This window comes from Triticum urartu, chromosome 4A (genome assembly GCF_056163025.1).
Source record: "Triticum urartu cultivar PI428250 chromosome 4A, HENAU_Tu73, whole genome shotgun sequence".
Lineage (NCBI taxonomy): Eukaryota > Viridiplantae > Streptophyta > Magnoliopsida > Poales > Poaceae > Triticum > Triticum urartu.
Genome location: NC_141876.1, coordinates 161662739 through 161734827, shown reverse-complemented (window position 1 = coordinate 161734827; position 72089 = coordinate 161662739). Strand labels below are relative to the sequence as shown.

Genomic DNA, 72089 nt, shown 5'->3' with positions numbered 1-72089 from the left:
TCGAGCAACTGAAGAAGGACAAGGAGAAACTGACCGACGAGCTTGGGGGTCTCAAGGCCAAGAATGGCGAACTGGAGTCTTATCTGGGCCAGCTTGCTGCAAAGCTGGTTTTGAAACTTGAAGGTACTGATTAATTTGTCTTATTTCTATCGACTGCCAAGTCTAATTATACAGTCGACTCATCATTCACTCGACCGTGCAGAATTTTGCCAAGACTTTGAAGCAGAAACTGGGCGGGTCGAGACGGGTCTTGATCCCATAAACTGTCCAGTCAAGGATGATGTTGCGATGACCGTGCTACGGTTGGAATCTCGTATGGACAATGTGGTTGCTTATCTTGCCCGCCTGAAAGCTGCGATGACTCGGGTTGATGCTAAACTCTGGCCTCAGGCGGAACTGTCTCAAGACCTGGAGTCCTTGATGACTCGACTAAATCAAATCCCCGAGCGTGTGCAAGAATGGAAGAAGTCATCCGCTCGCTGTGGTGCTGATGTCGCGTTGTCTTTGGTCCGAGTGCACTGCAAGGACGTCAGAGAAGACAAGCTGGCGGAACTCAAGGTTGCTAACACGAAGAGGCACACTTTCCAGTCTTTCATGGATACCTTCCTTGAGGCCGCCACTCACATTGCAGACAACATTGACCTTGACAATTTCTGCGACCCAGCCAGTCCTTCTCCTGATGCGTGACCGAAAAAACATTATGCCTCACTTTTATTTGCCTCAGAATGGTGAGTGATTATGTAACCGTTAAACTCCTTCGGGCTTGATGCTCGAATACTTTTGATCTATTGTCCGGTACTTTAGGATTTATCCGAACTTGGTTTATTTCCGAATATGCTTGCGCTTGCCTTCGAGTGGACTTTGTTCTTCGCTCGAAATAATCTTTGTGCTTGAGATGCAGCTCTAAGGTGATGACTCCAGTCGACCTGCACTTCATCGTCCTTGCGGATAGGGACGGAGCACGCATTGCAGTCGACAAGCATCTCGTCGTCCTTACGGATAGGGATGGAGTGCACATTGTACTTGTGGCGTAGCTCCGAAAGAGAAGGTTGCAGTCGACCTGCACCTCGTCGTCCTTGCGGATAGGGATGGAGCGCACATTGTACTTGTGGCATAGCTCCGAAGGAGAAGGTTGCAGTCGACCTGCACCTCGTCGTCCTTGCGGATAGGGATGGAGCGCACATCATACTTGTGGCATAGCTCCGAAGGAGAAGGTTGCAGTCGACCTGCACCTCGTCGTCCTTGCGGATAGGGATGTATTTCGAACTTAGGCGAGTACTGAACTGCGGCTAAGCCCCCGGGTGGGAGGGTTGCTCTCCACTCGGTAGGATTTTTCGAACTTAGGCGAGTACTAGACTGCGGCTAAGCCTCTGAGTGGGAGGGTTGCTCTCCACTCGGTAGGATTTTTTCAAACTTAGGCGAGTACTGGACTGCAGCTAAGCCCCCGAGTGGGAGGATTGCACTCCACTCGGTAGGATTTTTAAAACTTAGGCGAGTACTGGACTGCAGCTAAGCCCCCGAGTGGGAGGATTGCTCTCTACTTAGTAGGATTTTTCAAACTTAGGCGAGTACTGGACTGCAGCTAAGCCCCCGAGTGGGAGGATTGCTCACCACTCGGTAGGATTTTTTCAAACTTAGGCGAGTACTGGACTACAGCTAAGCCTCCGAGTGGGAGGGTTGCTCACCACTCGGTAGGATTTTTTCAAACTTAGGCGAGTACTGGACTATAGCTAAGCCTCCGAGTGGGAGGGTTGCTCTCCACTCAGTAGGATTTTTTTAAACTTAGGCGAGTACTGGACTGCAGCTAAGCCCTCGAGTGGGAGGATTTCTATCCACTCGGTAGGATTTTTTCAAACTTAGGCGAGTACTGGACTGCAGCTAAGCCTCCGAGTGGGAGGGTTGCTCTCCACTCGGTAGGATTTTTTCAAACTTAGGTGAGTACTGGACTGCAGCTAAGCCTCCGAGTGGGAGGGTTGCTCTCCACTCGGTAGGATTTTTTTTAAACTTAGGCGAGTACAGGACTGCAGCTAAGCCCCCGAGTGGGAGGATTGCTCACCACTCGGTAGGATTTTTTTCAAACTTAGGCGAGTACTAGACTGCAGCTAAGCCTCCAAGTGGGAGACTGCTCACCACTCTGTAGGATTTTTTCAAACTTAGGCGAGTACTAGACTGCAGCTAAGACCCCGAGTGGGAGACTGGCTCACCACTGCGTAGGATTTTGAAAACTTAGGAGAAACGGGTTCGCAGCTAAGCCCCCGAGTGGGAGGCTGGCTCACCACTCGGTAGGATTTTCTTTGGAACTTAGGCGAAATGGATTCGCGGCTTAGTCACCCACTGGGGGTTTTCAGACATAAACAAAAGCAGCAACAATCGTGCCAGAGGACTATAAAGCTCTTGTCTTTGGTAAACAAATTACAATGGTATTTCTTATTACATTTTATTCGAATGAATACTTAAGTATAAAAGGGGCGGAGCAGCTCCGCGTTCCAAGCCCGTGGCTCGTCCTTCTTGTGCTCGACACTGTAAAGGTGGTATGCTCCATTGTGGAGCACTCTGGTGACAATGAAGGGGCCTTCCCAAGCTGGGGCGAGCTTTTGTGGTTTCTGCTAATCCACTCAAAGAACCAAGTCTCCCTCTTGAAAAGCTCGACCCTTCACGTGTCTAGCATGGAATCGACGTAGGTCTTGTTGATAAATGGTCGACCGGATCAAGGCCATCTCTCTTTCCTCCTCTAGGAGGTTGACTACGTCTTGCCGAGCTTGTTCTGCTTCATCTTTAGAGAAGAACTCAACTCGTGGAGCATTATGAAGCAAGTCACTTGGTAGAACAGCTTCAGTTGCATAGACCAAGAAGAATGGAGTTCGACCAGTCGACTGATTAGGAGTTGTCCTCAATCCCCATAGAACTGAAGGAAGTTCATCAACCCAGGCACCCACTACGTGCTTGAGATCTCGCGTCAGTCGGGGTTTCAGTTCTCTGAGAATCAGGCCATTTGCTCTTTCTGCTTGTCCATTCGACTAGAGATGGGCGACCGAGGCATAGTCGACTCATGTGCCTTGTGAGGCGCAGAAGGTTCTGAACTCATCAGAATCGAAGTTTGATCCGTTGTCGGTGATGATGCTGTGTGGAACCCCATATCTGAAAATCAACTCTCTGATGAAGCTGACAGCAGTACTAGCTTCAAGATTCTTAATAGGCTTGGCTTCGATCCATTTGGTAAACTCGTCGACTGCTACAAGCACATGAGTGAAGCCGCTCCTACCAGTCCTCAGTGGACCAACCATGTCCAATCCCCAAACAGCAAAGGGCCGGACGAGTGGGATGGTCTTCAGGGCTGATGCAGGTTTGTGCGACATATTGGAGTAGAACTGGCAGCCTTCACATCTGTCGACTATATCTTTCGCCATTTCATTTGCTCATGGCCAATAAAATCCAGCTCGGTATGCTTTAGCCACAATGGTCCGAGAGGACGCATGGTGACCACAGGTCCCCGAATGGATGTTGTGGATAAAATAAGGATTAGGAATTAATTTGGGTTGCGCTATATCTATCAAAGAGTATACAATAATTATGGATTTGGTAAATCAAATCCAACGGAGCTTCCAAAAAATTTCTTTCCGAGTTAATTTTCTCAGTTTTATTAACCCGGGCGGCTCTTTATTATTGCTTTCAATTTGTCATCACTCGGCCTTCTTCTGGTGTTATGCATTTCTGGCTAACCCTAGTTGCACTTTCTCTGAAAAGTTGTCCTCTTATTACAGTAAAGGCCTTGGATCAGCGGACGATCTGTCGAGCCTCTTCTTCGTCTTCTGGGAGCTCTTTCCTAAGGATATATCCAATGTATGGTACTGTACAGTCGGGGGTGATGACCAACAGCTCCATGATCAAGTCGACCATGGCTAGGACCTCGACTTCAGTCGAATCTGTGGCACTCTTAGGCTGTGGGGGTTCTTCATTGAAGGGATCTTCTTGAACTGAAGGTGCATGAATATGCTCCAGGAACACATTACTGGGAATGGCTTCTCTCTTGGAGCCTATCTTTGCTAAATCATCTGCTGCTTGATTTTTCAGTCGGGGGATATGATGGAGCTCTAACCCTTCAAACTTCTTTTCCAGCTTTCTCACTGCGTTGCAGTAACCACTCATGGCTGGGCTTCTGACGTCCCACTCCTTCATCACTTGATTGACTAACAAATCTGAGTCGCCATAGACCATGAGGCGGCGGACGCCGAGTGAAATGGCCATACGCAACCCATACAAGAGTGCTTCATATTCTGCTTCATTATTGGAAGAATCAAAGTGAATCTGGAGGACATATCTAAGCTTGTCTCCTTGGGGGGATACCAGTACTACCCCAGCACCGGAACCATTCAGCATCTTGGAACCATCAAAGAACATGGTCCAATGATCCGAGTGTACTTGAGTCGGTAGTTGTTGTTCTATCCACTCGGCGAGGAAATCTACAATTTCTTGGGACTTGATAGCTTTCTTTACCTCGAATTTGATATCTAAGGGAAGGAGATCAATCGCCCACTTTGCCACTCAACCAGTTGCATCTCTATTGTTCGGAATCTCTGATAACGGAGTGTCGCTGACGATTGTAATGGAGTGATTAGAGAAGTAATGTGCAACCTTCTTCGTGGTCATATAGATCCCATAAACAAGTTTCTGATAATGTGGATATCTTTGCTTTGATGGAGTCAAAACTTCAGAAACATAGTATACTGGGCACTGAATTTTGTAAGCTTTTCCTTCTTCTTCCCGCTCGACCGTAAGTACTGTACTGACGACTTTGTCCAGTGGCTGCAATGTAAAGCAGTAAAGGCTCTTTGCTGATTGGGGCAGCAAGCACCGGCTGGGTGGAAAGTAGGGCTTTAAGCTCTGCAAATGCTGCATCAGCTTCAGGAGTCCACTCGAACTTATCTGACTTCTTCATCAGTCGGTAAAGAGGCAGTGCCTTTTCACCGAGGCGAGAAATGAATCGACTTAGGGTGGCCAAACAACCAGTGAGCTTCTGGACATCATGCACATGCACAGGGCGTTTCATCCAGAGTATGGAACCCACTTTCTCTGGGTTAGCGTCGATCCCTCGTTCGGAAACGACAAAACCGAGTAATTTTCTGCCTGGAACTCCAAACATGCACTTTGATGGATTAAGCTTGATATCATACCTTCTGAGGTTGGCAAAGGTTTCAGCAAGGTCAGCCAGTAGGTCGGAACCTTTACGTGACTTGACCACAATGTCATCCATGTGTGCTTCCACATTCCGACCGATCTGAGTGAGCAGGCACTTCTGAATCATCCGCATGAATGTGGCTCCAGCGTTCTTCAAACCGAATGGCATAGTGACATAACAGAAGTATCCAAATGGGGTGATGAAAGTTGTTTTTATCTCATCGGGTCCGTATAGACGGATCTGATGGTACCCGGAATAAGCGTCCAAGAAGGACAAACGCTCGCACCCCGCTGTCGAGTCGACTATTTGGTCGATGCGAGGGAGAGGAAAGTGATCTTTTAGGCAGGCCCGATTGATATGTTTGAAGTCGATGCACATGCAAGTGAATCGTCCTTCTTTGGGACCATGAAAACATTAGCTAACCACTCGGAGTGGTAAATCTCTCGGATAAACTCAGCTGCCAGAAGCCGAGCCACTTCTTCACCGATTGCCTTCCTCTTCTGTACGGCGGACCATCGAAGATGTTCTTTGACTGGTTTTACTTTTGGGTCGACTCACAAACGATGCTCAGCTAGTCCCCTGGGAACACCTGGCATGTCAGATGGTTTCTATGCAAAGATGTCCCAGTTCTCACGGAGGAACTGGATGAGCGCTTCTTCCTATTTGGAGTCGAGTGTTGTTGAAATGTGGGTCGGAGCAGCATTGGGATCAGTCGGGTGAACATGAATCGGTTTCGTCTCACCAGATGACTGAAATGCTGAATCCGTGGCAGGCTTCTTAGCTCGCAGGCAATCACTCAGATCTGCATTTTTTTGATATTCCTGCAATTGCACTACTGCCATCTGCGCATCGGCGATCTTCGAGCCCTTCTGGAAGCATTCTTCTGCCTTCTTTCTATTGCCAGTGATAGTGATCACGCCCTTAGGATCAGGCATCTTCAGTTTGAGATACACATAGCATGGTCGAGCCATAAAACGTGCTTAAGCTGGCCTGCCCAGAATAGCGTGATAAGCACTTTGGAAACCCACAACTTCAAATGTCAACTTTTCTTTGCGGTAATTCTTGGAATCACCGAAAACCACGTCGAGAGCAATCTGGCCGAGTGATGCAGCCTTCTTGCCTGGAATGACTCCATGGAAACTCATATTGCTTTCACTGAGTCTGGATATCAGAATGCCCATTCCCTTCAATGTCTTCGCATACAGTATATTCAGGCCACTGCCACCATCCATCAGAACCTTAGTCAATCGGGTGCCTTCAACCATTGGGTCGACCACCAACGCTTGCCTCCCAGGGGTGGCTATGTGCGCTGGGTGATCGGACTGGTCGAATGGTATGGCAGTCTGAGACCACTTCAAATAACTGGGTGTCACCGGGGCGACCATGTTTACTTCTCTGTTGATGACTTTCTGTCGACTCTTACTCTAAACATCAGCTAAAATCATCAGAGTGGAATTGACGTGGGGGTAACCATCATCATCCTCCTCCTCATCCTCAACTTTGTCTGCTTCCTTCTCCTTTTCCTTGGGCTGTTTCTCCCGGAATTGTTGGATTAGGAGTTGACATTGTCGAGTGGTATGCTTTGGGTAAATGAAATTATCCTCCTCATATTTCTTGGTGTGAATGTGGCATGGTAAAACCAGCACATCATTTCCATCTTGATCTTTTACCTTCTTGGGGTTCCACGGTCCATTAGGTTTCCCCTTGAACTTCCCCTGAGTCACGGCTAAGGCTTCACCAGGAGCGACTAGCTCGGCTTTATGCTTCTGCTTTTGACTGGAGTTTCCTCCTTCGGTTTCGTGGGCGACTGATTTGTGCTTACCACTCCGGAGTCGGTCTTCTTCTTCACCATTGGCGTACTTGGTGGCAATCTCCATCATCCGGGTCAGAGTCATATCTCCTGTCCGACCGAATTTCAGATTCAACTCCCGATACTTAACGCCTTCTTTGAAGGCACAAATTGCTTGGTGATCTAACACATTCTCCATTGTGTGGTGCAACGTGATCCATCTCTGGATATAATCCCTCAAAGTTTCATTCGGTTTCTGAACGCAACACTGTAATTCTGTCAACCCTGCTGGTCACTTGCAAGTACCTTCAAATGTTCTGACAAATACTCGAGCAAGATCTTCCCAAGTATAAATACTACCAGGAGCTAACTGATTCAGCCACGCCCTGGCCGAGCCCTCTAGCATCAAAGGAAGATGCTTCATGGCCACTTCATCGTTGCCGCCACCGATCTGTACAGCCACTCGGTAATCCTCGAGCCAAGTGTCTGGCTTGGACTCACCAGTGAACTTACTGACTCCAGTCGCCAATCTGAAGTTGGGAGGAATCACCGCAGACCTGATGCCGAGGTCGACTGGAATCCTTCGCCCACCACTATGAGGGCATCGGTCATCCTGCTGTCGAGGCACGTATGATCCGTTCCTTGGGGGAGGCGTGGGCCCTCGACGACGATCATCGTGATCGAGTCGGTGATCATACTACTCACGGTTTCTGTACTGATCTCGTCGGTCTCCACGTCCCTCACGCCTCGGGGGCGATCTCGGGCTGTGAGCCGACTGGACTCTGTCTACAACTACGGATCTGCTGTGAATCCTATTCCGCGACTGAGATACTACTATATTCTGCTCTCCCGTGACTCGGAGCAAAGCCCGGATCTGCACCAAACCTCGACCAGCTTCTGACTGGGAAGGTTGAATTGACTCCGCTATTCGGGCCGCAGCTGCAAGATTCTGGATTGGAGTTCGGTATACCTGAGTCGGAGGTGGAAAAAGTTGACGTCGACTCGATTCGGGAGCACACTGCCGAGCACGCTTGTCGAGTGCGCGTTGGAGGTTCTCTAGTCGAGTGCGCTCAGCAAAGTTGGCCAGGCACGCCTCCTCCAAGGCTTGGGCCTCAGGGGTATCTCCAACGATAGGAGTGTGAAGTGCATCCATGTTTCAACGGCGAAGTTCCTCCCTCCTCTGTGAAGATAGGGGTTCGGGTCGGTACTCTTCGTGGACATGCGACGGATTGCCGCCACCATCACCTCCGTCTTCATGGGTGAAGCCAGGAGGACTACATGGTCCATTGACCATCAAAACTTCCGCCGCGGGGTCGCTGCTGTCGCACTCGGATGCAGTCTCTACGGAGCCAGTCGATAGATCGAACATGCCATAGAGAGTTTCGTCGGGCTCGATCGCCGCGACCTGGGGGTGGCCGATTGGCGAGCCACTGCATGCCTCACCCACCGCTGAAGCCTCGACCGACCGGAACATTTGCTCCGGCGGGCTGCAGGGAGGGGGAAGCTATAGGAGCCGACCGATACTGGGTCGACGGCTGCCGCAGGAGGATGCCGCGGACGCACGCGCGAAAGTGCGTTGCCCCGCGGACGGGGAGCGCGTCGACGTCGAGTGGAGCCTCCTGAAGCCAAGTGGAGTCGTCGGTGACAAACACGAGCACGCCGAGCCGGATCTCGCGGCCCTCAGCCAAACCTCCGCCTGAAACCATGATGAAGGGGATCGGACAAATTGCAACTTCTCCAACAAATCGCTAAGACACCTAACCCACGGTGGGCGCCAACTGTCGTGGTTCTAAGTCTGACAGCAGAATGGGGGTAGGAATGTAGAGGCAAGATCCTAGCTATGGAGGAGTTGTACACGCAGGTTTAACGAGTTCAAGCCCTTCTCAGAGGAAGTAATAGCCCTACGTCTTGGAGCCCGGGGGCAGTCGACTGGATTATGAGCGTGTGTATTACAAGGGATGCGAACCCTTGTCCCAGAGGAGGGGGTGGCTTATATAGAGTGCGCCAGGACCCCAGCTCCCCTCCGTTACATAGGATTCGATGTACATAAAGGGGTGGCGTTACAGGTAACGCCTGTACTAAAGTGCTACAAATGATCATTAAATATATGAGTAAGTACCCGACCGTTGCTGCGTAGAGCGGCTTTAGGTCTTCTTATATGTCGAGTGGTTTCATGGTCGAGTGACCCGGATAAAGAGAGATCTCTGAGTGAATGGTAGGTCGAGTGGACCTCACTCGACACCTTTGCTGGATCCCTTCTTCTGATTCTTGAACTTCTTTTGTTCTTATGACAAGGACCTTAGGTAGGACGTATAGGTCAGGCCTATTACCCTACCCCAGGTTCGTGTCCTCATCAGAATATACAAGCCAACTTTCCCACTAGTATAGGAAAGTGATAACATAGGAGACTGTTTATCATGAAAATCATGGTGCTACTTTGAAGCACAAGTGTGGCAAAAGGATAGTAGCATTGTCCCTTCTCTCTTTTCTCTCATTTTGGGCCTTTGGCCTCTCTTTTTTCGTCCGGAGTGTCATCCCAGTTTGTGGGGGAATCATAGTCTCCATCATCCTTTCCTCACATGGGACAATCCTCTAATAATGATGATCATCACACTTTCATTTACTTTACAACTCAAGAATTACAACCCGATACTAGAACAAATATATGACTCTACAAAAAAAAGACACATCCGTGACATTTTGGGCCGAACGAATTTTTTTCTGTCATACATATGACATTTCTATGACGATAATTGTGACAAAACCCGATATCATCATAGATGTGGTGGGCTCCTACTTCTATGACAAAAAATCATGACAGAAAATGGGCTTTTCGTCCTGGGCGGGCCGGAGACGCAGCTGCATGACATTCTTTGGGCCGTCCATGACAGAAAAAACTGTGGTAGAAGTGAGGGCGAGGAAAATTTCGGGGAGTTCCTGATTACGGTGGGAGGTTGGGGGCCGAGCGATGCACGTTTCTCTCACACACGTACGCGCGTGTGTGCGAGGTGTTGGCTCTAACTGAACCCGAGTGAGGCGTTGGGCTCTAACTGAACCCGAGCGATTGCACTGCAGGCTACGCATTACTGAACCCGAGCGATCGATCAATGGCTGTTAACTGAACCCGATCGAGTGATTCCTTCGATACTGCTGCTAACTGAAGCCGATCGATGATGCCTCTAGAGGAACAGTGAGCGTTGCGGGGGGTGGGGGGTGGGGGGTTGGATGAACAGTTCCCGGTGGGGGTGGATGAACAGGATCCGTGGTGTTGCCTCTGGATGAACAGGACCATGATCGATTGAGCCGGTTGGGGCTGGATGAACAGGACCCCGTGGAGGGCTAGATGAACAGTAGACGGTGGAGGGCAGGATGAACAGTAGCCCCGTGGAGGGGTGGTTGAATAGGAGCCCGTGGAGAGGGCTCGCTGAACAGTAGCCAATGGAGTAGCGCGCGGTGGAGGCTGGATGAACAGGAGCTCGTGGATGAACAGTTGCAGGTGGAGGTTGGAGGAGGTCGACGGTGGATGAACAGTAGCTCGTGGAGGCTGGAGGGGGTCGACGATGGAGATGAACAGTATCCCATGGAGTCCCGTTTTACGGTATGCCACACCCCTCCTGATGAACAGGACCCCCGTTTCAACCGTAGAGCTCCAACACAAGTCCGTTTCGTCCGTTTTGCGTTATGCCACACCCCTCCCGATCAACAGGACCCCCGTTTCGACTGTAGGAGGTCCGTTTCCTCCGTTTTGCGGTACGCCAGACCCCTCCCGATGAATAGGATCCCGTTTCGAATGTGGCCGGTCAAACACAAGGCCGTTTCCTCCGTTCTGCGATACGCCAGGCCTCGTTTCCATCGTGTGTTCCGTCCAAGCCCTCCCGATGAACATGACGCATTCCGTTGCCTCCCCATGAACACGACGCATTCCATTGCCTCCCCATGAACATGACGCATTTTGTTGCCTTCCCATGAACACGACGACGACGTTGTTTCTCCGTTCCGACCCAGCCATGCACACGAGCCCTGGTCGTACGTATGCGCGAGTAGGCGTTCGAGACCCCGCCCGTATGTACACATACGTGGCCGTATTTTCTTTCTTGCACCCTGGCCGCTGTACGTACGTGTGCATGCTACGTGCGCGCCTCTACTACGACACGTGCACGCCTCTACATCGACCAGTATATATGTACGTACACGTTCGCGACCAGAATGACAACGCTACGTGCGCTTCGACCAGGTGGGTCCCGACTGTCAGGCACTTCCTTGCATGCGAAGATGTAGCTGGTGGGTCCCAGCAGTCAGGGGGTGAAATACGGTGGCCCGTCCGATGGGTCCCCGCTGTCAGGTGGAGGAATAATTATTTTGCACGTAATAAGGAGGCACTTCCTTGCTGCGGCCGTGGACCCAGCTGTCAGCCTCTCCACGTACAGTCCACGTCCGATGGAAGCCGTTCCTTGACCATGTTGACCACGCCGCACCGAGAGCACTAGGGCGGTGGACGACGGTGAGGCCTAGGAAGGGGACGATGCGGAGCCAGGGAAGACGCGGCAGTGGATGCCCACGCGTAGAGGAGTACGAGGGTTCACTGGTTCGCTGCAGTGTGAGGCTGCCGTCGCCGCAGAATAACAGGGGGTGTGGGTGAGTGGAGAGATGGCCTGGCCAGCGGTGGGAGTAGTAGGGGGCGGTGAGGCCTCCGCCGCATCGCAGCTGGCCACGGGAGGCGGGAGCACGAGGCACGACCGGCGCTGGTTTGGGCGGCTGGAGCAAGAAGACCAGAGGTTGAAGAAGCACTACGGCCGTTGGATGGACATCGTACGGTCACTGGAGCTAGAATCGTGCATATTGACTAAGTTGACAAAGCCCTCCGTCCCCGACAACTTAGTAGGCCACAAGTCAGCCTCCCACCAAGGTGGGTCCCAGCTAGCAGGGGGTATTCATTTTTTGTGCGTAATAAGGAGGCACTTCCAGTGGGTCCGAGCTGACAACAGGGGGAACGTTTTTTCGCGAAATACGATGGCCCTTCGGGTGGGTCCCAGCAGTCAGGGGCAAATGTTTTTCTCGCGATATACTGGTCGGTGTCCGGTGGGTCCCTGCTGTCAGGTGGAGGAATAATTATTTTCCGCGTAATAAGGAGGCACTTCCTTGCGGCTACCATGGACCCAGCCATCAGCCTCTCCATGTACAGTATTCTTCCGATGGAATTCGGTCGTGGACAACATTGACCATGCCGCGCCGACAGCACCATGGCGGTGGACGACGGCGAGGCCTAGGAAGGGGACGACGCGGAGCCGGGGAAGACGCGACAGTGGATGCCCACGCGGAGAGGAGTACGAGGGTTCACTGGTTCGGCTGCGCTGCCGTGGCTGTAGAATAACAGGGGGTGTGGGTGAGTGGAGTGGAGGGATGTCCTGGCTAGTGGTGGGAGTAGTATGGGGGCGGTGAGGCCTCCGTGGTAGCACAGCCAGCCACGGGAGGCAGGAGCAGGCGGCACGACCGGTGCTACTTTGGGCGGCTGGAGCAAGAAGACCAGAGGTTGAAGAAGCACTACGGCCATTGGATGGACATCGTACGGTCAGTCGAGCTAGAATCATGCATATTGACTAAGTTGACAAAGCCCTTCATCCCCGTCAACTTAGTAGGCCCACTATACTGGGTCCCAGCTAGCAGGAGGAGTATTCATTTTTTGTGCGTAATAAGGAGGCACTTCCTTGCGTGCGAAGATATAGCTGGTGGGTCCAAGCTGTCAGCGGCGGTAATGTTTTTTTCGTGAAATACAGAGGCCGTTTCGGTGGGTCCCATATGTCAGGTGGAGAAAATCATTATTTTGCGCGTAATAAGGAGGCATTTCCGTGCATGCGGCGGTGGACCCAGCTGTCAGCCTCTCCACGTACAGTCCACTTCAGATGCATGTCGGTCGTTGACCACGCTGACCATGCCACGCCGAGAGCACCAAGGTGGTGGACGACAGCGAGGCCTAGGAAGGGAATGACACGGAGGCAGGGAAGACTCGGCCGTTGTTTTTGTTTCCCACGCGGAGGGGAGTACGACTGTACGAGGGTTTACTGGTTCGTCTGCCGTCGTCAGAGAATAACAGCAGGTGTGGGTGAGTAGAGGGATGGCTAGGCCAGCGATGGGAGTACGGTGGGGCGGTGAGGCCTGCGCGGCAGCACAACCGGCTGCGGGGAGGAGGGAGCAGGCAGTCCCGCCGGCGCTTGTTTGAGCGGCTGGAGAAGGAAGAGCAGAGATTGAAGAAGCACAACGGCCGTTGGATGGACATCCAATAGTATACAGGCCATCTGTGGAGAGCCTCAAATCTGTGGAAAACAGCATACAGCCCATCTGCCATTATTTCAAATAATTTACAGCCCATTTGCTAATTCTTACGGGTTTTTTTGGAGGCCCATATTCTTTATGTTAGCATTACAGCCCATATTGTGGCCACGGTTAAAAAATTATACGAAATTTTGCATATGTCGGTGCGGTCTGAACTGTTTTTAATCCCGAAATTTCAAGTCACATTCAGACTGATTTTAAAAATAAATGTATATCAATATAAAATCCAATAAATTGTCCACGCATAAAAATCAATGCAATTTAAAATCTCGAAATGAAAAAAAAGATATTTGAAAATAATTGTCGGTTTGATGTGTTTTAAAAATGTACAGCCCATTTCTCATTACTGATAGGCCATTTTCTCGGCAAGCCGAATGAAGCTCTCCTCGTCTTGAAAGATTTGTAGCCCAACATGCCTGATAAAGCGACTTACTTGACAAATCACAAAAGAACTGGGCTAGCCATTTTCAGAAAGAAAAAAAACTACTGGGCTGGTCTGTGGTAAACGTAAAAGAAAAGGCTGTTTAGACAGGCGAGAGTGTCCCACACAGCCCAGTTGACACCCTGCTTCCGTACCAAAAACAAATTAGATAAATGCCACTCCAATTATGGCGATTCATAAAAATGCCACTGCAATTTCCAAATTTTGGAAAATGCCACTGCAATTTTTGCAAACTTTGAAAAACGCCACTGCAGTTTGCAAACTTTGAAAAATGCCACTCCAGACTTCGAAAAATGCCACTAGAAATGGCATGAAATGGCATTTTTCAAAGTTTGGAAATTGCAGTGGAATTTCTCGGATACACCAGATTTGGAGTGGCATTTATCAAATTAACCCAAAACAAAAATAACTGGGCGAGCTGCTGGGTCCCTGGTGTCAGCCGCTCGTTGTGCAATTCTCTTGTTTATTGACTACGTTGACAATGGCATGGGACCTAGATGTCAGAAATCCACTAGGAGGAGCCATTTTTATTGGCTTGAAATAAGGAGGCACTTGCTTGCGCACTGCCATGACCTTGGCGGGTCCCTGCTGTCATCCTCTCCACGTACAATCATCTCCTGATTGTGTACGCGTCAACTTGCTAGGCCCACAAGTCAGCCTCTAAACCGTGGAGGACAAATACAGCCCATTTAAAAAAATAACAGCCCATTCCATACGTTCAAATGGAAAGTTCAACATTCAGACCAAAGTAACAGGTCTGATCCACATATAGAGTACTGAACTTGCACGTTGACAACCATCATAGCCAAGTTAACTATCTACTCCCACTAACACTATAGTAGCGTACAAGTACTAACTTACTCTTAGCTAACTAGACGATGCCGGCCGCCATCTGCTGTCCATGCTAAACGCCGGCACCAGCGTCCTCCGCCTCGCCTCAGACTTGCCAAAGGTGCGATAGGGCGCGTTGCTCACGCGCATTGGCCCTTTCCATGCCGACGTGGTCCACCGAAGCTTCGGCTTCCAAGCAGGAAACCCACTTGACGAGGTGGTAGTAAAAATCAGCGTCGCGAACGCGTGCGTGCCCGACAGCCTCCAGGGCTATTTGCCGGGCGCCGGCCTCCATGTAGTCGGCCCAGTTGCGGGCGCTCTGCTCGCGACTCAGAGCGTCGGTGCACTGCTGCTCCATGTCCCGCTGGCGGCGCAAATCAGCGATACGTTGCTCCTCCGCCAGGCGGTCGCGCTCCAACAACTCCTCGATCTCCGCATTTCCATCTAAAGACAGATAGAATGCCTCCTCCCTTCGTCTGCCTTCCGGTGAAAACCCGAACACTAGTTCCGACGGTGACCACCTCTGGCGTCGCCTACTGCGGACGGGTGGGGGCATGGCAGACGTGGCGAGCGACGTCGGGCCGGTGAGTGCTTATGAGGATATGGCGAGTTGGGTCACGGTGGCACCTGAGAAGGCCGGGAAACAGTAGTTATAGGCGGAAGGTAGCGCGACGGTCATCGGAATTCAGTGCATAATGGCTTAGCGCACCAGCTTGCCATGGAAAACTAGAGAAACTGAAATTATGACTGTGTCGTCCCGTCCCGTCTGGGTCGCACGCCGGCATGGCGGTCAAACGAGTGCACTGGAATCATCTCCCTCCTTGTCAATAATGATTCCACGGATTTAAAGTGTATCTTTTTTTGCATCAGTTAGCTGCCTTAATTACGGCCGGCTGCATGCAGGCACTCAGAATCGCTCGCAGGTAGTACGCGAACCAGCATGCAATGAGTCGCAGCCGAGGGCACGCATGCAACCACTTAAATCGCTGGAATTAATTAGGCTTAAACTTCTGCATGCCGTTAATTATTGCCATGCCTTGGTCTTGCTGCTTTGCTCACGGGACTAATAAATCCCGGACGGAGGGAGTACCTTGGTTGGTGAGAGGTCTGAATTAATCCCTGCAAACCGGAAAGGAGGTACTCCCTCCGTTTTTATTTAGTTCGCATATTAGCTTTGGTCAAAGTCAAGCTTTACAAACTTTGACCAAGTTTATATACAAAAATATTAAGATATACAATAACAAATCAACAACAAAAATATTAAGATATACAATAACAGATCATATACAAATATGTAGCTCCAAAAGCAGAGATCTAGAAAAAACATCTGTTCTTCCTACTAACATGGATGCTTCTCTTGGCCAACATTAAGTACAGACTGAAAGACAAATTTGTTTGTGAACTCTACAATTCCTCTTGCAAACGTAAGTGGTTTCACCAACAGCTGGAACCATGAGAATGAACCACACATGATGGAGGAACATCCACTACAATATGATTTGGTCTTCTCTCGATCACACCGCGAGACTATTTTCAGAATACAAACTTTAACTTAGGCAAAATGATGCCCATTGTATAATCAGACCAAAGCAATGAAGCACCTAGTGTTGGCCAATAAATAGTACAGTACTACTTTTCTGCAGTCCATGAAGTGACTATCCAATCTTTCTGTGTCTATTTTCAAATGGCACTACATGCAGTGACTATACTATTCTCTTGTGCAGTTCAATCAAAATTGCGGACACTTTGTTTGTTTGCCAAATAGCAACAGGAAGACATCTCTGTCTACACAAATATCAAGCAGCTAGTAAACATATACCACACCTTGTATTTTCGGTTTAAACATGTCTCTTCCGCTTAGCATCTGTCATGTTCTGCACTGGACAATCTGATACAGTTATGTTTTGCCCTGGACAATTTCATACTGAATTGATTTGCTGGTTCAGAGCAGAAATATAGCGCCTATTCTTCATCAGACCAAGGATATCCATGTTCGCGGTGATGGAAGAGGTGAAATCAATACAACCGAAATTGAGCATCCAATCATTGAATCCTGTCCTGCACCTCCAATGTAGGTCCACCCTGCCAATAAATTCACATGCAAACCACTAGTATTACTATCTAATGACCGTACAAAAAGAGTAGCAAGATAGTAGCAAACCATGTACCTTCGTAATGAACAGCTCACAGTGCCACCAATTGGATATAAAGGTTTGGAAAAAACATGCTCCTAATGTTGAACCAGTTGGACTTTTTGTGCAGTTCCACTAAAATCGAGCATCCCTGTTTGCATAGATATTGAAAGTGTGATTACTCTAAAAGTGGCACTAGTTGAAGCATAGACTCACAAATATAAGCATTCCAATTTCATAATGGGAAAAGGTAGCAAGACTGTTTCTAACCACCTGTTTGAAGGAATAAATAAAGCATCAGCGGCTGATGTCAGGAAGGCATACATAGTTTTTTCTGAAAAACTGAGCCATTCTTGATCTTTCCTCTTCTTTTAAGCAAATTTTGTGCAGTTCTACTAAAATAAAATGCCATCACCGCCTTGACAATTCAGTGACATTGTACAAAAGGAAATGACTTAACATTACATCATGATGTCAGGTATGTAGTCGACAGGCATTAGAGACAAACATACAGACCTCCTCCGATAACATAATGAACATTAATTTTAACAAAGGTGTGACTAGCTTTACTAGGATAATTTGAGTGAACTCTACACCCTTTGTTCCTTAATATAAGACGTTTTCGCGGTTCAATTTAAAGTACCCAAACGTCTAGTATTTAGAAAAACAGGTAGTATTTTTCTTGAGCACATATCTGGGAAAGCTTGCCACACTTTATTTATGTCCATACGCTAATGCAACACCATTCGAATACTATAAATATACACTAATCCAGTGGCTAGCACAACAGTAGAGTAGTTAGTTTATTATAGGGTATAGTACAATGGTTTTACTGAACAGATTTCAATAAACTCTAGCACTGGAAGGTTTTCTATAAGAATTAACAATAGCAAATGTAAAGGTAACAAGTTTCAACATTGGTATACTAGCTCTGCATGAGCATTAAACCAAATACAAAAGTCTGAAGGTAACTAGCATTATTAACTAATGACAGTATAAAAATTGCAAACCATGTACCTCCAAGGTAAATATCATTTCGAACTCGGGGGGACCTTAAAAATTGCTATCCCAATCTTGATAATCGATCAAACATAAAAACTTGATCGAACGAATCAAGAGAACAGCCGGAGGAGGAGGTGCCCACTCTTGACCTTTCCTCTTGTCTTCATAATTGTCTGTGCAGTTTAACCAAAATAAAATGACATCAGCGCCTTGGCATTTTGGTGACACTGTACAAAAAAATTAACTTATCTCATGAAAGTGAGGTATGTAATCTATAAGCATTAACAGTGCAAAAATCTGAAGGTAGTAACAAGTTTCATCGTTGGTATACTGGCTATGCAATAGCATTAGAATGCCTTAGCTGAACTAATAACATCATAACAAAGAACCCAAGAGTCAAGGAGCGGTTTGATCTCCCCTATCTTCTTTGTCGTGACCCTGATGATGGCTGGCGCCGGCACGACAGAGGCCTCGCCCTGTGCAAGTTGATGCCGCTTGATAATGATACGTATGATGTTAATATGCCATCGCTTGAGGGCAAGGCTTGGGCGGGCGCAAATGGAGATTGGGTTGTTTACATTGGGTCCAACTACGAGTGGGAAATTGTGAATGTGTACACTCGTCACCGGGTTCCACTTCCAAAAATCTCAGCACACTGCCCAGAGGTTGAGCACACTGGTAATGTACGCACGTTCAAATACGATCATGGTGACTGTATTCTACGGAAGATAGCAATTTGTCGAGTTCCCACCCGCTCTTGGAATTACAGCAACTATGATGTTGTTGCTATCTTCGACAAGCTTGTTGCCGTCCTTGATGGTTTCACTCGATGGATATTGCTCAAAAATTAGTTTCTGTACACGGATGAGTACTGTGATGCAATTCAATACGAGCGCCTTGTGTTTGCTGCCACCACTCGTGGCACTGTTTTTGCATGGCATCCTCATAGTTTCGGTACGTTTATCTTCCACCGTAATTATAATTGTTTCATCCACATGCATGCGGGTTAGCAAGTTTCCCTTTACTAATTAACCTTCTTCTTGTGTTTCCAAGGTCCTTTGAACATCCCACCACCTATACTTGAAAAATTTTATAACCAAGGGGGAGATGACGATGGTGATGATCACAAGCATGAGGACGAGCAGCGCCCATATACTCTGTGGCGCCTGGCAACTAATTCCGATGGATCACCTCTTCTTGTGTGTATATAGCCCACTGATGATGTTACTGCTAAGGAAGCAGGTGTCTCCCATGGTCGCACTCTCCGGACCTATTCCAACACCTGTTGCATGGTATTCGGGATGGATACTAGTGTGCTAGCGCCAACTCCTTCTCCCTGGTACAGAATTGATAGTCTTGGAGAAAACTCGCTCTTCCTTGGACAAAACTATCCGATGATGGTGAAAGGCGATCCAACTGTTGTTGACACATTTATGAGAAGCAATTGTGTCTATACCTTGGACATTTTTGTGGTTCCCTACCCTGGTAGGGATATAGTAGGTCGCTTCAGCCTGGATGATCAGTCCTGCGTTGGTTTCCAGATCGACAATCGATGGCCCGTCCCAGAGAATCACTTGTGGTTCAAAGCAAGTGTTTCCAACGCCGAGGAATGGTTGAGTTGAAGTTCATTTCGTTGCTTGTTATTTGTTGTGTGGTGAAAACTTTAGTATTTATAATGTATCCTCATTGTCGATGTGGGTTGATGACCTGTTGTATGTAATAAAATGATATGCATGTGATAAACTTACTAAATTTATGAATGGCTTTCGAGTCGCTTCTCTGAGTGAGTGGTGCGACGAGGCAAAAAAATATTTTCCGAATACATAATTGTACGTGCATTGCAACAGGTTATCGGATGAGGCCAATCAACAATAGTAGTACACTATTTGTACTAGCTTCAGATGCTTCGCACATAGGGCGGGTGTTTTTACTGTAGCCATATGTTAATGTGTTCGCCAGATTTTTCCAGCACCTCGAATCCTCGATACTAGTACTATATAGTAGGAGTAAGTAGTAGGGAGTAGTAGGGTGGCATGGGCCAGAACAAGCATTCACGTCCAGGAGTACGGCACACGCCACCACCACGACATCCATCTGACACCATATTATTTCTCGGAGTCCGTGCTAGAGCAATCTCTTCAACCTCATCATTTCTCTAACTTCAGCCATCACGCGGTGGGCAAGGTGGGGGTTTGCCGATAGTCGGTTTCCTTAACCGCGGTCCCACTTGTAAGGCCAACTCCAACGCACGACCCCAAACGCACCTCCATTTTGCACGGACTCCAACGATAATTTTGACTAGAAAAGCAAGACCAAAGAAAACAAGAACCACAAGAATACATTTTACTACTCCTGTAAGTTGGATTAGTGCCTTCTCGATGCATTCATTGTTGATCTGCGGAGGCTCGATCTTGCGTCTGTGCTAGCTAAAAGTGATAGAACATCTACTAAATTGCGCTCTATCAACATATGGATGTACTCTTCTTCCCAATACAAAAACTTGCATCCATTCTACTCCCTCCGTTGCACAATACATGCCTTCCATTTGTCAAAATATATATGTATCTAGACATGTCTTAGTATATAGGTACATCCATTTTTGGACCAATGGAAGTCAAGTATTTTGGAACGGAGGGAGTACACAATAAAATTTTTAAGTTAGCACAACTAGTCTAATCCGAGAGCGGAACCGAAGATTTGGTCGGGTTCTTCCTCCTTTTGCCGACACGTGGGACATCCAGCATCCAGGTCGTTTCATGAAAGAAAATAGAGTGGTAGTTGAATCCACGAGATGTGCATCTTGGGTTAAACTGTTAATAGAATCTTACTACTCTTGAGTAACTCCAAAAGCGGCCACCGAAGATCTTTATTGGATTTGTTTTTCATCACCAGCACGTCGAGGTGAAAGATGTGCAGGTTCAGTGGGTCCTCTTGTGTTTTCACTGACATGTGGGGCCGCATGTGAGCAAACAGACGATGGGCTCCGCGCATCCGCTGGCTGGCTGAGAAGAGAGATAGAGGAGGGCTGAGCACGGACTTCAGGAAATTTGTTCTACGTACCTCGATATAGGCTCGATATAGTGGGGTGGCATGGGCCATAACTCAGTAGCATTCACGTCTAGCAGTACGGCACACGCCACCCACACGAGTCCCATCCGACACCAATTTTCTTGGAGTCCGTGCTACAGCCATCTCTTCTCCCTCCTGTTTTCTCAGCCATCGCGCGATGGGTGGGGTGGGGGTTTGCCGATAGTAGGTTTGCTCAACTGCGGTCCCACTTGTAAGTGAAAATGCAACACCGCACGCATTCTCGCTTGAGCGGCGTGCCGGACCAACCGTGTGGGGGTGTGACGCGAACACGACAGGCTTTTCCTTTTGAACTCGTAACTTGTAAAATTTGGTTCTGCTCCATGGTGTGACCGATAGATAGAAAATAACGATTTTTCCTAGAGTAATGAGAAGTTTGGTACTGCCGCCGTTCATGCATGGAGTATGTACAAAAATTATGAAGTTGATGCGAAAGGTAAGATAATTACTGTAGTATCATATACTACTACATGGATTTGACGGAAAGATAAAAATACATACGGATCCATCAACATTCAACGACATCCTCACGCCCTAGTGCGCCAGGTCACCAACCGACGTGTGAGGAGCAGCGGCGTTGGCGGCGAGCTCAACGTGCTTCTGAACAGTGTCGTCCAAGGTTGCCCTGCGTTCCAAGAAGGCCAGCGTCCTATCGTCCTCCTCTTGCATGTAGTAGTCCTTGTGGATGATTTGCGCGTAGACGTGGGTGATTATGTCGATGGTGTCTTGCTGCGCCAGGCGCTGCGCGGCGAGCGCGACCTCGAGGTGGACATTCTCCGGCGCGACGGCGGGCAGTCGCAGGGCCACCTGTGCGTCGAAGAGGTTGTTACCATAGTGGCCATTGAGGGTGGCGGGCATCGCAGAGCCTGGGCGCGTCGACTGGAGGCTTACGTCAAAGTCGTCCGCAAGCTTCTTGACGATGGTGAACTTGTCGAGGAAACCGACGAGGACCTCGTCGAACAAGGAGACAAAGTTGTCGTCCAAGTGGCCCCTCACCCTGGCGGCCTCAAGCAATACTACCTGGAGACATTCCTCGGTGCCGGTGGATGTGGTAGTACTCCTAAATCCAGACGGTGGTGCTAGTAGTACTAGTAGTAGTACTACCAATGTAGTAGTAGGAGTACTAGCACTATACTACCCGTTGGTCAAATTATTATGTGCTGCTCCTCACAGTGAAGTGACAAGACCCTGCGCCGGAGATGACGCCTGAGTATAGGCGCCGTGTTCGGCATACCATAGTCAGCCTCACCGTTTGCAGTCACTACATCATGGTTGTAGAGCTAGCCTTCTTACAACTAGCCCTGTTCGACATAATTTCCCGTGCGTAGATGCCCGTGCATTGCACGGAACACCAAGATTGGGGGCGGGCGGCTCCGGCAGCGGCCATCGCGCCAGATTTTTCCACGGCCTTCTACTCCTAAATGTGTACACGTGTGCTGGTGTGTGTTGTGTGCTGGGTGTGCGCGAGTGCGTCCTTCTGTGCATGCCGCCGTGCAGTGGTGAATTGTGCGCGAGTGCGTCCTTCACGCGCAAGAAGTTTGTCCTCAATGCGCCCTCAATTTACTAGCATGTGGGGTGCTACCCCGAGTGGTTTCAACTTTGTTTACTTCACCGCATGTCAGATGGGCCTCTAGTTTACTTATTTTCACCCACTGCCACATGGGCCAGCACACGAAGATATAGAACACGAGCTGACAAGGCAGCATGTGGATTGGTTGACCGGTTAACTAAACAATATACAGAGCTATACGCTGACACAGTGAGCGTATAATCCGTCGGTATAGAGAGTTCGAGTGAGAGGGGAGGCCCGTGAGAGATAGCAGAGAGAGAAAGAGCTACTCCCTCTGTTCGATAATGTAGTTCCAACATTTTTTTAAGTCAAACTTTTGAAACCTTGACCAAGTTTATAAAGAAATTATTTAAATCTACAATACCAAAGATAAATGATAGTATGAAGTAAGTACATGTTGTGATGAATCTAATGATCGTTCGAGATGTAAATGTTTTCTCCACATATCCCTGGTCAAACATTTCTGAGGTTTGACTTTTCAAAACATCCATATGCTTATGGACGTGACAGAGTCCCTAACAAGAGAGAGAGAGAGAGAGTGAAAAAACTGTGTGTGCGTGTGTGAAAGAGACATGGACAACACACGATAAAAGTAGAGAAAAAGCGTGTGTTTGTTATGCAAACATATCACACATGCATCTTCGACAACAGAGGCAAGGTGAGGAGATAGTGTGTGGTTGTTTGGAACCGAGAGAGCAAGACCCCTAGCACGTGGCCAAGAGGGGTCTAACAAACAAGTGAGAGAGGTCGAGAGAGACGTACGGAGAAAATGCAGACATGGGGAGGAGAGAGTGTATGTTTGTCATAGAGAGATCCCCTGGAGATCGTGATGGGACTACATGGGTGGGAGATCGAGTGACAAGGTGTGTGCGCGATAGAAGATGCCCCGAGAGATATCGAGATAGACGTATGGAAGGAAGGAGATAATACGTGTGTTCCTGTTGGCTAGTAAGAGATAATCATAGTTAGGAGGGGGGAGTTCTTGCACCTATGATGGATTGAGGGATTATGGTACTTAGGGGGGTGCGTGTCACATGGAGAGAGAACAAGGGCGGAGAGTGTTGGATGGGTCTATATGTATAGCGCGAGCGAGACATGTGTATTTGTGAACCATGGAGATATAAGGCTAGTTTGGCTTGCGTCCTGAGCATCTTTTGCCTGGCCTAGGGTTGTGGCTGGATTTCATGCACGCTTGTTTGGTTGGTACCCTATGAAAAAGAAAGCCCGCCTGGCCTGGGTTCCCTTGCACTTTAATTAGCCTGGCTGAACTCCAGACACTGCAAGTAGCCTGGCCCAGGCGACCGATTTCGAATGCCTGGTCGTGCCTGGCCATGTGGCCATGAGGCTAGCAGCAACATGGATGGATATTAGCATTAAATAATTGATGCATGGATTGATTGATGGGACGTTGATGCTTTGCCTGGCCCAAGCATGAACCAAATGCTTCAGCACCACACAAGCCTGGCCAGGCAGAAATATTTTACATCTCACGTCCACACCAGGAAGTACCGGCCATCAAGGCATGAGGGTCAGGTCACGAACCAAACTGACCAATAAAGTTTGAGAGAGATTGAGGAGCCCCGATAAGGCTGAGTGGTGCGTCAGATAGCTGAGAGGGGGAAAGAGATATTCCATCCACTCGATAATGCAGTGCATGTAAATTTTTTAGAAGTCAAACTTTGGAAACTTTGATCAGGTTTACGCAAATGTTATTTATATCTACAATACCAAAGATACATCATACAAAACTACATCTCATGGTGAATCTAATGGGATATGTTTGCCGTACTAGATGTAATTCTTTTTCTCCACGTACATGGTCAAACTTTGTGATGTTTGACTTTTCAATAAATCTATATGCTATGAACCGAGCAGAGTGCCTCAGTCGAGACAGATCAAGTGCGTGTGAAGGAGAATAAGTAAGTGTGCAAAAAGAGTATGTGTGTGAAAGAGAAAGTGACAACAAACGATAAATTAGAGAGAGTGTGTGTTTTTTCGTTTCTTATGCGAACATATCACACATGCATCTCCGAGATGGAAAAGCGAGGCGAGGAGATACACGAAGATAGCTAGTGTGTGATTGTTTGCAACGGAGAGAGACACCCCTGTAGCACATGTCCAATAGAGGTGTGGCCAACAAGGAACAAAGGTCGAGAGGGACACATGGATGGCATGGACGCATGAGGAGGGAGAGAGGGTGTGTTTGTGATAGAGAGATCCCGTCGAGATCGTGAGGGGACTATATGGGTGGGAGAATAGAGAAATCAAGATAGACCATGCACATGTTTATGATGGAGACTAAGATTAGCTAGTCATATACATATAGGGGGGACTGCGTGTGCCTACAATTGAGTGAGAGACCATCATATTTGGCTAGCTGGGCATGAGATCGTGTGTGTGCGCGTGTGAGATGGAGAGAGAACGAGGGGGAGAGATAGAGTTTTAGATGGGCCTATCGAGTGCGAGTGAGATATGCATGTGTATGTGTGACCCGGGTGGATGGAGAGTTTGAGAGAGGGGGAGAGCTCCGAGACGACATAGTGGTGCGTGAGAGAGTTACAGGCAAAGAGACAAGGAATTTGTGCGCGTACGATGAGTGCACCCAAGATATCTAGCTTGGACTAGCTACAGTATCATACATAGTGTGCGAGAGAGACCTATAGATGGTGTATATATGCATGCGAACTAGAAAGACCCCCCCCACACACACACACAAAGAGAGAGAGAGAGAGAGATGGAGAGAAAGGGAGAGGGACGAACAAGGTTTTTGTGTCAGATGCGTGCAACAGAATTGAAGATTGTCGGCGAGAGAGAGAGAGAGAGAGAGAGAGAGAGAGAAGGGGAGGTCGCGTTTTATGCATCAAAGACTGATATAAACCATGTTTCGATATAAACTTGCATTCAAATATTTAAATTGGAGAACATGTTGTCTGCAATCCACACATGAACGGATATATGCGTATATCAAACAAGTTCATTAATTTGACTTTCAACATATTCATGGAGTACTATAATACTGTACAACATGCTACTCGATTGAGGTGTTCAATTTTGGATTTAGTTCACTATTTTGACCTACTTAACGAGCTATTTCATTGAATCGAGATATTTCATTTTGGGTTTGATTCACGTTTTTGAGTGGGTCAACTATTTGTCATATAGTAAATCGCAAGCAACGAGCATGTACAAACACATTACTCCCGAGCATCATCTCTCCATCTAAAAAAGAAGTGGCAAGCTAATATTTCAAAATTTGATCTGAATCGACTTGGTAAGGTAGACGTGGATGCTCGTTCTCCGAAAATTTGAACGAACCGTTAAACATCCTCTCTGCTCGGTGGAATTTGCCTGAGCAAATAAATGGGAGACGTGAAATTACCGTCCTATGTGGGACACGCATCAATTGGCCCGTTGTACATCGAGGGTAGGTTCGTAACTTCATCCAAGCGCGCCTTCTCCTCGGCCGAAATGACATGTGCCGAATAATTCATAAACCATGGTCGGCAAAACACGCTCTCCTCGCCCGAAATAGCTCGCGCCCACTATTTCAAAACACGCTCTCCTCGCCCGAAATCGCTCGCGCCCACTATAGTTCAAAACACGCCCTCCTCACCCGAAATCGCTCCCGCCCAGAGAAGCAAAGTTACTCTACTATCCCTGACCCTCAGTACACAGACCCAAGCCGAGAAGCCTATAGGCAAGGGTAGAACTGTAACTCCCCCTCACATTTCATACAAATGCGTCCGTAAGACATGGTTCCACTCCCCTCCCAATTTCCCCTGCCCGCCCCCATTCATACCTCGTGGGCGCCAAATCACCTTCTCCCCGGGAAGCTCCCTTCTCCCGTGCCGCGAAACCTCAGCCCCACCTCCATGGCGCCCCCCACCGCACCAATTTCACAGCCGCCCTCCTCCCTAATGCCGGAGACACTGTCCATTTGTCATCATGCACTGGGTCGTGTGCCTCTTACTCCGTGCTGCTGGTGCTGCCTCGACGACGGCCGCGTGAACCGTACCGAAGCCGATTCACCCCCGCCGTTGTTCACGGCGCCGGAGCGGCTCCAACTTCGGATTCGTCCAGAGTCCTGGCGCTGCTTCGGCGTAGCCGTTGACCATCGCGACCTCGCTCTTTCCCTGCCGCCGGTCGCCACCGCAACCGCGTCGGCCTCACTGACTCGGCAGCTGGACCTGCCTACTTCACCATGCCGCCAGATAGGTCGCACCCTCATCTCAAATCACTTTATTTAGGCGTCAGTTGTCTGAATTTTTATTCTGGGCCAATCGATTTGCAATGGGAAGCAGCACCCCTCGAGGCGGCGGTGGCGGTGCTCCTAGGCTGCCGGTTGGCTGGTGTCTAACGTAAGGGTGCGGGGTCGCAAAGTTCACCGCGGAAGCAGCGCTTAGATGGCTATCTTTTAGAGTTGCGTGGGTTGAAGGTACTGCCGCCACCGGATTTGGATGACGGGGAGTCTTTGTGGATTGGCCCAGGGGCGGCACAACCACGGCAGTGTAGTGGGGCGGGGAGCGGGGTTTTGGCCGGGGCCACAGACGGCGGAGGCAGGCTGCTCTGCCGTTGGTCGCTGGCTCTTCGGGGAAGATTCCGAACAGTGTCAGCCAGGAGGCACAAGACGGCCAGCCATCCGGTGTAGATCGGACAGTACCAAAATAAAATAAAATCATGTGACCCCATTTAGTCTTCAGTCAACAGACGTGTGACCACTCTCGTACCTTGTTGTTGATCTCTTAGTGTATTTCTTCACATCAAAGAGATATGTCGTTCTTAACATTATGTGTTATCTGCATCTTCAGACACACCGTCTTCCGACTCACCGTAGCTGCTCCAACAAGGGAAGCATACACCAGAAGGGAGCTATAGTCCCCACTCGACAGTTCCCTGCATCGAATGCGCGTGCCCGACATGCACAACCACAACAACTGCAGGGCCATCCACAAGTCAGCACATGATGCTCACTCCTATGGATGGCAGCCAGATAGGTTGTACCCTCATCTTACTTGTGTGCAACATTTATGGCTTTGTTATTCATCTAAGCATGGAAAATAGATCATCACATTTCACTGTATATTCATGCTGATCTCTTACAGGTCTTGTTCAGGAGTTAACGATGTTCCATAGTTCAACTAAGATACTTGTTCTTCAGGTAACACTGTTCCATAGTTATCATCCATCAACCAATGCTATCCCACAGGCTGGTGATTATAGTATTATACCACTTCTAGTATTTCCTATGTTGTTCTTTAATAATTTTGTGTGCCATCTAGTTAATCTCGAGTACAAACGATACATATTCTGGAGCTTTCATCTGTGTTCTCCCTTTAGTTTATGAGACCTGTTGCTGCTAGTTAACCCCAGTCCTAATATTTATGTCGTCTCCTACAGGCACTCATTACATAAATCTAACTACTAGTTGTCTTCCATGCATGTCAGATATAATTGCACACACTGATATATCCACAAGAACCTCACGGAGCAATGTAAAGGCCAATAAACTTGATGTCTATGATACCCAATATGATGGAAAATGTAAAGGAAGTTCTTTAGAAGACTTGCAGAAAGATGATGAATCCTCTTCACCCCACAAGGTCCTTACTCTAACTTGGCCTGTGATATGGGTACAACATGCATATAATGTCCTGGAGTGTATCTACTCTGTTGCAATGCCTTGTGCTTAGCATGCTGATCATGCATGTAAATATGTCATGCCTTCCTATTTTTTAGTACCTATTCCATTCATGATAACATGTTTTCAAATTTAAGTACTTTCATTCTACTCTATCGGAATGCCATCTGCTTAATTTGGACATCATGCTTCTGAATATCTTATGCATTGTTATTCATCAATATGTACTTCATCTGTCTACCATACCATGTTTTTTTACATTGAAGTGTTGTTCTAGTGCTCTGTTGCAATGCCATCTTATTTTCCCAATCATACACGTGTATGTTGCCTTAGTTATTTCTGTATGTATTCCGCTAGCATACAGTTTTACATTCAACTAGTGTTTTTTTGCTGTGTTGTCCCGTCGTATCCCTAGCTCTTAAACCATACTCCCTCTGTCCGGATTACATGTTGCCGAAATGGATAAAAAGGATGTATCTAGAACTGAAATATGCCTAGACCCATCCATTTTTTCCGGATGAAGGGAATACATGTCAATATGTCATGCCTTTCTATTCTTCAGTACCTATTCCATCTCTCTGCTGCCGCATGTTTTATAATTAAAGCACCATTCTTCTATACAAGGCATGCAAGGGGAAGACGACTATGTTAGAATCTGAAGGGTTACAAACAAGGCCTTTGTAAAAGATCCAAATGCCAGGAGATAATAAACCAACTCCAGTTTTTAAAGATACTACTCCAGCACAGAGAAACCCAACTCCTACTGATAATAAGCAGATTCCAGTGGCCAAAGAACTAGTTCGCTCCAGTCCAGCAAAAATATGTCAACTCAATTCTAAGAAGCGTGTGCGTATCCTTGCATCGTGAAATTTTATAGCATGCTGATCATATTTTCTACATGTTTCTTACCCATCTCTCTTTTAGAAAATAAGCTTAACAGATAGAAGATTTTCTGCAATGGTATCGTTTATGAGGAAAGATTCTTGCAGGAATTCTCTGTGCTCCAATGTAGATGTAAGTACCTGTTGTATATCACTATATTTTTACATCAGCATGTATTTTGTTAATCGGTGTGAATCCAACCTTTATCTGATCTAAATTTAGTTATAGCAAAATGTATGATTAAAGGCCACAATGTTGATTTTTGCAAGGAAAACCGCCTGGTAGTTTTGCATCCTGAGTTGCATGAGTGTACTATGTCATATCAGTGGGTTTGAATACTTTGGTTCTGCAGTGGGTTTTTCAGTGTTTTTTTACTGTGTTGTCCTGTCGTATCCCTAGCTCTTACATCATACTCCCTCCGTCCGGATTAAATGTTGCAGAAATGGATAAAACTAGATGTATCTAGAACTGAAATACGCCTAGACCCATCCATTTATTTCCGGATAGAGTGAATACATGTCAATATGTCATGCCTTTCTATTCTTCAGTACCTATTCCATCTCTGCTATAGCATGTTTTATAACTGAATCACCATTCTTCTATATAAGGCATGCAAGGGGAAGATGGATATGTTAGAATCTGAAGGGTTACAAACCAGGTCTTTGCAAAAGATCCAAACGCCAGGAGATAACAAACCAACTCCATTTTTCATAGATACTACTCCAGCACAGAGAAACCCAACTCCCACTGATAATAAGCAGATTCCAGTGGCCAAGGAGCTAGTCCGCTCCAGTCCAGCAAAAGAATGTCAATTCCATTCTAAGAAGCGTGTGCGTATCCTCGCATCATGAAATTTTATAGCATTCTGATCATATTTTCTACATGTTTCTTACCCGTCTCTCTTTTAGAAAATAAGGTTAAACGATACAATACTTCCTCCATTGGGATCGTATTCGAGGAAAATATCTTGCAGGAATTCTCTGTGCTCCAGTGCTGATGTAAGTACCTGTTGTATATCACTATATTTTTACATCAGCATGTATTTTGTTAATCGGCCTGAATCTAACCTTTATCTAATCTAGAATTAGTTGTAGCAAAATGTTAAAGGCGCCAATGTTGATTTTTGTAAGGAAAACTGCCTGGTAGTTTTGCGTACTGAGCAGCATGAATGTGCTATCTCATATCACGCACATTACTGAATTGTAGTGCTTCTCTGGTTGCCCATTCATTCATTGTGTCAATGTTGCTTTCGTATTACCTTACCTGGCTGATGATAGCTATGTCATATTGTGTTAATTTGGTGTAGGCTAGTTGCCCAAACGTTCATTGTGTCAATGTTGCTTTCCTATTATCTGACTTGGCCAATGATAGCAATGCTAGTGTGTTAATTTTGTGTAGGCTGCTGAAGATAAGAAGACAAACTCTAAAAATAGCAAGGCAACCCCATTGTTTCTTTCCAGTAAATCTAGGCCAGGTAATATGGCAATAACTCATGATTAATCTGTTTGGTTCCCGTCCTAATTTATGTTATGATGCAGTGGTCAAGACACTCTCCACTATCAATGATACAAGCCTGCCAAAATTGCCATCTGAATCTGTTCAGTATCCTCTGTCTCGAATGCGACGGAATAAATGTATGTTTGTGAACCAATTAATGGCTGAAGCAATGATGGAAATGGTGGATGAATCAGAGGTGCAGAGTCGTGCGACACAACAACTGATCAATGTTTTCAGAGACAGTGTGGCAAAGCAGCAAGAACTTGCCCACATGCTTATGGGCGTCATCTGTGCTGAGGTTGCAGATTGTGACGTTGTAGATGGTTAGGTTCTGCTCATTTATTTGCACTGGCATCAATCTTTGATTGCCCAGTGGATGTAATTTCCTGTAATATATTCTGGATGTGCAACATTATTCCCTGTATGTCGTACCTTTGCTCATCATAATGGGCTCAAATTATCTAATTTGGCCTAAAGACATGAACGAACTTTAGTGGGCACATTAAGTTAATGGGCCGTTACTAGGCCGGAAGTTAATGGTCGGCCATCTTACCTCCCGGGTCGTTAACAGGCCCACATCGAAGCGGGTAACAGGTGGCCCCAATTTACTTCACGGGCCGTTAACAGGACGTTACTAAGTTTGGGCTACATATGGCCCAACTATACTGTAGGCCTTTAGCAGGCCGAAAGAGACAGTGGGCTTGTATTGGACCATGAAGAGCATGGGCCGCCAAGAGGCCGAAAGTCAGGTCATATTGTAAACGGCCCAACTATGTTGTGGGTCTTTAGCAGGCCGAAAGAGAAACCGGGCTGGTATTGGACCATGAAGGGCATGGGCCGTTAAGAGGCCAAAACTAAGGTCCGACTACAAATGGCCCAACTCATTTATGGTCCGTTAATAGGCCGAAAGGCACACAGGGCCGGGAATTGGCCCAACACTAAAATGGGTCGCTAAAAGGCCAAAACTCATGTCCGACTACAATGGGCCCAGCTGATTTATGGGCTGTCAACAGGCTGAAAGTGACACCGGGCCAGAAATTGGCCCAACACTTAAATGGGCCGCTAAAAGGTCGAAACTCAGGTCCGACTACAAATGGCCCATCAGATTTATGCGCCGTCAACAGGCTGAAAGACACACCGGGCCGGAAATTAGCCCAACATTTAAATCGGTCGCTAAAAGGCCAAAAGATGTACATCCTCAAAATTGGCCCATCCATTAAATGGGTCGTTAATAGGCCGAAATCTCATCAGGCCGATATTGAGCCCAAATATATAGCGGGCTGTTAACGGGCTCGAACTGACGATGGACTACAATGGTGTCAAATCTTTAACGGGCCGAATTGGCACATCTCGTATGGGCCGTGGGCTTAAATGGACCTGACACAATTAGGCCTTATATGGGCCGGCCTGCTAATTTTTACTGGGCCAGCCTTTTTCACCGGAATGGGCCACTGTTGGGCCGTGCCACGTGTCGACCTATCATAGGCACCTCCTGTCCAATGAGTGGATGACATATGTCCCAATGATGAGCCGACACGTGTTTCCTCTAGCCAATGATGATTTTACACGTGGAAAATCCCCATTGGTCGGTGCTGTTAATGGGTTATCGGATCCAAAACGCGAGCCGATAGCTTAACGGCGTTCTGTTACGGTGGATGCCACGTGTCGGTCACCCTTGACGAAAGCACTTCTGTGACGCGCGATTTATCGTCATGGAATTGGACACTTTCATGATGATAATTTTGGTAATGTCATGGAACACTTCTACGACAGCACATGTATGACTATCTTGATTCTGTCATAAATTTGTCATGGATGTACATGCATGACAAAAAAAGCGACCTACTGTGACAAACACGTATCATCACGGAAGTGTATTTTTTTGTAGTGAATGCCTCCGGCGGTATACCGAGATGTGCAATGACTCAAGAGTGACATGTATAACAAATATGAATGGTGTCTTTGCCACAAATACGATGTCAACTACATGATCATGCAAAGCAATATGACAATGATGAAACGTGTCATAATAAACGGAACGGTGGAAGTTGCATGGCAATATATCTCGGAATGGCTATAGAAATGCCATAATAGGTAGGTATGGTGGTTGTTTTGAGGAAGGTAAATGGTTGGCGTAATGCATCGGCGAAAGTTACGCTTTACTAGAGAGGCTAGCAATGTTGGAAGGGTGAGAGTGTGTATAATCCATGGAATCAACATTAGTCATAAAGAACTCATATACTTATTGGAAAAGTTTATTAGTTATCGAAACAAAGTACTACACACATGCTCCTAGGGGGGTAGATTGGTAGGAAAAGACCATCACCCGTCCCCGACCGCCACTCATAAGGAAGACAATCAATAAATAAATCATGCTCCGACTTCATCACATAACGGTTCACCATATGTGCATGCTACGGGAATCACAAACTTCAACACAAGTATTTCTACCAATACACAATTACTCACCAGCATGACTCTAATATTACCATCTTTATATCTGAAAACAATCATAAGGAATCAAACTTCTCATGGTATTCAATGCACTTTATATGGAAGTTTTTATTATATCCCTCTTGGATGCCCATCATATTAGGACTAAATTCATAACCAAGGCAAATTACCATGCCGTTTAGAGAGACTCTCAAAATAATACAAGTGAAGCAAGAGAGTTCAACAATTTCTGTAAAATAAAGCCACCGCCATGCTCTAAAAAGGTATAAGTAAAGTACTAGAGCAAAATTGCCTAGCTCAAAAGATATAAGTGAAGCACATAGAGTATTCTAATAAATTCATGATCCACGCGTGTCCCTCTCAAAAGGTGTGTACATCAATGATGATTGTGCACTACTATAGGATGCTGCTAACGTGACACTATGATCAGACACCCTTCGAGAAACTATGTGCGATGCAATAATCTCAAACGGTGGTGTATGAAAACCATCAAAAAAGGTGAAAACGTTTGCGATGGAGGATGCATCAAACACGGTTCAGATTTTAGTTGCGTGTGCGATGAAGGGCATACAGTTCAGTTCAATTAACTGTTGGCGATGAGGAGGAACAAAAGAAACGGGAAGCCAGATGAAGGCGTGTGCGATACACCACATACGGTTCACTCAGATGAACTGTTTGTGATTAGGCAACACAAAAGAAACGGGCAACCAGATGAAGGTGTGTGCGATATATAGCATACAGTTCACTCGGATGAATTGTTTGTGATTAGGCAACACAAAAGAAATGGCCAGCCAGATCAAGGTGTGTGCGATATACGGCATGCGGTTCACTCGGATGAACTATTTGCGTTGACACAAGAGAACATAAACGGTTCAACTTAACAAGACATGTGTGTTGTGCGATGGGATTGCATGCGGTTCACTCGGCTGTTGTCATCACTGTGTGACCTTTGTGGCAACCATTTGCTCCCCAGGCGCCTCTTCGTGTACCATGGCAACCGTCCACCGACTCTTCGCCTTTCCCTCTTGATTTGGAACTATTTTCGCACGCTAGCTCTTCCTCCCTCCTCCATTTGCCTTCACCCTTCCTTCTGCCATTGTTTGATCGTCTTCTCCATGGAGGGAACAAGCCAGAAACAACCCCGTTATTCTTGCCCCGATCTAAATGATGATACAGTGGAGGAACTCATTGATCGGTGCGACGTCATCACCTTGGCTAGCACGGTAGGTTCGTTCAAGACCATTCTCGACACTACTAATAACATCGTTACAAGGAACCCAAGGGTTCAAGAGCGGTTTGATCTCCCCTATCTTCTTCGCTGTGACCCTGCTGACTGGCGCGGGGACGAGGGAAGCCTCGCCTTGTTTAAGTTGATGCCACTTGATAATGATACGTATGATGTTAATATGCCATCGCTTGAGGGAAAGGCTTGGCCAGGCGAAAATGGAGATTGTGTTGTTTATATTGGGTGCAACTGTGAGTGGGAACTTGTGAATGTGTACACTCGTCACCGGGTTCCACTTCGAAAAATCTCAGACAACTGCCCAGAGGTTGAGTACACCGGTATTCTACGTGAGTTCAAATACGATCATGCTGACTATCGCCTACGGAAGATAGCAATTTGTCGAGTTCCCAACCGCTCTTGGGGTTATAGGAATGCTTATGTTGTCGCTATCTTCGACAAGCTTGTTGCCATCCTTCACGGTTCGACTCGATGGATATTGCTCAAAAATCAGTTTCTATACACGGATGAGTATTGTGATGCAATTCAATATGAGGGTCTTGTGTTTGCTGCCACCACTCGTGGCACTGTTTTTGCATGAAATCCTCATGATTTCGGTACGTTTGTCTTCCATCGTAATTATAATTGTTTCATCCACATGCATGCGGGTTAGCTAGTTTCCCTTTACTAATTAACCTTCTTGTGTTTCCAAGGTCCTGTGAACATTTCACCACCTATAGTTGAAAATTTTATTCACGAGCATGAGGATGAGCAGGACCCATATACTCAGTGGCGCCTGGCAACTTATTCCGATGGATCACCTCTTCTTGTCTGTATACGAGGCACTATTGATGTTACTAAGGAAGCAGGTGTTGTCTCGTATGGTCGCACTCTTCGGACCTATTCCAACATCCGTTGTAGGGTATTCGGGATGGATACTAGTGTACTAGAGCCAACACCTTCTCCCTGGTTCAGTATTGAAAGTCTTGGAGGAAACTCGCTCTTCCTTGGACAAAACTATCCAATGATGGTGGAAGGCGATCCAGCTGCTGTTGACACAACGTTACTACCATTTATGAGAAGCAACTATATCTATACCTTGGACATTAATATGCTTCCCTACCGTCCCAATATGGGTATTAAAATAGGCTGCTTCAGCCTGGATGATCAGTCTTGCGTTGGTCTCGAGATTGACAGTAGCTGGCCCTTCCCAGAGAATCACTTCTGGTTCAAAGCAAGCATTTCCAACGCCGATGAGTGGTTGAGCTGAAGTTCATTTCATCGCTTTGTTATTTGTTGTGTGAGAAAAACTTTACTAGAATGTTTTGTTGGAAATGATCTATAATCCAACGTGTATCCTCATTTTCGTTGTGGGTTGATGACTTGTTGTATGTAATCAGTGGTACATTTGCATATGCATCCATGAACTCAGAGTTAATTGCACAGAAGTACCACAATTCGGGCATCACATGCAGATTGGTACCATGATTGCTAATTTTTGCGTGTCAGTACCAACATTGGTCTAAGTTTTTGCAAATTAGGCTAAAACGCGTATTTATACGTATTGACGCCTGATCCGACAGCTCGGGCCCACCCGTCAGGTGCCACGCTGGCCAATCGGCGTGTGCCCGCGCGCTGACTAGGACGAGCCGGTGCGCTGCTGCTCTCCAACCTGGTCCGGTCGCACCAGCTCCAGCCCGACCGCACCATTCCCCTCCCCTCCACCTCCTCGCTCGTTTCCTCCGTCGCCGCCGCCCGTGTCCCGACTGCCGGCCGCCGCACCGCCTCGCCGACGCCATGGTTTTGGAGGACGAAAGCAGCGACTACGGCGCGGGCGTCCACGGCAGCGGTGAGATGCCGTTCTGGCCTCCTAGCGGAACGGCTGGCGTCGACTGGGATGGCAGCGACGACTCCAGCTCCGCGTACTCGACCGACGACGAGGAGTGGATGTTACTCACCATGGAGCAGCGGTTGCGGTTGGCGCATCAGTGGGTGGCGAACCCTAGCAGCAGCCATGAGTTGACACATGGACTTGGCGGCATGCTGTAAGTACCCTTGTCCTCTTCCTCCTCAGATTTATCCAATTGGGCATTTTTAGGGTTTGTTCATCTTCTGCTTTATCCAGTTGGGGATTAGGTTTTATCCAATTGAAGTGACTAGTATAGGAAAATTAAACTAACCTAGTAACATAGTGTATTGCACTCTCAAATTAGTTCAATGACAGTAAAAATTTGGGATTATTGTGGCTCTCCAAATTGTTCTGTACTGTCTGGTACTGTTACTTTAAATTGTTTTGTACTATACTGCTACTCTCCAAATTTTGCTATTGTGCTCAATTAGTAAATAATAGACTTACAGGTTACTTTAAATTGCACTGTACTGTATTGTTGCTCTGCAAATTAAGAGTAATTATAATGAATACATGAAATTTAATTTGTTTTGTAGTTTGGATGAAGACATTTGGGAAGTAAGGATCCATTTTGATGCAAGAGAGCCATTGGAGATGAAGCTGTGTGGTTCAGATATTACTTATCTGAATTTGGTTGCAGTGATGGAAACCCAAGGATTTAATGCATATGATTGTTTGTTTCACATTGAAAATCCATCTTTAGGACAGAAAGGGCTGGATTTGGTAGACAGTCATGCAGAATTACAGATGATAAAGAGGAAGATCCAGGACAAATTGGTGCTTAATTTGCTAGTCAGGGCTTGTCCACCCCCTGATACTGTTTTTGAGAGGCAGCATTTAGAAAAACCAGACTTGTCCACTGTGGTGTACCAAGAGCCTATTGTTTATGATCTTAGTGAGCCTCCTATCTTAGCTGTTGATAAGGAAGGAGTAGTCTTTGACAGTCAATGTATCACACATCACCCTGCTGGTCCTGCTGGTGTTTGCACACAAGAAAGCAAAAATGCAACAGACAAGTTGAAAGCAGTTTTGGAAGAAGAAGAAGAGGGATATCAAGGATTTCAGGGTTATGAGGACAGTGATGCCTCTGATGAGGATGGTCAAATTGGAAGTGACCCTAATTACATTGTTGATGATGAAGATGTAGAGGTGGAAGAGGGAAAGAGACAGAGAGAGCTAGAAGCACAAGAGGAAGAATCAGATGATGATCAATCAGAAGAGGAAGAAATGCTTCATTATGAGGGTCACACTGAAGTTGAGGACCCATTTGAGGTAGAACAAGATAGGACTTTTGAACAAGAAGAAGAAACTATAGTTGAACCTGTAAAGAAGAAGCAGAAGCTGCTAGTTAGAAGAGGCCCAACCACTAGGTCACATTGTAGTGAGCTACCAGAGGTTGAACCTGATTTCAGACCATCATCAGATGAAGAAGAGAAGGGGTTGTTGAGGGAGAGTGATGATGATGTTTTTGAGCCACTCTCTTTTGTCCTACCAAATAAAAGGAAGAGTAGGGCAAAGAAAAGGCCTGCTAGGAAGTGGTATAATGAGAAATTGGAGCAACCACATGAGCAACTATGTTTGAAGTTGTGTTTTAGGGATCAGCATCAATTCAGAGATGCTTTGTTGAATTTGCACATCACCCAGGCCAGGAATTTCAGGTATCACAGGAATTCAGATCAGAGGATAATTGTTGAGTGTACAGATAAACAATGCCACTTCTTAATGGTGGCAGCAGTTATAAAAGGGGAGAAAACCTTTGTAATTAAGAAGATGAGACTAGAACACACTTGCCCTAGTACCACAGAGACCACCAGGTTTAGTGCTAAGTGGCTAGCACAGAAATATGAGCATCTCTTTAGATCTGATATAACTACTGGTATTCAGACTATAATTGATGCATGCAATGAAAAATATGGTGTAGATGTGCCCAAGTGCATGGAATATAGGGCAAAGAACATAGCTATTGAAGCTGTGTTAGGAGATCACAAGAAGCAATATCCTAGGCTTAAAGACTATGCTCAGACTGTCATGGACACAAACCCTGGGAGCAGAGTAATAGTCACTACTGTTACTCCAACACCAACTGCAAGAATACCCCACCCAGGCCCAAGATTCCATGCCATGTTCTTTTGCATGAATGGAGCAAGGGAGGGGTTTCTCAATGGGTGTAGGCCATTCATTGGTTAGTTCCTAAACCTTGTGCACCATTTACATATTGTAGAGTACTACATTTTGTTTCTCACTTGAATGTATTTAATGTTTGGAAATGTTGATTATGCAGGTGTTGATGGGTGCTTCATTAAGCTCACTACAGGTGCTCAACTCCTTGCTGCCACTGGTAGAGATGGCAACAACAACATATATCCACTGGCATTTGGCATAGTTGGACAAGAGGACAAAGCTAGTTGGTGTTGGTTTCTACACCAACTGAAAATTTGCCTAGGGGGAGAAGTGGGCAAGTTTGGACCTTATACTATAATGTCAGATAGACAAAAGGTATGTGTTTTGCAGAAGTGTTTACATTAGCTTAGAGTTTCATTATGTTTTGCACAAGTGTTTATAGTAGATTAGAATGCATATTTAATTCATTGGTGCATATTTCTTTAGGATGTAGCTTAGACTTGTTATATTGTTTGTGTCAGGGGTTACTGTATGCAGTGAATGTTGTGTTTCCAAATTGCAACCAAAGGTTCTACCTTAGACATATATATATATATATATATATATGCAAATTTCCAAAATGCTGGCTTTAGGGGTGAAGATCTTAAGAAGTGCATGGATAATGCTAGCTATGCCTACAATGAACACAAATTTAATATTGCAATGAATGATCTTAGAGCTGAAAGTGAGGAAGCTTGGGAGTGGCTTACTGCAATAACAAAAAAGACATGGGCAAGGCATGCATTTGACACAAACTGCAAGACTGACTTGGTAGTGAACAACTTGTCTGAGGTGTTCAACAAGTACATTCTAGATGTTAGGAGAAAACCTATAAGGACAATGTGTGATGGGATAAAAGATAAGCAGATGGTGAGGTGGCACATGAAGAGAGAGAGTGTTAAGGAAGCAAGATGGGAGATAACACCTCATTACAGTGAGAAGCTAGAGGCTAAGAAGGAGAGGGCCAGATACTGCAAGCCAATACAGGCAGGGGTCAACTTATGGCAAGTTACAAGTGGGCAACAAAGACATGCTGTCAACCTGGAACTTCAGACATGTGGATGCAGGAAGTGGGACCTTAGTGGCATACCTTGCAACCATGCCATCTCTGCAATAAACAAGGCTAAAAGGAAACCAGAGGATTATGTCAGCAAATTCTTCAAGAAAGATTTTTATGCTGCAGCTTATGAACCAATGATCTTTCCTGTGCCTGGTGAGCATGATTGGACAAGGACCCCTGGTCCAGACATAGAACCACCTGCATTCAAAATCAAGAGAGGAAGAAGGAAAGAAAAGAGGATCAAGGGCAAATTTGAAGTACCAAAGCCAAAAGAAACTTCAAGAATGGGGACCATAACATGTGGCAATTGTGGTCTCCAAGGGCATAGGTACACAAACTGTCTTAAACAGTTGACGCCTGAGCTAGCTTTGAGGAAGAATAAGCATGTGGTAATAATTTTTCACCTTGAAATATACTAATGTTTTCTTTCTTGTACATTTCTTTCTAGCATTATTAATTGTTTCCTTTTCTTTGCAAGGCTACTCCAAGTACCTCACAGCCAAGAGCTGCTGGTCCTTCTACTGCACCAACAGCAAGACAGCCAAGACCTGCTGCTTCTGCTCCTACACCACCATCATCTGGAAGAAGAGGAGCTGGCAGAGGAGCTGGTGTTACTTCTACTACAACACCACCATCTGGAAGAGGAAGGGGAGCTGGCAGAGGAGCTGGTGCTACTTCTACTACACCACCACCATCTGGAAGAGGAGCTGGCAGAGGCAGAGGAAGAGCTGGAAGAGGTGCTCCCAGGCAATATGCTGGCATTCCTACTGATGGCACACATACTGGATGGATGTCCTACTTCAATGCTAGCATGGGAGGAGGAGGAGCCATGTAATGTGAAATACTATGGTGTTATTTTGGTTGAACTTGATGCTTGAGGTGGAGTACTGGTGGAGTACTCTAGTAATGTTGAACTTGATGCTTGTAATGTTGAACTTGAGGTGGAGTACTGGATATGTAGAACTTGCTACTGGATATGTGGTTGAACTTTAGGTGATTATCTGAATGTTGAACTTTAGGTGGTTATCTGAATGTTCACCTTTAGGTGGTTTTCTGAATGTTGAACTTTAGGTAGTTTTCTGAATGTTGAACTTTAGGCAGTTACTTGTGACAAATTAGTACCAATACTGCTGCTATCTGTTGCATGTCAGCATGGTGAAATTGCCCACATTCTGGAGTGAGCTCATTGGGGATCTGCGTGATGAATTATGGAGGCTTAATGAAGCACGGTGACTCGGGGTCGACGGAGCCACCTAAGCCTAACCATTAGGGTTTACGGTGATTCGGGGTCGACGGAGCCACCTAAGCCTAACCATTAGGGTTTACGATGACTCGGGGTCGACAGAGCCACCTAAGCCTAACCATTAGGGTTTACGGTGACTCGGGGTCGACGGAGCCACATAAGACTAACCATTAGGGTTTACGGTGACTCGGGGTCGAGGAAGCCACCTAAACCTAACCATTAGGGTTTACGGTGACTCGGGGTCGACAGAGCCACCTAAGCCTAACCATTAGGGTTTACGGTGATTCGGGGTCGACGGAGCCACCTAAGCCTAACCATTAGGGTTTACGGTGACTCGGGGTCGACGGAGCCACCTAAGCCTAACCATTAGGGTTTACGGTGACTCGGGGTCGACGGAGCCACCTAAGCCTAACCATTAGGGTTTACGGTGACTCGGGGTCGACGGAGCCACCTAAGACTAACCATTAGGGTTTACGGTGACTCGAGGTCGAGGAAGCCACCTAAACCTAACCATTAGGGTTTACGGTGACTCGGGGTCGACGGAGCCACCTAAGCCTAACCATTAGGGTTTACAGTGATTCGGGGTCGACGGAGCCACCTAAGCCTAACCATTAGGGTTTATGGTGACTCGGGGTCGACGGAGCCACCTAAACCTAACCATTAGGGTTTATGGTGACTCGGGGTCGACGGAGCCACCTAAACCTAACCATTAGGGTTTACGGTGACTCGGGGTCGACAGAGCCACCTAAACATAGGCTTCCAATGCATGATATAACATAACCATCTAATAATCCAGTGCTAACACAACCATCAAATAGTCTTCCAATGCTAACATAATCATCAAAACCTAGTGCATGAGAAATTATAATCTGAAGTCTAGCAAACATAACACAGAATATCTGATCCAGCTAACATAACACACATAACACACAATACTTACTACAGTTCAACATATTATAAAGTACACAACCATTGTTCACAATACATAGTGGAGTTTAGATGCATAGTTCATCCTTTTCTCACAAAAGGATGAAAAGCATATCTACTACATACATACACAGCCATAGTTCATCTTAGAGAAGTTCACATTTAGTAGAGCCATACACTACACAACCATCATGCCCACAAGGTCAGCATTGCCCACTACTCTCATATTCATTTTCTTCACTTCTCTAAGATGGCCTGGATCCCCTTGATCTTCTCCTTCAGCTTCTCCTCTACCTTAATCAACCCAGCAATCTGAAGCTCTAGCTTCCCCTTCTCTTCACCATGCTTTTCCTTTCCCTTGAGCAAATCAGCAACCTGAAACTTCAACTCTATCTTATCTTGGGTGAGCTTCTCCTCAGACTTTGTGAGCTCTTCATTCTTCAACTCCAAGTTCATCTTAGCTTCAGTAAGCAATTGCTGATCAGTAATATGCTTCAACTTCAGGTTCTGGATGACTATAGCTTGAGCTCTTGTCAGGTTCAGTAGCACATCATAATTCTGCTTAAACTTCTCAAACTCTGCATCTTTCTTTGCCATCTTTGCATTCATATCAGCCACCAGTTCACTTCTGCATTCATGCTGATATGTAATGGCAGACTGCAGATGTCTGAAATCCACCACCCTATCCTCCTGGAAGCTCATAAGCTGATGCACATCTTGGACTAGCTTGTCATAGTTGGCCTCCAGGTTGTTCTTCTCTTCTGTCAGATGGTGGATAGTGAAAGAACTTTCAAGATTGTCATTCACCCTAGCACTTTTGGCATCTTCAACCATTGCCCATAGCTTCAACAATGCATTCTGCATTGTTGGGGGCCACTGGTGATCAACCCATTCAAAAAAGCCACAATTGCTACCTTCCTGCAAAAACAACAACAACAACAACAAAACAGTTCATACATCAAGTAATTACACAAAATCACTGCAGTTGCCAAAAAGAATGTCTAAATTTAGCATCAGACCACTACATTTAACAAGAGGAGCAGCCACTTGAGTAGCTGACTGACTAGTTTAGTTACTGTACTGTTCATATCAAGGAGTGTTCAAATATTTGTAAGCTACTCTACTACCACTATTAACATAAATTACTATGTTAGCACCAGACCACTACATTTAACAAGAGGAGCAGCCACTTGAGTAAGAAAAAATATACTCATGCTTGACCTAAATTACTATTAACATAAATTACTATGCCATTGTACTCCAGCAAAATATACTCATGCTTGACCTAAATAAGCTACTCTAACCACTATGAACCAAAATGTTGACAGCAAGCAGAGTACTCCAGCAAACAGAGTTCAATATGGCACTGACCAAGTAAGAAAAAAAATCAGTATGCCTACAATCCTACAATCCATACCGGCTGTGCACATGCTAAAAACCTCCTGCCTGTGTCTATTCCTTCAAAGGCAACAAGCCTCTCAGATGCCATGCCGTGCTTCTCACATGGAGACATCACATCCAGCTCAAGCCCCTTGTAATCTGGATCTTCAATGCTGAAAGGGACCTGCAGAAGCTCGCACAAAGACATTGGCCAAATCAAAACCTAGCGATATCAACCAAATCAAGAAATCCCAAATCTGAAACCCTAACCCTGTACTGACCTCGCTGAGACCGTCTGTGGAGGAAGACTGCATGTACGGGAGGCTAGAATGGTCGTCGCTGCTTTCGTCCTCCAAAACCATGGCGTCGGCGGGGCGGTGCGGCGGCCGGCAGTCGGGACGCGGGCGGCGGCGACGGAGGAAACGAGCGAGGAGGAGGAGGGGAGGGGAATGGTGCGGCCAGGCTGGAGCTGGTGCGACCGGACCAGGTTGGAGAGCAGCAGCGCATCGGCTCGTCCTAGTCAGCGCGCGGGCACACGCCGATTGGCCAGCGTGGCACCTTACGGGTGGGCCCGAGCTGTCGGATCGGGCGTCAATACGTATAAATACGCGTTTTAGCCTAATTTGCAAAAACTTAGACCAATGTTGGTACTGACATGCAAAAATTAGCAATCATGGTACCAATCTGCATGTGATGCCCGAATTGTGGTACTTCTGTGCAATTAACTCATGAACTCACGCCTGCTAGTGGTGTCCATATGAATAGTGCTAGTGATTTTAGTTGCAAAATTTAGATAGTGCTAGTGATTTGTAGCTGCATATTTTGACAAATCGCAGTGTTACAAGGTTGACAAATGGCAATGTTACAAGATAAACAAATGTCAATCTTTCCAGTTTGAGAAATGGAAATGTACACAAATGACAAATATGCAAATCTTACCCAATTGTTTGTACGCGGTTGCACACAGGTCATGCAAAACAACCGTTTGCGTTGAAGGGATGCAGAAATCCTGCTCGGCACATTTTCCCTTGGCTTCCTGGGGAAGCTGTCGGTTTGCATACGAGTGTTCTAACTAAAATGTTTGCACTGAGTTTTTTTATTTAAAAACCATTGACGTTTTTTTAAAAGAAAATCATTTGATATGTCTGTACATTAAGAGAGAAAAACGCAAGTTCATTCAAACCATATCTTTCATTCAGTCACACTGTGAATTTATATTCATATGATCGAGAATTCAAGATACAATATTAAATGCCAAAAAAACTATTTCCGGCAGCGGCGGAGGCGGCGTGCCGCACCATCGTTGTTGTTGTCCTCCTCCGGGACGCTGTTGTTGAAGTCTTCAAGGCAAAACAAAATGTTCTTCACTTGTAAATCAAACATCATGTTGTCGCGCGATCGACGGGCAGGGCGCGGGAGGACGGCAACTAGCGCTGCTGAGAGGTAGCGGTCAACGGCAGTGTCCCATGCCGCTGGGGGGGGGTGCACGGGCGCAGCGACTGCAGCCAAACGCATGGGGACCGGCACCGCGGTGGGTGGAGGGGCGCGCACGGGCATGACGGGTGCAGCCAAATGCATGGGGGCCGGTGCCACGGTGGGTGGAGGGGCGCGCACGGGCACGGGCAAGGGCACTGGCACTGGCATGTACACGAGCTCCCGCGGGTCTGTGATGTCTTCTACACAACCTTCTTCTAGTAGACGTTGTTGGGCCTCCAAGTGCAGAGGTTTGTAGGATAGTAGCAAATTTCCCTCAAGTGGATGACCTAAGGTTTGTCAATCCGTGGGAGGCGTAGGATGAAGATGGTCTCTCTCAAACAACCCTGCAACAATATAGCAAAGAGTCTCTTGTGTCCCCAACACACCCAATACAATGGTAAATTGTATAGGTGCACTAGTTCGGCGAAGAGATGGTGATACAAGTGCAATATGGATGGTAGATATAGGTTTTTGTAATCTGAAAATATAAAAACAGGAAGGTAACTAATCATAAAAGTGAGCGAAAACGGTATTGCAATGCGTTGAAACAAGGCCTAGGGTTCATACTTTCACTAGTGCAAGTTCTCTCAACAATAATAACATAATTGGATCATATAACTATCCCTCAACATGCAACAAAGAGTCACTCCAAAGTCACTAATAGCAGAGAACAAACGAAGAGATTACTGTAGGGTACGAAACCACCTCAAAGTTATCCTTTCTTATCGATCTATTCAAGAGTCCATAGTAAAATAATGTGAAGCTATTCTTTCCGTTCAGTCTATCCTAGAGTTCATACTAGAATAACACCTTAAGACACAAATCAACCAAAACCCTAATGTCACCTAGATACTCCAATGTCACCTCAAGTATCCATGGGTATGATTATATGATATGCATCACACAATCTCAGATTCATCTATTCAACCAACACAAAGAACTTCAAAGAGTGCCCCAAAGTTTCTACCTGAGAGTTAAGACGAAAATGTGTGCCAACCCCTATGCATAAGTTCACGAGGTCACGGAAATCGCAAGTTGATCACGAAAACATACATCAAGTGGATCACGTGATATACCATTGTCACCACAGATAAGCACATGCAAGACATACATCAAGTGTTCTCAAATCCTTAAAGACTCAATCCGATAAGATAACTTCAAAGGGAAAACTCAATCCATTACAAGAGAGTAGAGGGGAGAAACATCATAGGATGCAACTATAATAGCAAATCTCGCGATACATCAACATCGTGCCGAATCAAGAACACGAGAGAGAGAGAGAGATCAAACACATAGCTACTGGTACATACCCTCAGCCCCGAGGGTGAACTACTCCCTCCTCGTCATGGAGAGCACTGGGATGATGAAGATGGCCATCGGATAGGGGTTTCCCCCCTCTGGCAGGGTGCCAGAACGGGTCTAGATTGGTTTTTGGTGGCTACAAAGGCTTGCAGCGGCGGAACTCTCGATCTAGGTTTCTTTCTGGAAGTTTGGGGTCATATAAGAGGTGTTGTATTCGGGAACAAGTCAGGGGGGGTCTTCGAGGCGGCCACAAGGTAGGGGGCGCGCCCAGGGGGTAGGTCGCGCCCCCACCCTCGTGGTGGCCTCGGGACTCTTCTGGCCCATCTCCGGTACTCCGTGGGCTTCTTCTGGTCCAAAATGATCTCCGTGAAATTTCAGGTCAATTGGACTCCGTTTGGTTTTCCTTTTCTGCGATACTCAAAAAACAACAAAAAAACAGAAACTGGCACTGGGCTCTAGGTTAATAGGTTAGTCCCAAAAATCATATAAAATACCATATAAATGCATATAAAACATCCTAGGTTGATAATATAATAGCATGGAACAATAAAAAATTATAGATACGTTGGAGACGTATCAAGCATCCCCAAGCTTAATTCCTGCTCGTCCTCGAGTAGGTAAATGATAAAAACAGAATTTTCGATGTGGAGTGCTACCTAGCATAATTCTCAATAATATAAAAGTGTATAATAAAGCCCATTAAACATCCAAAACAGATAATATAATGGCATGGAACAATCAAAAATTATAGATACGTTGGAGACGTATCAAGCATCCCCAAGCTTAATTCATGCTCGTCCTCGAGTAGGTAAATGATAAAAACAAAAATTTTGATGTGGAATGCTACCTAACATATTTATCCATGTAATTCTCTTATTGTGGCAAGAATATTCAGATCCATAAGATTCAAGACAAAAGTTTAATATTGACATAAAAATAATAATACTTCAAGCATACTAACTAGGCAATTGTGTCTTCTCAAAATAACATGGCCAAAGAAAGCTTATCCCTACAAAATCATATAGTTTGGCTATGCTTCATTTTCGTCACACAAAAATGCTCTCATCATGCACAACCCCAATGACAAGCCAAGCAATTGTTTCATACTTTAGTAATCTCAAACTTTTTTCAACTTTCACACAATACATGAGCGTGAGCCATGGACATAGCACTATGGGTGGAATAGAATATAATGATGGGGGTTGTGTGGAGAAGGCAAAAACGAAGAAAGTCTCACATTGACGCGGCTAATCAACGGGCTATGGAGATGCCCAGCAATTTATGTCAATGCGAGGAGTAGGGATTATCATGCAACAGATGCACTAGAGCTATAAATGTATGAAAGCTCAACAAAAGAAACTAAGTGGGTGTGCATCCAACTTGCTTGCTCATGAAGACCTAGGGCATTTGAGGAAGCCCATTGTTGGAATATACAAGCCAACTTCTATATTGAAAAATTCCCACTAGTATATGAAAGTGAAAAAACAAGAGACTCTCTATCATGAAGATCATGGTGCTACTTTGAAGCACAAGTGTGGAAAAAGGATAGTAGCATTGTCCCTTCTTATTATATATTTTTTTTCTTTTTTTATTTGGCCTTTCCTTTTTTTTGGTCTTTCTTTTTTCTTCTCTTTTTAGGGACAATGCTCTATTAATGATGACCATCACACTTCTATTTATTTACAACTCAAAGATTACAACTCAATACTGGAATAAAATATGACTCTATATGCATGCCTCCGGCGGTGTATCGGGATGGGCAATGAATCAAGAGTGACATGTATGATTAATTATGCATCGTGGCCTTGACACAAATACGATGTCAACTACATGATCATGCAAGGCAATATGACAATGATGATGTGTGTCATGATGAACGGAATGGTGGAAAGTTGCATGGCAATATATCTCGGAATGGCTATGGAAATGCCATAATAGGTAGGTATGGTGGCTGTTTTGAGGAAGATATAAGGAGGTTTATGTGTGACAGAGCGTATCATATCACGGGATTTGGATGCACCGGCGAAGTTTGCATCCAACTCTTGAGGTGAGAAAGGGCAATGCATGGTACCGAAGAGGCTAGCAATGATGGAAGGGTGAGAGTGCGTATAATCCATGGACTCAACATTAGTCATAAAGAACTCACATACTTATTGCAAAAATCAACAAGTCATCAAAAACCAAGCACTACGTGCATGCTCCTAGGGGGATAGATTGGCAAGAAAATACCATCGCTCGTCCCCGACCGCCACTCATAAGGAAGGCAATCAAAGAAACACCTCATGCTTCAAATTTGTCACACAACGGTTACCATACGTGCATGTTACGGGACTTGCAAATCTCAACACAAGTATTTCTCAAATTCAAAATTACTCAACTAGCATGACTCTAATATTACCATCTTCATATCTCAAAACAATTATCAAGTATCAATCTTCTCATAGTATTCAATGCACTTATATGGAAGTTTTTATTATACCCATCTTGGATGCCTATCATATTAGGACTAATTTTATAACCCAAAAAAATTACCATGATGTTCTAAAAGACTCTAACATTTAAGAATTTCAGATCTTGGTATTTTATACAAACAGCGAGCAAAAAAAGAAAATAAAATGACGCTCCAAGAAAAACACATCTCATGTGGTGAATAAAAATGTAGCTCCAAGTAAAGTTACCGATGAATGAAGACGAAAGAGGGGATGCCATCCGGGGCATCCCCAAGCTTAGGCTCTTGGTTGTCCTTGAATATTACCTTGGGGTGCCTTGGGCATCCCCAAGCTTAGGCTCTTGCCACTCCTTATTCCATAGTCCATCGAATCTTTACCCAAAACTTGAAAACTTCACAACACAAAACTTAACAGAAAACTTGTAAGCTCCGTTAGTATAAGAAAATAAATCACCACTTAGGTACTGTTGTGAACTCATTCTAAATTCATATTGGTGTAATATCTACTGTATTCCAACTTCTCTATGGTTCATACCCTCCGATAATACTCATTGATTCATCAAAATAAGCAAACAACACATAGAAAACAGAATCTATCAAAAACAGAACAGTCTGTAGTAATCTGTATCAAACGTATACTTCTGGAACTCAAAAATTTCTGAAATAAATTGGTGGACGAGAGGAATTTTTCTATTAATCATATTCAAAAAGAATCAACTTAATAGCACTCTCCTGTAAAAAAAATCTAGCTAATATCGTGAGTGCTAAAGGTTCTGTTTTTTACAGCAAGATCGCAAAGACTTCACCCAAGTCTTCCCAAAGGTTCTACTTGGCACAAACAATAATTAAAACATAAAACCACATCTAAACAGAGGCAAGATAAATTATTTATTACTAAACAGGAGCAAAAAGCAAAGAAAAAAATAAACTTGGGTTGCCTCCCAACAAGCGTTATCGTTTAACGCCCCTAGCTAGGCATGATGATTTCAATGATGCTCACATAAGGGATAAGAATTGAAACATAAAGGGAGCATCATGAAGCATATGAAAAGCACATTTAAGTCTAACCCACTTCCTATGCATAGGGATTTTGTGAGAAAACAACTTGTGGGAACAAGAATCAACTTGCATAGGAAAGCAAAACAAGCATAACTTCAAGATTTTCAACATGTAGAGAGGAAACTTGATATTATTGAGATACATAGAAGCATATGTTCCTCTCTCATAATAATTTTCAGTAGCATCATGAATGAATTCAACAATATAGATATCACATAAAGCATTATTTTCGTGATGCATAAGCATAGAAATTTTATTACTCTCCACATAAGCAAATTTATTGTCATGGATAATAGTGGGAGCAAACTCAACAAAATAACTATCATGTGAGGCATAATTCAATTGAAAATTAAAATCAAGATGACAAGTTTCATGGTTATCATTATTCTTTATAGCATACATGTCATCACAATATTCATCATAGATAGCAACTTTGTTCTCATAATCAATTGGAACCTCTTCCGAAATAGTGGAATCATTACTAAATAAAGTCATGACCTCTCCAAATCCACTTTTATAATTATCACAATAAGATTCAACATCCTCGAAAATAGTGGGATCATCACTTCCTAAAGTTGACATGCTTTCAAACCCACTTTCATCAATATAATCAGCATAAATAGGAGGCATGCTATCATCAAAATAAATTTGCTCATCAAAACTTGGGGGACAAAAAATATCATCTTCATCAAACATAGCATCCCCAAGCTTGTGGCTTTTCATATCATTAGCATCATGAATATTCAAAGAATTCATACTAAAAACATTGCAATCATGCTCATCATCCAAAGATTTAGTGCCAAACATTTTAATACATTCTTCTTCTAACACTTTGGCACAATTATCGGAATCCTTATTTTCACGAAAGACATTAAAAAGATGAAGCATATGAGGTACCCTCAATTCCATTTTTTGTAGTTTTATTTTATAGAATAAACTAGTGATAAAACAAGAAACTAAAAGATTTGATTGCAAGATCTAAAGATATACCTTCAAGCACTCGCCTCCCCGGCAACGACGCCAGAAAAGAGCTTGATGTCTACTACACAACCTTGTTCTTGTAGACGTTGTTGGGCCTCCAAGTGCAGAGGTTTGTAGGACAGTAGCAAATTTCCCTCAAGTGGATGACCTAAGGTTTATCAATCCGTGGGAGGTGTAGGATGAAGATGGTCTCTCTCAAACAACCCTGCAACCAAATAACAAAGAGTCTCGTGTGTCCCCAACACACCCAATACAATGGTAAATTGTATAGGTGCACTAGTTCAGCGAAGAGATGGTGATACAAGTGCAATATGGATGGTAGATATAGGTTTTTGTAATCTGAAAATATAAAAACAGCAAGATAACTAATGATACAAGTGAGCGAAAACGGTATTGCAATGCATTGAAACAAGGCCTAGGGTTCATACTTTCACTAGTGCAAGTTCTCTCAACAATAATAACATAATTGGATCATATAACTATCCCTCAACATGCAACAAAGAGTCACTCCAAAGTCACTAATAGCGGAGAACAAACGAAGAGATTATTGTAGGGTACGAAACCACCTCAAAGTTATCGTTTCTGATCGATCTATTCAAGAGTCCGTAGGAAAATAATGCGAAGCTATTCTTTCCATTCAATCTGTCCTAGAGTTTGTACTAGAATAACAACTTTAGACACAAATCAACCAAAACCCTAATGTCACCGAGATACTCCAATGTCACCTCAAGTATCCATGGGTATGATTATACGATATGCATCACACAATCTCAGATTAATCTATTCAACCAACACAAAGAACTTCAAAGAGTGCCCTAAAGTTTCTACCAGAGAGTCAAGACGAAAACGTGTGCCAACCCCTATGCATAAGTTCATGAGGTCACGAAACTCGCAAGTTGATAACCAAAACATACATCAAGTGGATCACGTGATATCCCACTGTCACCACAGATAAGCACATGCAAGACATACATCAAGTGTTCTCAAATACTTAAAGACTCAATCTGATAAGATAACTTCAAAGGGAAAACTCAATCCATTACAAGAGAGTAGAGGGGGAGAAACATCATAAGATCCAACTATAATAGCAAAGCTCGCGATACATCAAGATTGTGCCGAATTAAGAACACGAGAGAGAGATCAAACACATAGCTACTGGTACATACCCTCAGCCCCGAGGGTGAACTACTCCCTCCTCGTCATGGAGAGCGCCGGGATGATGAAGATGGCCACCGGACAGGGGTTTCCCCCCTCTGGCAGGGTGCCAGAATGGGTCTAGATTGGTTTTCGGTGGCTACAGAGGCTTGCGGCGGCGGAGCTCCCGATCTAGGTTTCTTTCCGGAAGTTTGGGGTTATATAAGAGGTGTTGGAGTCGGGAACAAGTCAGGGGGGTCCCCAAGGCAGCCACGAGGTAGGGGGGCGCGCCCCCACCCTCGTGGTGGCCTCGGGACTCTTCTGTCCCATCTCCGGTACTCCGTGGGCTTTTCTGGTCCAAAAATGATCTCCGTGAAATTTCAGGTCAATTGGACTCCGTTTGGTTTTCCTTTTCTACGATACTCAAAAACAACGAAAAAACAGAAACTGGCACTGGGCTCGAGGTTAATAGGTTAGTCCCAAAAATCATATGAAATACCATATAAATGCATATAAAACATCCTAGGTGATAATATAATTGCATGGAACAATCAAAAATTATAGATACGTTGGAGACGTATCAGTCTACGGAGACCTCGCTGGCGCCCGCTGCATCCAGCTCTGCAATAGTGCTCGGCGACCAGCCCGTCAATGCTACGGGGATGGTCGCTCGCGCGGGCGCGGGGATGGGAGTTGGACGGGAGCGGGGGCAGCAACCGCTGCGGCCAGCTCATTCTGGTCCATGTCCATGAGGCCCCATTCCACCTTATTTTCTATCTCCTCTGGCTCGGAGTCGACTTCACCAAACTTGAAGACTAGTGGCAAATGATCATTATGCGCCATGGCGGTGGAGGTTTGCGGGGTGGGGGAGGGGAATGTGAGGCGAACAGTTAGGCTACTCGTATTAAACAGCGGCTCGGGCGCCATTAATGGAGAGGAAGGTGGGCGGCCATGGAAGTCAAAGGGCTCGCTTCCAAGTGAGTCTGCGTAGCGTACAGCTCACACGCTTCCCGGTGAGCCTACACATTGGAGGGCAGCTTGCACGCCTCTCGGTCAGCCTGCGCACCGGACTGCACTCGCATGCCTCCCGTTCAGTCAAGCTTAAGCAGCTATTCGCACGACACCTCCTACGGCCATTAAAACCAACACATGTGGCGTCACGTGAATGGTTAATAGAACGCACACGGTTTGAATTATACAAACGTTTGATATTAAAGTGGTAGCTATTTTTTCAAAATGCCTTTGTTGGCTGTCATTATTCGAGTGTGCCTTCTCTCAAAATGGACACGAAAAATACCACATCATGTCGGGTGCCATTCCATGATAGCATGCCAAGTTTCATGAATTTCAGACGAGTTTTGGATACTAGAATTTAAAAACTAGGCATCTGTATGTTTTGTCGGCAATCAACGATGCCCTGGTGTTTGAAATTCATTCCCATTTCTTGCATGGGACCTAAGCATGCACCCAAGGACACATATTTGATTTTTCAACCAATTCATATGCACTGGAGCATGTGCATGTAGTTCAAATTTGAATTATGCACATAAATGCGTTGAAAACTCAGTTAATGCATAAAAATGTCCAAAAGAACCCCCAAAAATGACAAAAATTGACACAACACTCCTTTTGTTCTATGTTGACACGAGAAAAAATTTGGAAGCAATAAGAGGTAGTTGATATCGTTTCGTCCCCAAAGGTGGGATGTTCCCTACTGAAACCATGATGCTTGTTGTGAGAAGATCTGGTTTGTGAGAAGCATATACCCAAACCTGTCCCAAACGGGACAAAAATTTTACCACGGCATGTTCATGCCGCTCCATGAAAGCATGCCAAGTTTCATGAATTTTAGACGAGTTTTGGATTTACTAGAATCTAAAAACGGGGCATCTCAATGTTTTGTCGGCAATCAACAGTGCCTTGGTGTTTGAAATTCATTCTCATTTCTTGCATGGGACCTAAGCATGCACCCAAGGACACAAGTTTGATTTTTCAACCAATTTATATGCACTGGAGCATGTGCATGTAGTTCATAGTTGAATTATGCACATAAATGCATTGAAAACTCAGTTAATGCATAAAAATGTCCAAACAAAACCCGAAAAATCCCAAAAATTGGCACAACACTCCTGTTGTTCTATGTTGACACGAGAATTTTTCTGAAAGCAATAAGAGGCAATGGATATCGTTTCGTCCCCAAAGGTGGGACGTTCCCCACCGAAACCATCATGCTTGTTGTGAGAAGCTCTGGTTTGTGAGAAGCATACACCCGAACCTGCCCCAAATGGGACAAATTTTTTAACACAGCATGTTGATGCCGCTCCATCATAGCAAGCCAAGTTTCATGAATTACAGACGAGTTTTGGATTTACTAGAATTTAAAAACCATGCATCTCAACATTTTGCCAGCAATCAACAGTGCCCAGGTGTTTGAATTTCATTCCCATCTCTTGCATGGGACCTAGAAATTCACCCAAGGACACAGATTAGATTTTTCAACCAACCTTAGTGCATTGGAGCATGTGCATGTAGTTCAAATTTAAATTATGCACATAAATGCATTGAAAACTCAGTTAATGAATAAAAATGTCCAAACGAACCCCGAAAAATCCCAAAAGTTGACACAACACTCCTGTTGTTCTATGTTGACACAAGAAATTTTTTGAAAGCAATAAGAGGCAATGGATATCGTTTCGTCCCAGAGGTGGGATGTTTCCTACAGAAGCCATGATGCTTGTTCTGAGAAGCTCTGGTTTGTGAGAAGCATATAACCGAACCTACCCCAAATGGGACAAATTTTTTAACACGACATGTTGATGCCGCTCCATGATAGCATGCAAAGTTTCATGAATTTCATACGAGTTTTGGATTTACTAGAATTTATAAACCAGGCATCTCAACGTTTTGTCGGCAATCAACAATGCCCTGGTGTTTGAATTTCATTCCCATCTCTTGCATGGGACTTAGAAATTCACCCAAGGACACACATGTGATTTTTCAACCAAACTTAGTGCTTTGGAACATGTGCTTGTATTTCAAATTTGAATTATGCACATAAAAGGCCTAGAAAACCTAGTTAATGCATAAAAAAGGCCAAACGAACCCTGAAAAATTCCAAGATTGAACACAACACTCTTGTTGTTCTATGTTGACACTAGAAAAATTTTGAAAGCAATAAGAGGCAACGGATATCGTCCCATCCCCAAAGGTGGTACGTTCCCTATCGAAACCATCATGCTTGTTGTGAGAAGCTCTAGTTTGTGAGAAGCTTATACCCGAACCTGCCCCAAATGGGATAAAATTTTCCCCACGGCATGTTGATGCCGCTCCATGATAGCATGCAAAGTTTCATGAATTTCATATGAGTTTTGGATTTACTATAATTTAAAAACGAGGCATCTCAACGTTTTTCCGGTAATCAACAGTGCCCTGGTGTTTGAATTTCATTCCCATCTCTTGCATGGGACCTAGCAATTCACCGAAGGAGACACATGTGATTTTTCAACTAACTTGGGTGCATTGGAGCATGTGCTTGTAGTTCAAATTTGAATTATGCACATAAAATGCCTAGAAAACCCAGTTAATGTATAAAAAGGCCAAACGAACCCCGAAAAATTCCAAGATTGAACACAACACTCCTGTTGTTCTATGTTGACACTAGAAATTTTTTGAAAGCAATAAGAGGCAACGGATACCGTCCCGTCACCAAAGGTGGTACGTTCCCTATCAAAACCATCATGCTTGTTGTGAGAAGCTCTGGTTTGTGAGAAGCTTATACCCGAACCTGCCCCAAATGGGACAAAATTTTCACCACGACATGTTCATGCCGCTCCATGATAGCATGCCAAGTTTCATGATTTCAGACGAGTTTTGGATTTACTAGAATTTAAAACTAGGCATCTCAATGTTTTGCCGGCAATCAACAGTGCCATGGTGTTATAATTTCATTCCCATCTCTTGAACGGGACCTAGAAATTCACCCAAGGACACACATGTGATTTTTCAACCAACTTTGGTGCATTGGAGCATGTGCTTGTAGTTCAAATTTGAATTATGCACATAAAATGCCTAGAAAACCCAGTTAATGTATAAAAAAGGCCAAACGAACCCTGAAAAATTCCAAGATTGAAGACAACACTCCTGTTGTTCTATGTTGAGACTAGAAATTTTTTGAAAGCAATAAGAGGCAACAGATATCGTCCCATCACCAAAGGTGGTACGTTCCCTATCAAAACCATCATGCTTGTTGTGAGAAGCTCTGGCTTGTGAGAAGCTTATACCCTCACCTGCCCCAAATGGGACAAAATTTTCACCACGGCATGTTGATACCGCTCCATGATAGCATGCCAAGCTTCATGAATTTCCGACGAGTTTTGGATTTACTAGAATTTAAAATTCAGGCATCTCAAAGTTTTGCCGACAATCAATAGTGCCATGGTGTTTGAATTTCATTCCCATCTCTTGCATGGGACCTAGAAATTCACCCAAGGACACACATGTGATTTTTCAACCAACTTTGGTGCATTGGAGCATGTGCTTGTAGTTGAAATTTGAATTATGCACATAAAATGCCTAGAAAACCCAGTTAATGTATAAAAAAGGCCAAACGAACCCTGAAAAATACATTCCCATTTCTTCCATGGGACCTAAGCATGCACTAAAGGACACAAATTTGTTTTTTCAACCAATTTGTATGCACCGGAGCATGTGCATGTAGTTTAATTTTGAATTGTGCACCTGAAATGGCTAGAAAACCAGTTTAATGTATGAAATGTCCAAACGAGCCCTGAATAATTCCAATTCTTTTACGACAGACATACAATTGCGTGTTCACTGCAGATAAAAGGTCTAGCAATTCAAACACCATCCATTGCTGCTGTGACCCCATTTTGTAATTCAAATCAAGTAGATCCCACACAGTTTATTCTCACCAACCATGTGAGATGTAGTACAAAATATCTTGGAGCACTGTCGGTGTATATTACGTCTATGGCTTACGCAAGAAGGTGTGTCGGCTACAGTCCACAACCGGCGTGTCAAGCACACTAGCTCGCTCCCCCAAAACTCCCGCCTCTGCATCCCTTGCAATCTCAAAAATATCTACCGTCTGGAAGGTTTTAATGTTTGATAGCACATGATTAGTATGTGTGGACCGTGTGCGATGTCTGTTACTCCCGCTCTGCTTCAGTCCCTGGATTCAAATTCTCAGTAGCCCCGGCATTTTAGTCCCGCCTCTGCATCCCTCGCAATATCAAAAATATCTGCTCGCCCTTGATCCAAATTTTCAATAGCCACGCCTTGTTACTCTCGCCTAGTAAAATTTTCAGTTGCCGCGGTATTTCCTCAAACACAACCTCCGCTCACACAGCACACACAACCCTCGAAGCCATTGGTAGGTCGCCGCCATCGCCGGCACCTCCATCCTCAACCTATGCCTGTGTGCTGGGGCGCTCGAGTAGCCAATGGCCAAAAAGAGGTTTATCGCGGCCTTTTCGCCCGACGCCGGCGAGGTGGCCACCGAGGTGTCCCCGTCGTCCTCTGCAGGCCCAATCCGCCATCGCCGGTCCCCCGATCCGCCCGCTGCCACGCGCCTACGCCGGTACGAGGACTTCCCCGTCCTTCCCCGGACCCGGCAGCCGACGAAGTCCTACTTCGGGGTCCGGCAGCAGCGGTTGGGGACGTGGTTCGCCGAGATTACAGATCGAGAGACCCACACCCGCCGGTGGCTCAGTAGCTTCGACACGGCCGAGCTCGCGGCCATGGAGTACGACCGCTGGCAGGTCCGCTACCACGGCGCGGCGGCTAGGCTCAATTTCCCCTTCGGCACACGTCCGGTCCACCTCGTTCTGCCAGAGCCAGGGGTGGTGAGCTCGGCTATGGTGTGGGAGGACCGCGAGGCATGGGAGTGTCTCGAGGCCGAGGCCGCCGACAAGGCCTACATGCAAGAGCTCCGCCGGCAGCACCCGGAGCTCGTGGAGGCAGAGCGGGCGATCTTTGCCGGTGCGGAGGGCGGCGAGGTTATCGCGGTGTCCTCCGATGACGAGGTCGAAGGCGGCGAGGACGGCGGCGCGGAGGGCGGCTGTAAGACCCACGATGCGCCTATATCTCCCACGTGTCGGAGCACGACTTAGAGGCATAACCGCATTGTAGGCATGTCACAAGAGGGGTAATCTTTACACATCCCATGTACTGAATAAGAAAGAGGTACAGAGTTGGCTTACAATCGCCACTTCATACAATACATAAATATAGCATTACAATCATCCAGATACAATCAAGGTCCGACTATGGAACAAAAATAAAGACAACCCCAAATGCATAAGATCCTCGATCGCCCCAACTGGGCTCCACTACTGATCGTCTGGAAAGGAAACGTAGTATCGTCCTGAGTCCTCATCGAACTCCCACTTGAGTTCAGTCGCATCTCCTGGAATGGTATCATCGGCACCTGCATCTGGTTTTGGAAGTAATCTATGAGTCACGGGGACTCAGCAATCTCACACCCTCGCGATCAAGACTATTTAAGCTTATGGGTAGGGAAAAGGTATGAGGTGGAGCTGCAACAAGCACTAGCATATATGGTGGCTAACTTACGCAAAAGAGAGCGAGAAGAGAAGGCAAAGCACGTTCGAGAATCTATGATCAAGAAGTGATCCTAGACTACTTACGTTCAAGCATAACACGAGACCGTGTTCTCTTCCCGGACTCCACCAAAAAGAGACCATCACGGCTACACACGCTATTGATCCATTTTAATTAAGTTAAGTTTCAAGTTTTCTACAACCAAACATTAATAAATTCCCATCTGCCCATAACCGCGTGCATTGCTTTCGAAAGTTCAAATCCCTGCAGGGGTGTCCCAACTTAGCCCATCACAAGCTCTCACGGTCAACGAAGGATATTCTTCTCCCAGGATGACCCGATCAGACTCGGAATCCCGGTTACAAGACATCTCGACAATGGTAAAACTAAACTAGCAAAGCCACCCGAATGTGCCGACAAATCCCGATAGGAGCTGCACATATCTCGTTCTCAGGGCACACCGGATAAGCAATCCGTACAACTAAAACCAACCCTCTAGTTTCCCCGAGGTGGCGCTGCAAGGGGCTCTAGTTTGGACCAACACCCAGAGGAGCACTGGCCCGGGGGTTTAAAATAAAGATGACCCTTGAGTCCGCGGAACCCAAGGGAAAAAGGCTATGTGGAAAATGGTAAAACCAAGGTTGGGCCTTGCTGGAGGAGTTTTATTCAAGGCGAACTATCAAGGGGTTCCCATTATAACCCAACCGTGTAAGGAACGCAAAATCAAGGAACATAACACCGGTATGACGGAAACTACGGCAGCAAGAGTGGAACAAAACACCAGGGATAAGGCCGAGCCTTCCACCCTTTACCAAGTATATATATATACATTCAAGTAAACAAGATATAATAGTGGTATCCCAACAATAATCATGTTCCAACAAGGAACAAACTCCAATCTTCACCTGCAACTAGCAACGCTATAAGAGGGGCTGAGCAAAGCGGTAACATAGCCAAACAACGGTTTGCTAGGACAAGGTGGGTTAGAGGTTTGACATGGCAATATGGGAGGCATGGTAAAGCATGTGGTAGGTATCGCAGCATAGGCATAGCAATAGAGCGAGCAACTAGCAAGCAAAGATAGAAGTGATTTCGAGGGTATGGTCATCTTGCCTGCAAAGTTCTCCGAGTTGACGTAAGCTTGATCCTCGTAAGCATTCTGAACGGGTTCCTCGATCACGTACTCGTCTCCCGGCTCTACCCAAAGCAAGAACACAGGCAAAGGGAACCATGATCAACCACGGTGCAATGCGCAAGCAACATGATGCAAAAACATGGCATGATATGCGGGATGTGATATGCAATGCATATGCATGCTCCGGAAGGAAAAGGTTGAACCAGGCCTAAACTTGGCAAACCAAGAGTGTCGATGGAAATATGAGTTGATTTCGGTCGAAATCGATATAAAGATCACCGGAATCGGATGCACGGTTTGCAAATGGCAAGCAAAACAATAATGGCACTATTCTGCGATTAACAGCACGATGCCATCTAAAATGCAACAAGAAACTAAGCTACTACACTCTAACATAGCAACAAAGCACATGGCAGTGATCCACTCAAGATGCTTGACAAAAGATGAACACTGAGCTACGGCTAAAACACACAATAGCAGGTTCAAACAAGCATGGCAAAAGTGCAAAAGATATCAGGTTCACAAACTTAGTGAAAATAACATGTCAGGATTTAACATCAGGAAGCAATGTTTAGAGCAAGATAACAACATGCTACAGGAACATATCATGGCAAAGCAAGGCATGGCATGAAACTAATCAAAGCATATAACAAAAGTCCCTTACTGACCATAAGCCAAAAGGGATCAGAAAATACAATGGCAACCATGCAAACATAGCACATTTCGTTAACAGATTCAGACTTAGCAGAAAACTGGACATGGCAAAAACAGAGTTACGTAGGCATGTTTGCGGGCTTGATGCACTCACCACAAGGCATTGCATGACAAACTAAGCATACACCCAGCAAGAAGACATGATCAAGTAGCTAACCATGGCAAGAACAATCTCATAGCATGCATGTATCAACTACAACAACCTCGGCAAAATTGATTAACATGTAAATAATCTGCCAGGAATATTTTATAGCAAAAGTAGAGCAAGATTGAGTCATGCTAGGGTACTCCATAATTGCAAACAAAGACATGGATGGATATAACATAATAATATCTCAAAAACATCCTTAGTGAACATGCTCAAAAGAGGCATGGATCACTCTGTAGCAACAAGAATACATGGCACAAAAAATAACATCAGGGAAATGACTTAGAAGAATTCTAAGTCCTTGAAATCAGCAACATCACGAGAGCTAATTTGCATGCTTGTGCTAGTCACCACATTGATCACAAAAATACATGTCATACACCCCTGTAAAGATGGCATGGCATAGCCCAAAACACATGTAGGGCTCAAGTTCATAGGAGGCACACATTAATCATGGCAAAATTGACAAATGTCCATAATCTGTTAAGAAACAGAAACTAACATTACATAGCACTCTTGCAACAGCATTTAGGGCATCAAGATGGACTCAAAAAAGCATGGTGCAATGGAACAAAATGAAGAGCACATCCAGAAGAACAATTTGATATATCATATGCGTAAAACGGATCTACGGATGATGAGATATGGCATGATGAAATATGCTAGAAAATAATGCAGACTTGGGAAAAAAATGAGGTCAACCCCTAGGCTTTCTTCTCCGATCCAGATCGGGCGCGGTTCCCGAAGTCTGCCGGAGTACCTGGCCGGAGTTTGAGGAGGATGGCGGCCAGAGTTGAAGGAAGAAGGGGCGGAGCCGGAGCTAGGCGGCGCCAGCGGCTGGACGGCGGCGACGAGGGCGGTGGCCGCGGTCTCTGCGGCGGCAAGGGTGGTGGCCGCGGTCTCCGGCGAGCGGCGGGGACGGTGGTCGGCGAGCAGTCGGGCGGAGGCCGGTGAGCGGGGCGATGGCGGCGCGCGGTGGCGGAGTCGGGCGGCGGGGCGAGGCGCGTGACTCGGGCCGGGAGGGCCCCGCCTGGGCCCCGGTGGGCCGGCGCGCGGGCAGGCGCGGCGATGTGGGTGCGCGGCTCGGCGAACCAGCGGTCGACACGTGGCGGCGGTGGAGGTGGCGGACACGTCCGGCTGGTGGGGATTTTGTCCGGCGGCGGAGAGGGGAAAAGGCTAGGGTTTCATCCGGGATTTTCGGAGGGGGCATATATTTATAGGTAGAGGGAGCTAGGAGAGTCCAAATGAGGTGCGGTTTTCGGCCACGCGATCGTGATCGAACGACCGAGAGGATGGAGGGGGTTTAGCTGGGTTTTTGGGCCACTTTGGAGGGGTGTTGGACTGCAACACACACGAGGCCTTTACGGTTCCTCGGTTAACCGTTGGAGTATCAAACGAAGTCCAAATGGCACGAAACTTGACAGGCGGTCTACCGGTAGCATAACAAGGCCGGTTGGCAAGTCTCAGTCCAATCCGAGAACGTTTAACACTTGCACCTGAAAAGAGGCAAAAGGGGATACCGGAGGACGTAGGAGCACCGGAATGCAAAACGGACAACGGGGAAAATGTTCAGATGCATGAGACGAACACGTATGCAAATGCAATGCACATGATGACATGATATGAGATGCATGACATGGACAAAAAGCAAAATGAAGACAAAACCCAACCATGAGGGAATATCATAACTTAGTGCCGAAGATGGCAAGAGTTGGAATACAAATATGGCAAGTTACATATGGGGCGTTACAACACTCCACCACTACGAAAGGATCTCGTCCCGAGATCTAGGACTGGAAAAACTCTGGATATTTGGGACGGAGGTGGTCCTCGCATTCCCAGGTGGCTTCACGGTCGGAATGATGTGACCACTTCACTTTCAGGAATTTGATAGACTTGTTGCGAGTCTTGCGCTCAGTTTCTTCAAGAATAGCAACGGGATGCTCGTGATAAGACATGTCTTCTTGGAGATCAATCTCTTCGAAGTTGATGGTGCGATCAGGAGTCTTGAAACACTTGCGAAGCTGAGACATGTGAAACACGTCGTGCACATTTGCAAAGTTGGATGGAAGCTCAAGTTGATAGGCGAGGTCGCCTCTTTTGCCAATGATCTTGAAAGGACCCACGTATCTAGGGGCAAGCTTCCCTTTTATACCCATGTGGTGCCCCCATGTTTGGTTTTGGTAATTGATGACAATCTCTATGGACTAATGGGTGCCTTGAGTTATATTTGAAGGTTTTTTCCATAGGCTTTTCTTGGAGTACATGTGTTGGTTTCAAGGAGAGTTTGTGTCGACCAAGGTGCTATTCAAGGAATTACCTAAAGATTGGTCTTGTGAGAGGTGGATCAAGACTAAGTTAAAGAGTGAATCAAGATGATCAACCCACAAAGCGTAGAAGATGTACCGAGAGGGATCAAGTGATCCCATGGTATGGTAAGCATTGTCAATTACGCTTTGTGACTAACCCATGGTCTTCGTGAGGGTTCTTTGTGGGGTTAGGTTGCGGTGTGCAAGTTCAAGTGGAGCACCACGAAGAGATCAAATGCTTGAAGCTTGTTGTCCTTTGTGGTGACAATGGACCAGTGAAGATGTGCGGAAGAGTAGCTCGCCCATAGTAGAGTATGGGGGAGCAATCAACTAGTCTTCATCGACTCAACACAATCAATAAAGGTTGTGGTGCAAGTTCAAGTGGAGCATCACGAAGAGATCAAATGCTTGAAGCTTGCCGTCCATTGTGGTGACAATGGACTTGTGAAGATGTGCGGAAGAAAGGCTCACCCGTAGTGGAGTATGGGGGAGCAATCAACTAGTCTTCATTGAGCCAACACAATCAAGAAAGGTGGTCCAACTTGAGGGAGTCAAGATCGTCATCATCTAGCTCAAGTGGACCATGTGCAAGGCAAAGGTTTGTCCTTGATAGGTTTTCTATTTTACCGGTCTCATGATGGTAGTTGGGAGACCGGGTTATAGGATCGATTGCCGTACTATCAAGGGGGGCTCTCAATGAGTAGCTTGATCGTATCGTTTGTTGAGAGCTCAAACCATTGCATCCTTGCATCATCTTTCTTGGTTCTTGTTTGGTTCTCTTTCTGAGTCTTAGAGCTTACGGTCATCTTGTTGACAAGCTTGAGTTCATCGAAAACGGAGTTCGCTTGCATCTTCTATGATGTTTTCAATGTTGGAGGTTTTGCCGGTTCTTCTCGGTTGGAGGTTTCACTCCTATTTTTGTTAGGCATACCTCCCCTATTTTGATGCTACTCGTCGTCTTGTTTCCAACAAGCTTGAGTTTGCTCAATTCAGAGCTCATATGTAGAAGTTATGGCAGTTCTGGTTTTCTTGAGTGTGGTTTTTGTCAGGGTCCCAGCGGTAGTACCGTGGTACCCAATGGTAGTACCGCTGAGGAGTCACAAGCGGCAGTACCGCTCCGTAGCGGTAGTACCGGCGGTGACTCCGCAATAGTACTACCGTTGGCTTACTAGGTCCCTACCGCGTCGATTCGAGGGGTCTTTTTCTGTGTCGGATTGTGCGGTACCTCGCTGCGGCAGTAGTGCGGCAGTACCGCTCCTTAGCGGCAGTACCGCCCTTCCTCCGCGGTAGTACCGCCCAGTTCCCTCTTTCCCTTTCCCCTTCATTCTGCGCGGCAGTACCGCCGAAGGGAGCGGTAGTACCACTTAACCCAGCGGTAGTACCGCTGTCTCCTGTGGTACTACCGCCCCAAGGTTCATGTTTTGTTGCTCCTTTTCCCTGTTTCTTCTTCCTGAGCGGTAGTACCGCTCGTGGAGCGGTAGTACCGCTCGTGTGCGGGCTGAGCACATAACGGTTGGATTTTCCCCCTCCTATAAAAGGGGGTCTTCTTCCTCAATGAATCTTATCCTTTGAGCTCGTGCTCTTCCCCCTTTGTTGACCTTCTTCCAGCTTGCTAACTCTCAATCCCTACATGGATTCTTGCTAGTTTTTGAGGGAAAAGAGAGAGGAGATCTAGATCCACATTTCCACCAATCACTTTCTCCTCTATGTGAGGGGAACCCCTTGGATCTAGATCTTGGAGTTCTTGGTGTTCTCTTTCTTGTTCTTCCTCTCATTTTCCTCCCTAGCATTAGTTGCTTCGGTGGGATTTGAGAGAGAAGGACTTGGGCACTCTGTGTGCCCTTGCCATTGCATTTGGTGCATCGGTTTGAGTTCTCCACGTGATACGTGGAAGTTACAAGTTGAGAAGCTTATTACTCTTGGGTGCTTGGTACCCTTGAGCTTGTTCCTCTTGGGTGCTTGGGTGCCCTAGACGGTTGTTAGTGTTCGGAGCTCAATCATTGTGTGCAAAGCTCCGGGCAAGCGTCGGGGTCTCCAATTAGGTTGTGGAGATCGCCCCGAGCAATTTGACGGGTACCGGTGACCGCCCCCAAGGGTTGCCAAAGTGTACGGGTTCAGTGACCGCCCCCAAGGGTTGCCATTTGTACGGGTTCGGTGACCTCCCTCAAGGGTCCCTTAGTGGAATCACGGCATCTTGCATTGTGCGAGAGCGTGAGGAGATTACGGTGGCCCTAGTGGCTTCTTGGGGAGCATTGTGCCTCCACACCGCTCCAAACGGAGATTAGCATCCGCAAGAGTGTGAACTTCGGGATACATCATCGTCTCCTCGTGCCTCGGTTATCTCTTACCCGAGCCCTTTACTTATGCACTTTACTTTGTGATAGCCATATTGTTTCTTGTCATATATCTTGCTATCGCATAGTTGCTTATCTTTCTTAGCATAAGTTGTTGGTGCACATAGGTGAGCCTAGTTTTTTTAGGTTTTGTACTTGGAAAATTAACCGATAGGTTTATTCCGCATTTGTTCAAGGCTAAACCGTAATTATTTTAAAATGCCTATTCATCCCCCCTCTAGGCGACATCCACGATCTTTCAGACGAGTACCTTTCATTGGAGAGACGCGGAGGTAGACATGGTCTCCGATCTCGAAAGTCAAGTCACGATGCTTGCTATCATAGTAACTCTTCTGGCGCGATTGCGCGGCTTTGAGATTTTCACGAATGACTTTGCACATTTCTTCAGCCTCTGTGATCAAGTTATTGCCAAGAAGTTGGCGTTCACCAGTCTCTGACCAATTAAGAGGAGTACGGCACTTTCTGCCATAGAGAATCTCGAATGGGGCCTTGCCCGAACTTGCTTGGAAGCTGTTGTTGTAGGAGAACTCAGCATATGGAAGACAATCTTCCCACTTCATACCGAAAGAAATGACACATGCCCTGAGCATATCTTCAAGAATTTGATTGACTCGCTCGACTTGGCCACTAGTTTGAGGATGAAAAGCTGTGCTGAAGCAAATGCTGGTGCCCATGGCCTTCTGAATAGAATCCCAGAACTTAGAGGTAAAGATGCTTCCATGATCTGAAGATATCAACTGCGGAATGCCATGCAGAGAGACAATCCTGGAGGTATATAGCTCTGCCAACTGAGCTGCTGTGATAGATTCTTTGATAGGAAGAAAATGAGCCACTTTAGTGAGCTTGTCGATGACAACGAAGATAGCATCATTGCCACGCTTGGACTTTGGAAATCCAGTCACGAAGTCCGTCTCGATATGGTCAAACTTCCATTCTAGAATGGCAAGAGGTTGGAGGAGACCAGCTGGTCGTTGGTGTTCTGCTTTCACTCTTCTGCAGACATCACATCCATTCACGAACTGAGCAATCTCGTGCTTCATTCGAGTCCACCAATACGACTGCTTGAGGTCATGGTACATCTTTGTACTTCCAGGATGAATAGATAGGAGTGAATTGTGAGCCTCGTTCATAATGACTTTACGAAGGTCACCCTTAGGAACAACAATGCGATCCTCGAAGAATAGAGTATCCTTGTCATCAAGGCGATAGCACTTGTACTTGGGTTGGCTCTTGGCAATCCCAATCTTCACCTTCTTCACCATAACATCAAGAAGTTGAGCCTCACGAATCTGATCTTCCAAAGTAGGAGAGACTTGGAGGTTGGCAAGGAATCCTTGAGGAACAACTTGGAGATTAAGTTTGCGGAAAGCTTCACAAAGATCCGGTTGGAAGGGCTTGAGAATCAAACTGTTGCAGTAAGCCTTCCTGCTCAAAGCGTCAGCAACTACATTGGCCTTGCCTGGAGTATATTCAATACTCGGATTATACTCTTGAATCATTTCGACCCAATGAGTCTGCCTGAGGTTGAGGTTGGGGTGAGTGAAGATGTACTTGAGACTCTTATGATGAGTGAAGATGTCCACTTTTCTTCCCAACAAGAGATGTCTCCATGTTAAAAGAGCATGGACAACTGCCGCCAACTCGAGGTCATGAGTGGGGTAGTTCTTTTCGTTGGGCTTCAACTGACGAGAGGTATAGGCCACAACTTTCTTCTCTTGCATTAACACAGCACCGAGAGGTATAGGACGTAGGAGCGCCGGAATGCAAAACAGACAACGGGGAAAATGCTCGGATGCATGAGACGAACATGTATGCAAATGCGATGCACATGATGACATGATATGAGATGCATGACATGGACAAAAAGCAAAACGAAGACAAAACCCAACCACGAGGGAATATCATAACTTAGTGCCGAAGATGGCAAGAGTTGGAATACAAATATGGCAAGTTACATATGGGGTGTTACAGCGGTGAGGTTATCGCGCTCTCCTCTGATGACGAGGTCGAAGGCGGCGACGACGGTGGCGCAGAGGGCGTCGAGGTGGGCCCCGAGGACGAGGAGATCGATGTCGACGAGTGGAGGAGTGCCTTCCCCAACGACAGTACTGGCCCGGACCCAGCTCGCGGCACACCATACATGACAAGGAAGGATTGGCTTGACCTCTACTTCAACCGAAAGTAGTTTAGCTTAGTTTAAATTTACATTTTATGTTTGGTTATGCAAAACTATCTATGTTTATGTTTGAATGCATGCTACTTTCGGTTGAACCTGCTTTGAACTTGATCAAATTGAAGTTTACAACCGTAAGTTTAGGGGATCGACTAGAAAAGGCCAAAAATTGCTGGAGTATATATATATATATATATATATATATCCACTAAGGATTTTAGTCTTTTAACTTTTTAAGGATCGCCTAGACATGTCCTTATGACTTGTTTATTTCAGTTCTTCACAATGTGATTCTCTATATGTGCAACTATTTGCTGTGCAGTTCAATTTCATCAATAACAGTTTCAACAATACCACTATGAATTATGATATTTGGTTGTTGTTAAGGATATTGCAGTTAACATGCCTTTTCGTTTTTCAATTGTTGTTTAGAAACATGCATTGTACTGAATGACTAAATATGCAATCCCAGGCTACATAGCAACAAGGAAGTGTTTTACCTTAATGTTCTGATGATGTCTAGATATACATGTAATAAAATCTTATATAATGGGATGGATGGGGTGTTGTACTACATCATTTTTCAATTGTTGTTTAGCTTCTAATATTAACTTGGTGCTTTTAGGTACATATATCATTGCCAAAGATCCACACTTCGACCCTTTCTATGTGTGGGGCAATGAGATATTCATGAACCAGCATCAAGTGAGGAAACTGATAAAGATTGTTACTAAAATGGGTCAAAAGATGTCAATCTAACTATTTGTTTACACTTTATGCAAGACAACAGTGAACTGCAGGATGGTAAGTAAGAACCCTGTAGCCTTCTTTTTACTGCCCGTAATGAGTTGTGTTGGATGATAATATATTTTTTCTTTTGCAGTAGATCCTGAAGCAGTTTACTGAATATTAACTCTCAAACTACATGATTGGTGGCCGGCCATCACAAGGGGTTGGACTAGGGTCCTGCATGCCTTCTGCATCCAGGAGAGCACAATAGGGCCATTCCTATTCACCTTGTTCAGGAACTGGAATGTCTGTCGCCTCTTTCTTTACCATCTGTAATAGTATAAGTATAGAACCCTGGTACATCATTCTTTATTTGGTGCTTCTGTAACTCTTAAACATATGTACCTGTGAATCGAATAATGCATTGGTTCTTTGAACCTGATGGATATGAATAAAGCTATAGCCTACTTTCACGTTTAAATTAGGTAAAATTTTAAATAGCAGCAATTAAATTAGGGAGAAATTATGTTGTGCAGGTCTTACGGCACACACGGTTGGTAAAACACAAACGTTTGCGATATACACCATAATCCGAGACGGTTCACACAGAGGAAACATGTGCAAGCATGCACACAGTTGCCATTTGCAAAGCGTGTGTGATGTCAGACACTATCACATACGTTGCGGGAAAACTAAATGTGTGTGATTGTCTACCTATCGTACACGGTTTATAATCATGAACTGTTTGTGATGTGCCAGGCATCGTAAATCTCCTGTGCCTAGAATTTGCCTGGAAAATTGTCGTGCCTGGAATCTGCCTGCTTTTAGGCAGAACCACAAAACTCCTACTGCGATGGCAATGTGAGCACAAACGAGTGGCAAGGATGAAGCGTTTGGGATATTTGAGATATCAGAAATAGTTATACAGCGACAACTGTATGCATCAAGGCTCCCTATCCCCGACGGTTTCTGGGTCGTGTGGGAAGGACCCCCTATCGCCCACACTCACTTGGAGACGGTTCCATATGCCGTCGCGGAAAGGGGTTAAAACCGTTTGTTTAGGACCGACGCGCACCAGTGGTGGCAAATTAAAAAGCAAAGACTCATATCATACAAGACGCTCCAAGCAAAAGACTTATCATGTAGTGAATAAAAATATAGCCTCAAGTAAGTTTGCCGATGGATTGAAGACGAAAGAGGGGATGCCTTCTGGGGCATCCCCAAACTTAGGCTCTTGGTTGTCCTTGAATATTACCTTGGGGTTCCTTGGGCATCCCCATGCTTAGGCTCTTGCCACTCCTTATTCCATAGTCCATCAAATCTTTACCCAAAACTTGAAAACTTCACAACACAAAACTCAACGGAAAACTCATGATATCCGTTAGTATAAGAAAATAAAATCACCACTTTTGGTAGTATTGTGAACTCATTATTTATTTATATTGGTGTAATATCTGCTGTATTCCAATTTCTGCATGGTTCATACCCCCCGATACTACCCATAGATTCATCAAAATAAGCAAACAACACATCGGAAATAGAATCTGTCAAAAACTGAACAATCTGTAGCAATCTGTAAACTTCAAATAATTATGTAACTCCAAAAATTCTGAAAATTTGGTACAACATAGGCAATTTGTATATCAATCTTGTGCAAAAAGAATCATTATTTTATCGCGCTTCTATGAAAAATGAAAATTATTTTACTGGGAAAAAGTTTCTGTTTTTCAGCAAGATCAAATCAACTATCACCGTAAGCCATCCCAAAGGTCTTACTTGGCACAAACACTAATTAAAACATGAAAACACATATAACCAAAGGCTGGATGAAAAATTTATTGAAAAACAAAACCAAAAAAGAAAAAATATAAATAAAATTGGGTTGCCTCCCAACAAGCGCTATTGTTTAATGCCCCTAGCTAGGCATATTGCAATAGATCTATGTATTGTCATCTTTGGTATGCAATCCATAAGTAGCTCTCATAATAGATTCATATGGCAACTTAATTTTCTTTCTAGGAAAGTGTTCCATTCCCTTCTTTAACGGAAATTGAAATCTAATGTTTTCTTCTTTCATGTCAATAATTGCACCAATCGTTCTAAGGAAAGGTCTACCAAGAATAATAGGACATGTAGGATTGCAATCCATATCAAGAATAGTGAAATATACGGGCACATAATTCATATTTGCAACAATAAGAACATCATTAGTTCTTCCCATAGGTTTCTTAATAGTGGAATCCGCAAGATGTAAATTCAAAGAACAATCATCAAACTCACAAAAACCTAGCACATCACATAAAGTTTTCGGGATCGTGGAAACGCTAGCACCCAAATCACACAAAGCATGGCACTCATAATCTTTAATTTTAATCTTAATGGTAGGTTCCCACTCACCATAAAGCTTTTTAGGGATAGAAACTTCCAACTCAAGTTTTTGTTCAAAAGATTTCATCATAGCATCAACAATATGTTTAGTAAAAGCTTTATTTTGATTTTAAGCATGAGGAGAATTCAAAATGGGTTGCAAAAAGGAAATACAATCTATCAAAGAACAATTATCATAATTAAAATCCTTGAAATCTAAAAGAGTGGGTTCATTGCTTCTTAAAGTTTTGACCTCTCCAATCCCACTTTTATCAATTTTTGCATCAAGATCTATAAACTCCGAATCACTGGGACGCCTTCTAGCTAAAGTTGACTCATCTCCAGTCCCATATTTACCAAGATTTATATTAGAAAACAGAGATTCAATGGGAGTCACATCAATTACATTAAGATCTTCATCATTATTTTCACGAGAAATCGAAGAACACGCTTTTACAAACCAATCTCGCTTAGCACGCATCCTAGTGGTTCTTTCTTTACATTCATCAATAGAAATTCTCATAGCTTTTAGAGACTCATTAATATCATGCTAGGGTGGAATAGATCTAATTTTCAAAGAATCAATCTCAAGAGAAATTCTATCCACATTCCTAGCCAAATCATCAATCTTAAGCAATTTTTCTTCAACCATAGTATTGAAATTCTTTTGGGAACTAATAAATTCTTTAATATTGTTCTCAAGATCAGAGGAAATATTATTATAATTTCCATAAGAATTGTTGTAGGAATTACCATAATTATTATAGGAATTACTAGGAAACGGACTAGGGTTGAAATTACCTATATATGCGTTATTACCAAAATTGTTCCTACCAACAAAATTCACATCCATAGTTTCATTATTATTCTCAATCAAAGTGGACAAAGGCATATCATTAGTATCAATAGGAGAACTCTTACTAGCAAACATTTTCATAATTTCATCAATCTTTCCACTCAAAACATTAATTTCTTCAATCGCATGCACTTTTTTACTAGTAGAGGATCTTTCAGTGTGCCATTGAGAGTAATTAGCCATAATATTATCTAGGAGCTTAGTAGCTTATACTAATGTGATTTCCATAAAAGTACCCCTCACGGCCGAATCTAAAAGATTTATAGATGTAAAATTCAATCCGGCATAAAAAATTTGTATGATCATCCATAAACTCGAACCATGTATAGTGCAATTTCATATCATCAATTTCATCCTCTCCCAAGATTGTGCAACATGGTCATGATCAAGTTGCTTAAAATTCATTATATCGTTCCTAAGGAAGATGATCTTAGCAGGAGGAAAATACTTGGAAATAAAAGCATCCTTACACTTGTTCCATGAATCAATATTATTTTTAGGGAAAGATGAAAACCAAGTTGTAGCTCGATCTCGAAGTGAGTACGGAAATAGCTTCAATTTAACAATATCATTATCCACATCTTTCTTCTTTTTCATATCACACAATTCAACGGAAGTATTTAGATGGGATGCGACATCTTCACTAGGAAGGCCGGAAAATTGTTCTTTCATAACAAGATTCAACAAAGCGGCATTAATTTTATAAGATTCCGCACTAGTGGCGGGACCAATCGGAGTACTAATAAAATCATTGTTATTAGTATTGGAAAAGTCACACAACTTGGTATTCTCTCGAGTCATTGTGACAAAACATGCAATCTAACACACGAGCAACAAAAAAGCAAACGAAAAGATGAATGAAAGAAGGGCGAATAAAAAGGCAAATCTTTTTGTATTTTCCTGAAAATCGTTTAGAAGTGGGGCAGAGGAAAACAAGAGGAAAATGGCAAATAATGTAATGCAAGAGATGAGATTTTATGGTGGGTACTTGGTAGGCTTAATGTAGACCTCCCCGGCAATGGCGCCATAAATTCTTCCTACTACTTCTTGAGCTTGTGTTGGTTTTTCCCTTGAAGAGTAAAGGTGATGCAGCAAAGTAGAGATAAGTATTTCCCTCAGTTAGAGAACCAAGGTATCAATCCAGTAGGAGGTACAAGCAAGTCTCCAATCTATGCACCTGCACAAACAATCAGACACTTGCACCCAACGCGATAAAGGGTTCATTGGTTTATAGATCAATTGCACAAACAATCAGTCAACCCCTTCACGGTCAATTGCAAAGGTGAGATCTGATAGATATATGTATAAAAGATTACTAAAACATAAAACAAAATAGAAGTAAATAAATAGCAGCAAGATATTTTTGGGTTTTTTGGTTTATAGATCTGAAAATATATGATGGAAAATAGACCCGGGGGCCATAGGTTTCACTAGAGGCTTCTCTCCTGAAGGCAAATAATACTGTGGGTGAACAAATTACTATCGAGCAATAGAAAAGCGCAAAGTTATGATGATATCCAAGGCAATGATTATGTATATAGGCATCACATCCGTGTCAAGTAGACCGACTCCTGCCTGCATCTACTACTA

At 45.2% G+C, this 72089-nt stretch overlaps 4 protein-coding genes across 4 annotated transcripts in view; 3 read left to right on the top strand and 1 right to left on the bottom strand.

Moving 5' to 3' along the window:
• The window catches only part of LOC147975244 (uncharacterized), an 847-nt gene extending 160 nt beyond the window's left edge, over positions 1-687 (top strand). The window contains exons 1-2 of the mRNA XM_087520327.1: positions 1-123; positions 203-687. The exon at positions 1-123 is cut by the window's left edge and continues 160 nt beyond it. Coding sequence (XP_087376453.1) covers positions 1-123; positions 203-687 — 608 coding nt within the window. The remainder of the gene's footprint in view (positions 124-202) is intronic.
• Positions 688-35906: 35219 nt separating this feature from the next.
• Positions 35907-38148, top strand: LOC147975243 (uncharacterized). The gene is made up of 2 exons (XM_087519621.1): positions 35907-36097; positions 36498-38148. Exons 1-2 carry the CDS (start codon positions 35907-35909, stop codon positions 38146-38148), a joined length of 1842 nt encoding a protein of 613 aa, XP_087375747.1.
• Positions 38149-38736: 588 nt separating this feature from the next.
• LOC147975242 (uncharacterized) lies at positions 38737-40016 on the top strand. The gene is made up of 2 exons (XM_087520326.1): positions 38737-39570; positions 39660-40016. Exons 1-2 carry the CDS (start codon positions 38737-38739, stop codon positions 40014-40016), a joined length of 1191 nt encoding a protein of 396 aa, XP_087376452.1.
• Positions 40017-41390: 1374 nt separating this feature from the next.
• Positions 41391-43093, bottom strand: LOC125526903 (uncharacterized). The gene is made up of 3 exons (XM_087519620.1): positions 43013-43093; positions 42769-42915; positions 41391-42269 (listed from the first exon to the last, which is right to left on the bottom strand). Exons 1-3 carry the CDS (start codon positions 43091-43093, stop codon positions 41589-41591), a joined length of 909 nt encoding a protein of 302 aa, XP_087375746.1. The 3' UTR covers positions 41391-41588.
• Between the last annotated feature and the right edge of the window lie 28996 nt (positions 43094-72089).

Bases quoted from the DNA above. Each gene is read 5' to 3' on its own strand.
- LOC147975242 (XM_087520326.1), top strand. From the start codon at position 38,737: ATGGATAATGCTAGCTATGCCTACAATGAACACAAATTTAATATTGCA. The intron at 39,571-39,659 runs GTAATAATTTTT...TTTCTTTGCAAG, and splicing joins TGAGGAAGAATAAGCATGTG to GCTACTCCAAGTACCTCACA.
- LOC125526903 (XM_087519620.1), bottom strand. From the start codon at position 43,093: ATGGTTTTGGAGGACGAAAGCAGCGACGACCATTCTAGCCTCCCGTAC. The intron at 42,916-43,012 runs GTCAGTACAGGG...GAGCTTCTGCAG, and splicing joins CCACAGACGGTCTCAGCGAG to GTCCCTTTCAGCATTGAAGA. The intron at 42,270-42,768 runs GTATGGATTGTA...TTGTTTTTGCAG, and splicing joins TTTTAGCATGTGCACAGCCG to GAAGGTAGCAATTGTGGCTT.
- LOC147975243 (XM_087519621.1), top strand. From the start codon at position 35,907: ATGCCGTTCTGGCCTCCTAGCGGAACGGCTGGCGTCGACTGGGATGGC. The intron at 36,098-36,497 runs GTAAGTACCCTT...TTTGTTTTGTAG, and splicing joins CATGGACTTGGCGGCATGCT to TTTGGATGAAGACATTTGGG.